At 42.7% G+C, this 72,089-nt stretch overlaps 1 protein-coding gene across 1 annotated transcript; it reads right to left on the reverse strand.

Moving 5' to 3' along the window:
- Window positions 1-3,138: 3,138 nt before the first annotated feature.
- On the reverse strand, window positions 3,139-46,629 carry LOC120049306 (serine/threonine-protein phosphatase 2A 56 kDa regulatory subunit beta isoform-like). The gene is made up of 13 exons (XM_038995556.1): window positions 46,437-46,629; window positions 24,366-24,562; window positions 23,791-23,892; window positions 23,287-23,379; window positions 22,921-23,051; window positions 22,655-22,714; window positions 15,372-15,480; window positions 7,985-8,038; window positions 7,661-7,711; window positions 7,222-7,341; window positions 6,157-6,284; window positions 5,804-5,905; window positions 3,139-4,256 (listed from the first exon to the last, which is right to left on the reverse strand). The coding sequence occupies exons 1-13, from the start codon at window positions 46,627-46,629 to the stop codon at window positions 4,052-4,054; spliced, it is 1,545 nt and encodes a 514-aa protein (XP_038851484.1). The 3' UTR covers window positions 3,139-4,051.
- Window positions 46,630-72,089: the final 25,460 nt, after the last annotated feature.

Here is a 72,089-nt window from a genome sequence, read left to right on the forward strand (position 1 = left end):
ATCATTGTCATGAGAAGTGTCCGTTAACTACAAGAAAATAAAAGGATTCAACTATTTTAAAGGAGCAACAAATAATTTAACATTTCACAAATATTGTCAAAATAAAGATAACCACCCAACAACGAAAGTAGACTATACAAATCTGTTTGGTAGGCTACGTAAAGACTAGTTTAATTATAAAAAACAACAGTTGGGCATCGTCTCCACTGTCTGAATATGCCCTATCTCAGAACAAATGTTTTGATTTTGCTTTTAGTCCAGTTAAATTGTACAGACACTCTGACGTCATAGCAAATATAACGAAATGCCCTTAAACTTGGCGACTCCTGGGGGGGGTCTTCTATGTGTGTGTGTCTGTGTGTGAGAAAGTGTTACGGGATTTTTGTGTTTAATGACTAAAATATGTATACATTTGACTTAGAATTATAACTCATAAATGTTGAATGTTATGTGTTCCTTGTTAGAAAGAATGGGTTTATCTTCAGACAGGCTAGAATGATGTCTCTACCCAGGGAGGGGAAAGACCTTGGGTTGGTTGTAGATAGTTTAACAGGTGGCAGACAGTAATGAGAACTCTAACTGTATTGCCATTGTATCCGAGAGGAGGTTGGACATTAAAACCTATGACATCATCTTTATTATATAACCTGATGTAAAATGTATTATGATCAGTACTCTCGAGAATAAACGCTATTGATTGATTGATTTTAAGACTGGTATCTGTCCATTTTATGCTGATAATTATCTTACAAATTCTTATTTATGGGCAGAGTGTTTTAATTGAATTGGTTAATAAACAGGAATCAAAATTCCTTTAACAGAAAGAGAGTGGAGAGAGATGGAGAAATTAGTGAAGGATGAGAGGGAGTGAGAGTGAGTGAGAGGCAGAGAGAGAAAGGTAGATAGTGTGTGTAGATTTAGATGTAGAATGTAGATTTCCGACTAAATAGAAGTCATGAGATGGCACTAAATAATTACTAGTAATGAGTTCACCTTTTTAGTAAAAAGAGTTATAACTTGCTGAGGTGTACTCACTTTTGAGAACACAAGCTCAAATACATAGTACAAATATTATTAAAATATAAAAAATCATACATGATTTTTTCCCTATTCAACAAAAGTGGAGGAATTAATTAAATGCTTTCTAAATATAGTAACAATCAAATTAGAAAAGATTTCATCTTTCTTATAAATGTAAAATAAATATGAGACAAATTTGGCCACATTTCATATAACTGACAAAAGAGCATTTCCTGCCAAGCGTCGCCTGAGCAACGCAGAGACACAATTTCGTCCCTCTTTGACCAAGAGAAAGTGGTCGGTTTCAATTCTACTAAATTATTTCAAGTTTTTTTTAAATGTTGACAGCTATAAATTCGTCTGAGAATATCACAGCGAGATGAAACGATGATTACCGGATTTGCTTTGTCTGGATAGAACAGAAAATGTGACACTCATTCCCTATGCAAATGTATGGTGTGAAACCTAACACTTCAAGTCAGCACTGCTGACAGAGTGGTAGCGGGGCTTTCTGGCACTATAAGGCACTGAACCCTGTGAAATTCACAGAGCGCTCTGTACAGCAATATATCAGTTGGAACCAGTCCAGAACCCTAAATAGGGGAATTAACATCTATGCCCCATTAGATGGATGGAGTGATAGGGACAAAAGAGAGAGAGAGAGATTACACAAGAGACCATTAAAAAACGACACAAACACACTCCATTGTTTTCTCAAAGTGAAGTTAATTTAGCACATCATCTTTTCCTTTCTACAATCCCGGTTTAACTTGACTGTACATTCATCTACCCAGCTGTTGGTCCCCGAAAAAAAATACATTGTCATCCTCAATCGTTTCTGTTTCTGAGCATGGATAGCCTACAAACCAGACCAGGAGGACACTGCAATTGCAGTTTAGCAATGCTACCTATGTGTACATATTCAATTCCATTATTATTGCTGTTCTATAATTCTACTGACGGGAACCTCTTCTTTCAGTTGATAAATTGCGTTCCAATTCCGGAATTCCCGATTTCCGGAAGGATTCTTTTCGTTCTAGAACAGAATAGTGGACGGGAAGATTATTCTCCCAGTGAACTGACTGACTGACAAATGGGGGAATTATGGGTAACTTGCAAAATTCAGGAAGTGTTTTAACGATAGTGAGGTTTGTTTCTTTATGTCCTTTTTTGTTTTGTTGAAATTAAAAACAGTTAAAAGAGTGTTGAAGGCTGCTGGTCTGGTTGTCTTGGTAACAAGATGCAAGAAAAACCTCCAGATTCACAATCAATCAAAAGTGTTACATTCTGATTCAAATCCTGTTCCTACGAAAGGAGAGAAAGGGAGAGAAGAGAGAAAGAGGGATCGATGCCACCTCTCTCCCTCTATCACTCTGTCTATACACATCTCCTGTCACTGTTACACTCAGACTGAATTCTCACACACACACACTTCCATCACCTCTGCATCTTACACACATGAACACACACACACGCATACACGCATACACACACACTTCCATGACCTCGCCATCTCTCTCACACACACACACACAAACACGTCTCATCTTTGCCAACTTCCTGCAATAAGGTCACAATTACAGAGATCAAATAAAAAAATATCATAAATATCAGATATCGCCAAAATGAACACACAAAAACATAAAAATATTCAAACAAATTCAAAATAATTTCATCAAACGAATGAATCATAATAAGATGCACAGAAGTACAGTAAGACTGTGTGATATCAAGGACTAGTAGACTGAGCCCACAGATGGTAGACTGAGGCCGCATCCCAAATGGCACCCTATTCCCTATATAGTGTACTACTGTTGACCAGAGCTCTATGGGCCCTGGTCAAAAGTAGTGCACTTCATAGGGAAAATGGTGCCATTTAGGACACAACCCCAATACACACATTATCCAAAACAAATTTGAATATTACTAGAAAAACATGGTTTTCTGACTCTCTTACTTCTCTCTATGCCCAATTATGAATGGACATGAATAATGACATATCAGAACATTGTTTTAGTTTAGGAGATTAGGGGTCGCCCAAAATCATACACTGGGTCCGTCCCAAATGGCACCCTATTCCCTAAATAGTGCAGTCCACTACTTTTGACCAGGGTCCATAGGGTTCTTGTCAAAAGTAGTGCACTATGTAGGGAATAGGGTGCCATTTGGGAAGTAGCCCCTTTCCCCATTATAGTGCACTGCTTTTGGTCAGTAGTATTGCACTACAATATGGGGATTAGGCCCCATATAGTGTACTACATTTGGCCAATAGTGCACTCGCTCTGTAGCGAATAGGGTGTGATTTGGACCATGCTCTAGTTATGCTAAAGCTTTAGGAGTTCTACACTAAAGATTCTCCCACCAACACTATAATAATCATAATATTCAGACATATATATATATAAAAACATCAGTAGTAGTAGTAGTAGTAGTACAGTAGAGAATAATAGAAGAAGAAGCAACAATATTATGTAGCATTCACGTCATCATTCCTCTGTATCTTTTGGGACGGTATAAAGTCCTTTGTCGGAGAACCGGGAAAACGGTTCCACGTCAAAACCTAGACAGCTAGAACCAGTACCTGTGTGTGTGAGTGTGAGTGTGAGTGTGAGTGTGAGTGTGAGTGTGAGTGTGTGTTTGTGTGAGAGAGAGAAAAATATGTCTTGTTTAAGATGGGCAGTTTGTGTGGGTAGTCTTCCAGTGAGTATGTAGAGGGCTGTGTTTGCACTTCAATGTAGGTGAGTGTCAGTCTGTTTGAGTTGATTCATATTTTGTTTACATTCTGCATGAGTGTGTGTGTGTATACAGTATATGCCTGTGTGCGACTATGTGTGTGTTCATGTGTACGTTCTCAGTGTGTGTGTGTGTGTGTGCGTGTGTGTGTGTGTGTGGGTGTGTGTGTGTGTGTGTGTTTGAGCGTGTGCGTCTGCTCCTTCGTGTGTACATGTGTGTGTTTGGCTATGTCCATACTGTCTCTGTATGTCCTCTAAGTACTCTATGTATCCTGGTACTGATCCTCCGCTGTCTGGTTCTAGGTGTTAGAAGAGGCTCCGCTGAGCTCGGGGTTTGGCTGCTCAGGGAATGCCGTCTGTGTGGAGGAGGGCTGAGGAGGCTCCCCTCTCTCCTGGAGGTTCTTCTGATTGCGACTGGCCTCCCCCAGGATCTGCAGTCTCCTCTCCTGCTGCTCCTCCAGCCCCCGCCACAGCTCTGCACGCTCACACTCCCTCTTCAACTCCCTTGAGGGGAAAGGCGAGGAAGGGAGGAGGGAGAGAGAGAGGAGGAAGAGATGGATGGAGGGAGGGAGGGAGAGCAGAAGGGGAAGAGGTAGGAAGAGAGAGACAGCTTAGGTTATATACACACTGAGTGTACAAAACATTAGGAACACCTTCCTACTATTGAGTTGCACCCCCCATTTTGCCCTCAGAACAGCTTCTATTCGTCGGGGCATGGTGTCGAAAGCGTTCCTCAGGGATACTCGCCTATGTTGACTTCAATGCTTCCCACAGTTGTGTCAAGTTGTGGGGGGGGGGGGGGGGGGGATTGAGACAGAGAAATGTAAGATAATCTATATAGGACTTCGTGATAACTGCTGATGGAAAAAGGGCTTTATAAAATACATTTGATTGACTGATTGAAGATAATGACTTGTGATGCTAATCAATGCAACTTCCAAATGAGAAAATGCATCCCATGCCATTTTAACATGGAAATATCTGTTCTAACAGTAGAAGCCAATGTGTGGTGTTCAATGTACATTACATTCCATGAGATTTACATTCCATGAGATTTAAAAAAAAACATGCAGGGCTTGACATTAACCTATTTATCCACTTATCCTTCAGACAAGGAGTTGAATGAAAATGTTGTCTTGTTGTTTGATGCAAGAAACCACTTTACAAAATAAAATGCATTATTATTTCCACATTATTATTACAGAGAATCAGACAAATTATTCTACCCTTTGCCTTATTGGCAATTTAGCTAATTCAAGACGGTCTCAATTTATCAAAATTAAGACAAAATATGCTCTTTACCCAACTCGTTTTTCAAAGATACACGTTTTGTGCTCTTGTAGGAAGTAATCACTCGCCCATTGCTGACTACAAATGATCAATAACTGGGCTAATAATTCACTAATTCTTAAAGGATATGAACAAATGTGCACATGTGGCTCTCGCTTTGATCTTAAAACAAGCGTATCTACACATGACCACTCATGCTGTAAACACAGTCCAGTACAAAGTGAATGGCACAGATCCATATACAGCAATGGCCTATTTGCATATAGGCCTACTGCAGCTCTGATTGGTTGTGACGCACCAGTCTGTGTAGAGTACGGGCTAAGTTGTGCGTGTCAATGCAATAGAATCTTACTCTGAAATGTTCTCCCTACAACACAATCTCTTGCATAGTTAGTTTTGCATACTAAGTCTTGCATAGTTCATTTTGTTTCGGTATGTTGCATTGAAAATGGCTAATGTTGCGTTGATTCGATCACAATTCCCACAGGAAAGCGAAATGTTAATAGTGTTAACTAAGGAGGAACACTGTAGGAAGTTGAGTGAAGTTCAATCTCATGCTTCTCTGCGCGGGCTGATATTTCTTCTGCGGGGCAGTCCCGGGGAGCTGCGCACCTGCGCATGCTTGTAGCTTAGAGGGAACATTCGTGTCAATAAAGATCCTTGAATTGAATGCAAGTGAACACAAAGAGAAAAGGAGAAAGAAAGACGGGAGGATGAGAAACAGGGGTGTTATACACACATATTAGTACACGCACGCTCACTTCTGTCTTTCCACTTTGTAAGAGGCAGTGAGGTCATCAAACAGCTTGCTGTTCATCTCCATAAAGGTCTTCAGAACGTTGTAGATCAGAGAGACTATAGTCCTGCAGAGAGAGAGAGAGAGAGAGAGAGAGGATGGATGGATGGAGGGAGAGGGGGATGGAGGGAGAGAGAAATGGAGGGAGAGAGAAAGAGAGAGAAAGAGAGAGATGGAGAGGTGAGGAAGAGAGAAGGACAGAAAACGAGTGAAGGTGGGGTTAAAGAGGTATATCTGCAGAGATTCACAGTTCATACAGACTTAAAGAGCAAAGGTTATAGGTTAGGGGTTAGAGGTTAAGGGGTAGAGGTCACTCACTGGTTCCAGTGCTCCTTGGACACTCTGTAGAGTGTGGCGAAGACCAGCGGTAGAATCACCTGACAGTTCTCCTCTATCAGAGACAGGATGTACTCGTTGTTCCAGAAGTACAAGGCCCTCTCTGCTACCTACAGCAGGGAGGGAGAGAGAGATGGAGAGAGGGAGGGAGAGAAAGGGATGAGGGAGAGAGAGAGAGAAAGGGATGGAGAAAGAGAGAGAAGTAGTGAGGGAGAAGGAAGGAAGAAGGAGGAAGGGATGGATGGAGGGAGAGCAGAAGGGGAATAGAGGGAGGAAGAACGAGAAAGCTTAGGTTATATACACTGACTGTACAAAACATTAGGAATACCTTCCTACTATTGAGTTGCACCCCCCTTTTGCCCTCAGAACAGCCTCAATTCGTCAGGGTATGGACTCTTCAAGGTGTTGGAAGTGTTCCACAGGGATGCTGGCCCATGTTGACTCTAATGCTTCCCATAGTTGTGTCATGTTGGCTGAATGTCCTTTGGGTGGTGGGCCATTCTTGATACACACGGGAAACTGTTGAGCGTGGAAAAACCCAGCAGCGTTGCAGTTCTTGATACAAAATGGCACCTACTACCATACCCCGTTCAAAGGCAGTTAAATCTTTTCTCTCCCCATTTACCCTCTAAATGGCACACATACACAATCCATGTCTTAATTGTCTCAAGGCTTAAAAATCCTTCTATAACCGGTCTCCTCCCCTTTAGCTACACTGATTGAAGTGGATTTAACAAGTGACATAAATAAGGGATCATAGCTTTCACCTAGATTCACCTGGTAAGTCAGTAATGGAAAGAGCAGGTGTTCTTAATGTTTTGTACACTCAGTGTATTACAGTACAACAAATCTTTATTGTCCAGAGAATTTGTCCTTTGCAGTTTGTTAGATCAATGTGAGAGGACAGGGGATTGGCTGCCCAGATGTGGTGGGCATGGCCTAACCTGGGAGTGTGGGCTGGAGATGCAGGCAGAGATCTGTGTGTGTGTATGTGCGTGCGTGCGTGCATGTGTGTGCTTTAATTTTAATTTGTGTGTGTGTGTGTACCTGGAAGTGTGGGCTGGAGATGCAGGCAGCGATCTGTTTGAAGAGAGACTCCTGAACACGGATAAACTGAGATGGCTCGATCACATCCAGTATCTCCTCTATCTCCCCTAGGAACATCACCTACAGATGCACACACACACACACACACACACACACACACACACACACACACACACACACACACACACACACACACACACACACACACACACACACACACACACACACACACACACACACACACACACACACACACACACACACACACAAAGAAAAACACGCACAAAGATGAAGAGACAGATGCACACAAATATACACACACACGCACGGACGGACACACACACACACACACACAGATGCACATACACAGGCTCACACACATATGAGAGAATCACACCATGAGTTTATAAAAAAACACACACACACAAAGATGTCTCACCTCTTTCTGGGTGCAGGTTTTGGGCCAGTATTTGAGGAGCCCTCGTATGATCTGAACAGAAAACAAACAGAGGCAAAGTCCAGCAAGGTGTTACAGTGTTTTATGTATACTGGAACTTCCAGTGTGAGCAGTGACTAACAACAGTAAGGTTGCAAAATTCCGGTAAACGATAATCCAAAATTCCCAGGTTTTCCCAAAATCCCGGTTGGAGTATTCCTGGAATCAGTAGGGAATATGCAGGAAATCCTGCAATCAGGATTTCTGGAAGGCCTGGGATTTTTAGGAAAGTTACTGTAATTTTCCAACCGAAAAGGTGTTCCTTACGTATTCTGTGACAGTAGAATCTTTCTCCATAAACTGGACCACACAGTACGCCAGCTGTAGAGTGGTAGATACATACAGTAGGTTAACACACACACACAGCCCAGCTAGCACATAATGTTCTGAGAACCATATGTTTCTTAGAGCTTGGTGAGAGCATGGTTGTCCTATGGTTATTTTGCATTCAACCTTCCCATAACTTTCTGGGAATGGCGCCGTATAGTTGCTCAGCACATTTAAGGAACTTCACAAAAAAAAAAGTATTACATTAAGAGAACGTTTCCTAAAAGTTCAAACATGGTTATATTTAATTTCAGTTTGATAATGTTCTAGGAATATTCTCCAACTGGTTTGACATTGGGAATGTTCTCAAATAGTTAAGAAATAATGTTAAGAAATAACGTTCTTCTGTGGGAATTTCAGTACTTCCGCATAATGTTTTCTGAGAACATTTTACTATAGTTCCCTGAAAGTTTCCCTGGGAGGTCTTATTAACATTCTGAGAATGGAAATTCTAGGGTATTTGAAGGTAATTAAATAATGTTCTGAGAAAATGTTTCAATAAGACTTTTAATAACACTGCTAGCTTAACTGTGTTGAACTCCAAGCACAGATACAACACATGGAATTTCATCTGTTTAGGCATTATTCATGCAAAAACATATCATTTTCTTGTGGCACGGCATCAGTGAGATTTTAACCAATGATCTTCTGTTCTCTATCCAAGGAATTTGTCCACTGCGCCACCAGGATGGAGCTAGGATGCCATGTTTTTTAACTCATACAAAGCTGTTCATTTTAGTATATTCAATCAGAGACCATTTCAAAGGAAACGAGCATTCATTAAGATCAGGTGTGGGCAATTAGTGGGCGCAGCTAACACACCTGAACACACTTAACAAGATAGAGGATAGAGAGAGTTTTGCTGACGCTGAAAAGAATGTATATATTTTTTAATAACATTCTTCATGTTTTATTGTGGTTTTTATGGAACGTTTTCTTAATGTTCTGAGAACATGACTTTAAATAGAACCACGAGGAAACCTGCAAAAAACTTTATGATGAAGTACTGAAATTCCCACAGAAGAACATGGTATCTTACCGTTCTCTGAACGTTCAGAGAACATTACTTTAAATAGGAATGTAAAACCTGTAAAAAACTTTATGATGAAGTACTGAAATTCCCACCTGAGAAACATGGTTCTCAGAACGTTATGTGCTAGCTGGGTATCCTGCACCATTCCCAGAATGTTGTGGGAAGGTTGTATGCAAAATAACCATTGGACAACCATGCTCTCACCAAGCTCTGACAAACATATGGTTCTCAGAACATTATGTGCTAGCTGGGCTAGCAGTGCTATTAAAAGTCTTATTGAAACATTCAGTGAAAGTTTAAAGGAAATTATTAAAAAACCTCCAAATAACCTTTAATTCCGGTTCTCAGAACGTTAATTAAACCTATCAGGAAAACTTTCAAGGAACCATAGTAAAATGTCCTCAGAACCTCCCAGCAACCTAAAAATGTAAGTTCCCAGAACATTTAAAAACATTCAGTTTTACCAGTCAGGAGACTGTTCCCAGAACCAATGGGAAACCAAAAGCGTACATTCCAACAACTTCCAAGGAATCAAATGGGCTAGCTGGGAGTACTGTATACTGTGTACACACTAAAATATTGTATTTTACGCATGCACGCACACACATTCAAATACTGTGTGTGTATACACACACACAAACACTGCACACACTCACACCCCATGTGTCGTGTTATGAGCAGTGGTATTGCAGTAATCTGTAGTTTTTTCTTGTTGTGGCATTCCCAAGAGTCAGAATACACACCCATACACACACACCCACATGTTCCCTAGAGTAGGGTTTCCCAAACTCGGTCCTGGGGCCCACCCCCCGTGCAAGTTTTGTTTTTTTGCCCGATCACTACACAGCTGATTCAAATAATCCAAGCTTGATGATGAGTTGGTTATTTGAATCAGTTGTGTAGTGCTAGGGGAAAAACAAAACGTGCACCTAGGGGGGGCCCCAGGACCGAGTTTGGGAAACCCTGCCCTAGAGTGTGAATACAATGGGATGTAAAACCCTGATCCCACCGGATTACTGCTCTAAGGATCGGAAAGATACGTTTTCCAAGTTGGTGCCCCTCCGCCTAGGCGCGTTGCCATGGCGAGTGGGCACCATGGCGACGGAGTGTGTGTGTTTACTTCGGAAGGAGTGATGTCACAGCCTGCCCTGAGGGTATATGACATAGAGCTTATACCTCTCCTTTCTCTCTCTCTCTCTGTATATTTCTTCCTTACTATCTGTCTCACTTTCTTTTTCTCTATAATTCATTCACTTTCTACCTCTCTGCCTCCCATTCACCTTTTCCCCTCTCTCTCCATCTTTTTCACTTTTCTTTCTCTCTTCATCCCTGACTTTCTCCATCCCCTACTCCCTATGCACATTATATGGAAAGATCAACAGAGGGTTGGAGCGGAGGTAGAGGGTTGAATGGAGGGAGGGATGAATGAGAAAAGCAGGAAAGAACCAGTGATTAAAATAAGACAGGAGTTGAAGCGTTTAAAGTATTAAAGTCAGATTAGTGACAAGCCTAGGGTAAATACAGAGTTGTTTTCTGTTGTTAGGTGAGGGATTATCGGTATTGTAGTCTGTTAGGATAGAGTTTATGGTGTTTGTAGTTCCAGGCTAATAAGAGGTGACAACTGGTGACTTTAAAAATGTAAATACAGCAGCCTAAACCAGTGTTTGCCAACTCCAGTCCTCGAGTACCCCGAACCACACAAACACACACACACACACACACACACACACACACGCATATTTGTTTTGGAGCCCCAGACAAACTCACCTGATTCAACTCATGGAGGGTTTGACAATTAGTTGACAAGTTGAATCAGGTGTGCTTGTCAGGGAGTAATACAAAAATGTATGCTGTTGGGGGAACTCGAGGACTGGAGTTGGGAAACACTGGTCTAAACCATGGGCTACTTTTAACCAGAATCCCCACCCTATTATCAGTAGTACGCTACTTTTGACCAGGTCCCAAAGGCTTTGGTCAAAAGTGGTGCACTATATAGGGAATAGGGTACCATTTGAGAAACAAGCCATTGTTCCCTCCCGCCTTGCTGAAAAAAAACAGCATAGACCAGCATGGGCTGGTGACCAGCCTTGATTGTGTTTTTGCTGGTGACCAGCCTTCGCTGTGTTTTTGCATAACCAGCTAGACCATGCTAGTCAGACCAGCTAAACCCCTTCAACTCAACTCTGAGTTCCACTGCTTTCTTTCATTGTTCACCTCTAATCAGGGACTGATTTAGACCTGGGACGCCAGGTGGATGCAATGCATTATCAGGTAGAACAGACAAGTAGCAGGCTCCGGCCCTCGTGGGGTAAGAGTTGAATACCCCTGAGCTAGACCACGCTGATCTGCCAACAGAACCAGCTAGACCATGGGCTCCAAACCTTTTTGGCCCGCGACCCCATTTTGATATCAAAATATTTTTGATATTGGGGCTATGACAGTCAATTACAAATCAGTCTAACAGTATATTTGATCGTTTTTCAATCTGAAGGAAGTATGATTTGAAGTGACTGAAATCAGAATGGTATTAAGAAGATCATCAGGCAATCATTTTGTATGATCTTCTGTGTAAAAAAAGTACATCATTGATGATGTTCTTTTTCCCTCAGTCTGATTTAGTGCCTGGTCTTGTACACTCTTTTCTCATTAGTCCTGTGCGGCTAGTGGGTATTGTAGAGGGAAACATCTTATCTTTCAGTGATGAGGTCATAATAATAATAATAATGTAGTATACTTAAGGATTTTAAAAAGGAAACCTTTTTATCTACTTTGCCAAAGGATGGATACCATTTATGTCTCTGCGTGCAGATTGAAGGTATTTGCTAACAACAGTTAGCTCAATTGCTAACTAGCGTTAGCGCAATGCCTGGAAGTCTATGGTAACTGCTAGCATACTAGTAGATACCATAGACTTCCAGTCATTGTGCTAAAGCTAGTTAGCATTGGCTCACAAAACTTACCTCAAACTTCCTTCATACTGGATGCAGAGACACACAAATGGTATCCATGAGTTCATCTGACTCTGGGGAAGTCGATAAAGGACTTCAATGCAAAAATCCCGAAGTATCCCTTTAAAAAGATAGAGGCACATTTGTAGTAAGAAAACAGATACTGTTCTCTCAGACCAAATAGACCCCTCAAACTCAACTCTGGAAGTCAAAGCCAGTTCCACTGCTTTTTTCATTGTTCCCCTCTGCTCAGGGACTGATTTAGACCTGGGACACCAGGTGGATGCAGTTAATTATCAGGTAGAACAGAAAACCAGCAGGCTCTGGACCCCTTAGGGTAAGAGTTGAATACCCTTGAGATAAACCAACCTACCAGCACTGCTAATGGTTTTTATTTGGGCAGTTTGAGCTGATCCTAGCTGGAGTGAATGGGGTTTGCTAACCATGCTCTTTCCCTGAGGGAACTGTGTGTTTGTGTGGTTGGCAGGCCATGCTGTGTGTGTTAATAAATAATACATGGAGTCTGAAGAGAGAAATGCAGGGCAAGCCAACGTTTAGACTCAGAATACATGCACACTAACACACACACATATATGCACACACACCAAGGCGGAGATGCACACATACAAGTACATACAGATTGAATAGAGCACATATACGCATATAGAAACCTACACGTAGACACACATTCACAGATACTGGTTGTGTGTGTGTATAAGAGGATGGTGTGAGCTGTGATCACAGCTGGATGTGCAGTCAGTCAGTCTGTAGTGTAACTCGACGCCGGTCTCTAGTGGGCATGGGTGCACATTACAGTCTCATTTAATATTTAAAGAGGCAATATTAAACTTTTTGGGCAACCTGACAAATTTCACATAGAAATGTGAGTTATAAATCTGTCATTCTGAAAGCAAGTCAATGAAGCGGTAGATCTGTTCTGTGCGCGCTATTTCTATGGTTCCCGTTCTGAAGCTTTGTACAGATTGTACAATGATTCTCTACACTATACTTGCTTGTTTTGTCACATAACCTGAAATTAGGTGAAGTAGTAGAGTTTTAGCAACCAGGAAATTATTTCTCCATAATGCACCTTTAACTCTTAGTACTGGGAAACAGATCGAGTGAGCGAGAGAGCATGTGTGTTTGGCAGGCCGTGCTGTGTGTGTTAATAAATAATACATGGAGTCTGAAGAGAGAAATGTAGGGCAAGCTGACGTTTATACTCAGAATACACACACAAACACTGACACATTCACAAACACATATATATGCACACACACACCAAGGCTGAGATGCAAACATACAGATTGAATAGAGCACACATACATATATAGAAACCTACACATTGACACAGACACACATTCACAGATACTGCTTGTGTGTGTCTATAAGAGGAAAGTGTGAGTTGTGATCACAGCTGGATGTGCAGTCAGTCTGTAGTGTGACTCCAGGCCGGTCTCTAGTGGTCATGGGTGCACAATGCAGTCTCTCTCATTTAATATTTAAAGCTGCAATGTGTAACTTTTTGGGCAACCCAACCAAATGCACATAGAAATGTGACTTATTTTGGTTATGGAAAATATATTTCACAGCGGTTTAGATTATAGAATGATTTTCCACACTATAATTCCTTGTTTTGTCACATAACTGGCCCCCAACGAGAAGGCCAGCTCTCGTTGGCTGGCCCTCGCTTCATACTCATCGCCAAACCCACTGGCTCCAGGTCATCTACAAGACCCTGCTAGGTAAAGTCCCACCTTATCTCTGATCGCGGGTCACCATAGCAGCACCCACCCGTAGCACGCGTTCCAGCAGGTATATCCCGCTTGTCACCCCCAAAGCCAATTCCTCCTTTGGCCGCCTCTCCTTCCAGTTCTCTGCTGCCATTGACTGGAACGAACTATAAAAATCTCTGAAACTGGAAACACTTATCGCTCAGCCTAGCTTTAAAGCACCAGCTGTCAGAGCAGCTCACAGATCACTGCACCTGTACATAGCCCATCTATAAATAGCCCAAACAACTACCTCTTCCCCTACTGTATTTATTTATGTTGCTCCTTTGCACCCCAGTATTTCTACTTTGCACACTCATCTACTGTCAAATCTACCATTCCAGTGTTTTAATTGCTATATTGTATTTACTTTGCCACCATGGCCTATTTATTGCCTTTACCTCCCTTATCTCACCTCATTTGCTCACATTGTATATAGACTTATTTTTCTACTGTATTATTGACTGTATGCTTGTTTTACTCCATGTGTAACTCTGTGTTGTTATATGTGTCGAACTGCTTTGCTTTATCTTGGCCAGGCGCAGTTGTAAATGAGAACTTTAGAATTTTAGAAAATTATTTCTCCATAGCGCACCTTTAACTCTTAGTACTGGGGAACACACATACACACACACAGACAGACAGACAGACAGACAGACAGACAGACAGACAGACAGACAGACAGACAGACGAGACAGACGAGACAGACGAGACAGACAGACAGACAGACAGACAGACAGACAGACAGACAGACAGACAGACAGACAGACAGACAGACAGACACAGACAGAGACACAGACAGGCACATACAGACAGAAAGACAGACATAGACAGAGACAGAGAGACAGACAGAGCGAGAGAAAGATAGACATACAGAGACAGAGAGACAGACAGAGACAGAGACAGAGACACAGAGACACAGACACAGACACAGACAGAGAGAGACACAGACATAGACACTGACAGAGAGAGAGAGACAGAGACAGACAGAGACAGAGAGAGACAGAGATAGACACATAGACAGACAGAGAGACAGACAGAGAGAAAGACAGAGAGAAAGACAGAGACAGACAGACAGACAGACAGACAGACAGACAGACAGACAGACAGACAGACAGACAGACAGACAGACAGACAGACAGACAGACAGACAGACAGACAGACAGACACAGACACAGACAGACAGACACAGACAGACACATACAGACAGAGAAAGAGACACAGACAGAGACAGACATACAGAGACACAGACAAACAGAGACAGGCAAACAGAGACAGAGACAGACAGAGACAGACAGAGAGAGAGACAGACAGACACATACAGGGAGAGAGAGAGACAGACAGAGAGAGACAGAGCGAGAGAGACACAGAGAGACAGACAGAGACAGACAGACAGACAGAGACACAGACAGAGATAGACAGACATACAGAGACAGAGAGACAGACAGAGAGACAGGCAAACACAGACAGAGACAGACAAAGACAGACAGAGACAGACAGACAGAGAGAAAGAGACAGACAGAGACAGAGTCAGAGAGAGACAGAGTCAGAGAGAGACAGAGAGAGTGACTGACCTGTGCATGGAAGATGGACAGAGACTTGGCTGTGTGTAGAGGGATCAGGACTCGAACCAGGAACTGTTTGTGTTCCGACTTCAAGGGCAGAGCAAACCCGTTTATAATGCTGTAGACAGAGAGAGAAGCTTCCCTATGAAATCAAAAATTTCAAGCAGACAGCCTAAGGAAATTTACAACAATGACAAATTGTTTGATAAAGAATGCAAAAACAGGTTTTTAGAAATGTTTGCAAATGTAGGAAAGGCTTCCGGTCAACGGGAAAGTTGTAAATCATGCAGAGCCTTGTTACGATCGCAGATTTTAGAGAAACAACAAATGTCGGTACATATAAGTGTCTTATATTGTCTGAAAGCTTAAATTCGTGTTAATATAACTGCACTGTCCAATTTACAGTACCTATTACTGCGAAAAAATGCCATGCTATTGCTTGAGGAGAGCTCCTAACAACAAAACACTTTTTCACCACGATAGGTTTGATAAATTCACCTCTGACGGTGAAATGCGTTCTTAAATTCATAAATTTTGCTCTGATTTATCATCCAAAGGGTCCCAGAGATAACATGAAGTGTCGTTTTGTTAGATAGAATCCTTTTTCATATCCTAAAAAGGTCCATATAGCATGCATGATCGATTTTGTATTTCCACTTGTTCAATTTGCAAAGAAAGGAATCTGAAAATCTAACCCTATACGTTGTTTCAACCAGTCAAATCATGTTTCTATGTATTCCTCAGAGATCCTAGAACGTAACCAGACTTCACTATATCATTAGGGGTGTAGTATATCCTATAGGACACCATATTTGGTGAGATAGCGATGCCTTCATGGCATGCCGATGACGCGGGCGGTCTTCACTTGAACAACTCTAACTTTGTCAAATAAGGACCAATCGGGGTCAAACAGCTAGGCTTTACGGGGGTACCCAGAAACCCTGTATCGGTCGTGAAATGTAGCTACTAATCTTGTACGACAGCATGCCTTTAACTTTTGGACAAAAATTATAAGAATATTCAGAGTTATGAAGTTATGAAAACTGATTGTTTTGCAAATGTTGAACTTATAATATGGCTACTAATACTGTAAAAGCTCGTTCAAAGTCCAAGTATACAGATTTGACGATATTCTTGCAGAAAAAATGTAATATGAATGCAAATGCCTCCTTCACGATTTGCCCAAATGTACCTGGGTGACTTCACACTAAATGTCATAAAGTTTTCTCATACTTCAAGTTATCCATCTGAAACTTTGCACATACACTTCTGCCATCTTGTAGACACCATCGGAATTACAACAAGAGTGATGGCTAGAACTGGGACCTTTCTATTGCATTTCAAAGATGGTGTTAGAAAAAAAACGGTTGTTTTTTTCTTTGTATTTTCTTCTACCAGATCTATTGTGTTATATTCTCCTACATTCAATTCACATTCCCACAAACTTCAAACTGTGTCCTTTCAAATGGTACCAAGACAATGCATATCCTTGCTTCAGGGCCTGAGCTACAGGTAGTTAGATTTGGGTATGTAATTTAGGCGAAAATTGAAAAAAAGGGGGCTATCCCTAAGAAGTTTAAAAAATAAAAAAACAGAAATATCACATTTACATAAGTATTCAGACCCTTTACTCAGTACTTTATTGAAGAACCTTTGGCGGCGATTATAGCCTTGAGTCTTCTTGGGTATGACGCTACAAGCTTGGCACACCTGTATTTGGGGAGTTTCTCCCATTCTTCTCTGCAGATCCTTTCAAGCTCTGTCAGGTGTGATGGGGAGCATTGTTGCAAAGCTATTTTCAGGTCTTTCCAGAGATGTTCGATCGGTTTCAAGTCCAGGCTCTGGCTGGGCCACTCAAGGATATTCAGAAACTTGTCCCGAAGCCAGTACTGCATTGTTTCGGCTGTGTGCTTAGGGTCATTGTTCTAGTGGAAAGTGAACCTTCGCCCCAGTCTGAGGTCCTGAGCGCTCTGGACCAGGTTTTAATCAAGGATCTCTCTGTACTTTAATCCGTTAATTTTCCCCTCGATCCTGACTAGTCTCCCAGTCCCACAGCATGATGCTGCTAAACCACCATGCTTCACCATAGGGATGGTGCCAGGTTTCCTCCTGACGTGACGCTTGGCATTCAGGCCAAAGAGTTCAATCTTGGTTTCATCAGACCAGAGAATCTTGTTTCTCATGGTCTGAGAGTCCTTTGGGTGCCTTTTGGACAAACTCCAAGCGAGCTCTCATGTGCCTTTTACTGAGGAGTGGCTTCCGTCTGGCCACTCTACCATAAAGGCCTGATTGGTGGAGTTCTGTAGAGATGGTTGTCCATCTGGAAGGTTTCTTGCTCTGACATGCACTGTCAACTGCTGGACCTTATATAGACAGGATTGTGCCTTTCCAAATCACGTCCAATCAATTCAATTTACCACAGGTGGACTCCAATCAAGTTGTAGAAACATCTCAAGGATGATCAAAGGAAACACCTGAGCTCAATTTCGAGACTCATAGCAAAGGTTCTGAGTACTTAAGTAAATAAGGTATTTCTTTTTTTAAATGTTCAAATGACTACAACACCTGTTTTCACTTTGTCATAATGGGGTATTGTGTGTAGATTGATGAGGACATTTTTTTATTTGATACATTTTAGAATAAGGCTGTAACGTAACAAAATGTGGAAAAAGTGAAGGGGTCAGAATACTTCCCGAATGCGCTCTACATGATCAAATACAAATCTTAGAATCAACTATTAAAGACTACCAGAAGCCACTGGATTCTCCAGTTACATTGAATGAACTACAGGACAAAATACAAACCCTCCAACCCAAAAAGGCCTGTGGTGTTGTAGGTATCCTAACTGAAATGATAAAATACACAGACCACCAATTCCAATTGGCTATACTTAAACTCTTTAACATCACCCTCAGCTCTGGCATCTTCCCCAAAATGTGGAACCAAAAAGTGGAGACAAATTGGACCCCAATAACTACCGCGGGATATGCATCAACAGCAACCTTGGGGAAATCCTCTGCATTATCATTAACAGCAGACTCCTACATTTCCTCAGTGAAAATGATGTAGTGATCAAATATCGAATTGGCTTTTCACCAAATTCCCGTACGTCAGACCACAAACTCACCCTGCACACCCAAACAAACCAAAACAAAGGCAAAGTCTTCTCATGCTTTGTTGATTTCAAAAAAGATGTTGACTCAATTTGGCATGAGGGTCTGCTATACAAATTTATGGAAGCAGTGTTGAGGGAAAAACATACAACATTATAAAATCCATGTACACAAATGTGCGGTTAAAATTGGCAAACAACACACACATCTCTTTCCACAGGGCTCTGCAGTGAGACAGGGATGCAGTTTGAGCCCCACCCTCTTCAACATCTATATCAACGAATTGGCGAGGGCACTAGAACAGTCTGCAGCACCCGACCTCACCCTACTAAAATCTGAAGTCAAATGTCTACTGTTTGCTGATGATCTGGTGCTTCTTTCACCAACCAAGGAGGGCCTACAGCAGCACCCAGATCTTCTGCACTGATTCTGTCAGACCTAGGCCCTGACAGTAAATCTCAGTAAGACAAAATAATGGTGTTCCAAAAAAGGTCCAGTTTGCTGGGACCAAAAATATAAATTCCATCTCGACACCGTTGCCCTAGAGCACACAAAAAGCTATACATATCTCAGCCTAAACATCAGTGCCACAGGTAACTTCCACAAAGCTGTGAATGATCTGAGAGACAAGGCAAGAAGGGCGTTCTACGCCATCAAAAGGAACATAAAATTCGACATAGAATTTGAATCTGGCTAAAAATACCCATTGTCCTTTATGGTTGTGAGGTCTGGGGTCCGAGGGAGTTCTGAGGGAAATATGTGTCTCTAATATGGTCATACATTTGGCAGGAGGTTAGGAAGTGCAGCTTAGTTTCCACCTCATTTTGTGGGCAGTGTGTACATAGCCTGTCTTCTCTTGAGAGCCAGGTCTGCCTACGGTGGCCTTTCTCAATAGCAAGGCTATGCTCACCGAGTCTGTACATAGCCAAAACTTTCCTTAATTTTGGGTCAGTCACAGTGGTCAGGTATTCTGCCACGGTGTACTTTCTGTTTAGGGCCAAATAGCATTCTAGTTTGCTGTGTTTTTTTGTTAATTCTTTCCAATGTGTCAAGTACTTATCTTTTTGTTTTCTCATGATTTGTTTGGGTCTAATTGTGTTGCTCTCCTGGGGCTCTGTGGGGTCTGTTTGTGTTTGTGAACAGAGCCCCAGGACCAGCTTGCTTAGGGGACTCTCCTCCAAGTTCATCTCTCTGTAGGTGATGGCTTTATGGAAGGTTTGGGAATCGCCTCCTTTTAGGTGGTTGTAGAATTTATCGGGTCTTTTCTGGATTTTGATAATTAGCCTAATTTTGCTCTGCAGAGTCTCAATTTGGTGTTTGTCCCATTTTGTGAATTCTTGGTTGGTGACCAAAACCTCACAATGGGTTCTCTACTGATTCAAGTATTTTTTGCCAGATCCTTGCGGACACCTCAGAGTGGCTAGGTAGGCTGTTTGGAGTGTTTATCTGATAATTTTTTTTTATTATTATGTCCCCTCCCCCCACTTCTAAAACCAAAGTTGCACCCCTGCATGTGGCACTGATGTTTAGGCAGAGGTATGTATAGTTCTCTCTCTCACACTCTCACATAGTTGTTATTTGTGTCTGTCTTCCGTTTATCATTTTTTTAAATCCTTTAATCGACCTTTTTCTTCCCTTGTTTTCTCTCTTCCTATTTGAGGAATGAAAGAGAGAGAAGAAGCTATGGAAGATAAAATAGAACAAATGTTTTTCTCTTCCATTCATTTTCTATATCTGCCTCTCTCTCTATCGCATCCCTCTCTAATCCTCCCGTTCTCATCCTCTCTCTTCTGTCTACGGCACCCCTATATACCCCTCTATTTCATTCTCCCCCCCCCTCCCGTCTCTTTCTGTCCACCCTCTCTCTTCCTCGCTCTCTTTTTCTTCTATCTATCAGTGAGTTTGTGGGTGGGTCTATAAATACTCAGTCAGCATCAACCTGAAGCCCACATCCCCTCCTTCCCCCAAAACATTGACTCACTCCCTCACTCCTTCACCCTCCCTCCATTTCTCTATCTCTCAATCTCTCAGTCACAGCATGAAGAAACCTAAAATCAAAGGTATGTTTTGTTGACTTGGGAGAAAGATAAACAGTGTGTGTCACTTGTTGTAAGGGAGAAATAGAAACTGTGTAGAGCAGGGAGGGGCAACTGGCAGCCCGCGGAACAATTTCCAAAAACAATCCGACCTACATTTTTTTTCTACTCGGGGTCTCAACTTACTGTTGAGACTTGCAATAGTGCAATTTCGAAATTTGGCTGTGCATCGAAATGTTGTTATGTCAGTCACTGACAGTCACTCAATTAGCCATGTCAGCTAACAATTTTTTGATTGGTAAGTTAGTGTAGCCAGCTATCTAAACTTGTAGTAATCATGGCCAAATACCGACCAGGGCCCTGACCTCCAGTAGGCTCCCAATGATTTTATTAGTCACTCTCACCCAGATATCATATTAACATGGCTAAGTCATGGCAAAATGTGTAGAATTGTAGGAAATGTATTTTAAAACTGCAAGAATGTATCTCCACCCCACGTCAAAACGGATAGAATTGCAGAAAATTTGCTATTTTCTTCTCTCTGCCCTATGGCAAAATTAGGAGAATTGCATGAAGTTTGTTATAAAATTGCTAAATTTTCTCTCCACGCCATGGCAAAATGTGTAGAATTGCAGAAAATGTACTTTAAAAGTCCAATGCAGCTGCTTTTATCTCAATATCAAATAATTTCTGGGTTACATGTAAGTACTTTATAGTGATTTTTTTCAAATAAAATCGTAAAAAATAAACAAAAATAGCTTCGTAGCAAAGTGTAATTTCTCAAGTAATCATTTTGCTAGGACTGTCTGGGAGTGGTCTGAGCGTGACGGGAAAACTGAAAACTAGCTGTTATTGGCAGAGAGGTTTGGAACTCTCTTTCTTATTGGTCTATTAACTAATTACACCATGCAGTCCAAAACTCCAAACTACCCAAGCAGGCTGAAATTTCGGGCGGTCTTTCAAACAGCTAAACACTAAAAGGGCATCATCATCTAAAAAATGTCACACTATTGTTCCAACCTCATAGTGTGTAAATATATATAAAACACAGGGAAATCACCTTTTTGACTGCAATTTGGCTTGAAAGGGATAGTTCACACAAAATTACAAATCATCCGAAAGTATTTATAAATGATTGGGAAGCTCAAAAAGGTCACTTATAGAGGTTTTGAACATGATGTTTGAAAAATACTAATATCTGTCCCATGACAAATGGCATTTGTGCATCAAATGCTAAAACTCTACCAACTGAGCCCCGTGTGGCTCAGTTGGTAGAGCATGGCGCTTGCAACGCCAGGGTTGTGGGTTCGTTTCCCACGGGGGACCAGTACAAAAAAAAACAAAAAAACAAAAAAAAAGGTATGAATGTATGTACTTGTAAGTCGCTCTGGATAAGAGCGTCTGCTAAATGACTTAAATGTAAATGTAAACTCTGACAGGGTAAGGAAACCAATGTGTCATTTTGTAATTTGGGTAAACTATCCCTTTAAAACTAAAAAAAAATTATCCATCATTCAAGACATGGGCCAGTAAAAATAATTGCCCGCGAGGTAGGGGGCCCAAATCTTGCTTAGGGCCCCCAAAAGGCTAGGAGGGTATAATGCATTTAGTTAACAGAGTTAAGAATAGTTTAATTGCACAAATGGATTGATTGCACAAATCATTTGACTGCATGTGTGAGTATGGATGTGGGTGCGCAGACACACAAGTTCAGATTTTTTGTGGCCCCCACCCCCATCAAAGTTGCACATTCCTGGTGTAGAGTGTAGAGGAGATGCACAGCTTCAGTCCTCAAGGACGGCAATGTTGGCTGGTTTTCATAATTTTTCATTCGAAATTGGTTTTCCCTTGGGGAAAGGTCTACAGTCTGCACTCTCTAGACTAGTGTTTCTTATTCCACATTTTAGTTTTTGCCCTAGCACTACACACCTGATTCCACAAATCAAAGGTTTAATAATGATTTGATTAGAGGAATCTAGTGTGTAGTGCTAAATGCGCACCACTTTCGGTCCCTAGGACCAGGAATAAGAACACATGCTCTAGAGTGTGCATAGACCTTTCAGTGACATGTATTGATCTAACAGAACTTGAGTGCCTGCACCACATAAAGGGTAAAGAGTGTGTGATACAAGAAGATACACACCTGCCCAGGATCTCCAGTAGCTCTGCCACACCGTTGAAGTGCTCGGTCTCATAGATAAACCTGGAAGAACAGAGACAGGTCTCACACACACTGTCACACAAACGCATCATTTGCAATGTTAACGTGTGAGTGTACATGAGTGTCTGTGTGAGTTTGCGTGTTAGTGAGTGAGTGTGTGAGTGAGTGAGTGAGTGTGTACATGTACATGCATGCGTGTATACCTGAGCGCGCGTGGGTGTGTGTGTGTGTGTGTGTGTGTGTGATACCTGAGGAAGATATTGTTGATCTGTTTGCGTATGTATGCCCGCAGGCCGAGCAGTTTGCCGTAGACACGATGCAGGATGGTCTTTAGGTACTCTCTCTCCCTCGGATCCTCACTGTCAAACAATTCCAACAGCTACACGCACGCACGCACGCACGCACGCACGCACGCACGCACGCACGCACGCACGCACGCACGCACGCACGCACGCACGCACGCACGCACGCACGCACGCACACACACACACACAGAGAAAGATAAATAAATGATCAAAATGCAGAACCCAGAGAGTTTGAGTAATACACAAACAGAGACAGACATATTGAAATACATATTGTAAGAGGCAGACATGTACGAAATTGATTTTTACCTGAAGAACAAACTTCTGGTCAACGTAGCGTTTGGCCATGGAGGGCTGGAAGTCTGGGCTCTCCAGGAAACGCAGAAAGAATTCATACACCAGCTGAGAAAACATACACACAGAGAACACACACACAGTTAAGACAGAGTTAAATAAAAAATAAAAAAGACAGAAGGTGATAGATGGAATCATCTTCACAAACATAGATTTCAAATCTGTTTCTAACCGTATGACTGCCCATATGTGTGTCTGTCTGTGTGTGTGTGTGTGTGTGTGTGTGTGTGTGTGTGTGTGTGTGTGTGTGTGTGTGTGTGTGTGTGTGTGTGTGTGTGTGTGTGTGTGTGTGTGTGTATGTGTGTGTGTGTGTATGTGTGTGTGTGTGTCTGTGTGTGTGTGTGTGTGTGTGTGTGTGTGTGTGTGTGTGTGTGTGTGTGTGTGTGTGTGTGTGTGTGTGTGTGTGTGTGTGTGTGTGTGTGTGTGTGTGTGTGTGTGTGTGTGTGTGTGTGTGTGTACCTGCAGGTGTGGCCAGGAGGCCTCTAGAGTGGGTTCATCCTCCTCCGGGTCAAACTCTGGGTTCTCACTGGGAGGTAATGTCCTGAAGATATTCACTGAGATCTAAAAGAGGATAGAGTGATGGAGGGTTGGAGGGAGGAGAGGAGAGGAGAGGGGAGGAGAGGAGGAGAAAGGGAGAAGAGACGAGAGGAGAGGTGGAGGGAGGAAAGGAAAAGGATGAAAATAAGAGAATAGAAAATAAATGAACCTAGACTTCTCTGAACTTCATAACCCTTTCTCTTTTCTCCAATGCTATCTATCTCTTTCCTTCGTCCTGTCCCTCTTCCTCTCCTCCCTCTTTCTCTCTCTCCTTCAACCAATCCTTTATTTTCTTCTACACTCCGGTTGAAGAGTTCTTTTACATCTCTCCACCTCCTCTCGTCCCTCCCTCTCTCCCTTTCTCCACTCTTCTACTCCTCTCTATCCACTCTCCACCCCCTTTCCGCTACTATTATCCCCCCTCTCCCTCCCTCTCTCCTCTCACGTTCTCTTCTCCCTCCTGCCTCCTCCTCCCTCCCTCACTCCTCCTCTCTCACCATCTTAATAGCCTCTGGGTAGAGTGGCTCTATCAGAACTCCTCTGCTTGTAGCAACAGACTCCACCAGTTCGTTGAGCGCAGCTCGTTTGATCTCTTTCCCCTTCAGGTCAGCCACACAGTCCAGGAAGTCAAAGAGGACACAGCACTGCTGCAGCTTCTTACAGAACAGGTCATGGAGCTCTGCCACAGGGGCATCTGGGGGGGGTATGGAGAGAGGGAGAGGGAGAGAGATGGAGAGACGGAGAAGTTAAACACACAACACTCCTGCAAACAGTCAAAACCATTAAACCAACAGGCTGCACTTTTTGATCACATCAAGGTAACACCAAACAGTAATTTGTGAGAACTAAATGTTCAAAGTCTCTGTTAAAAGTGTACATCCACCCCTCCCCTCTTCGCACCTCTCCAACCCTTTCCCCCATCCCTCCTTCCCTCTCACAGGGCTACGCTGACCTTTTTTATAAGGAGCACATGTGCGCTTAAGTTGAAAAATATATGCGCACAAACAAAAAGATTGTAACACAATGAAAAATATTTTAGATATTAATGCTAGAATCCCCCAAAATGTTTGGCTCACTGGTGCTCCTAAATAAAACTTCCAGGTCGCACAGCAAAACATTTAGGTGCATATGCGAGTAAAATGGTCGACCTGTAGAGCTCTGTCTCACCCCTCCTTTCTTTTCTCCTCCCTCCATCCATTCCTCTCTCTCTCCCTCCATAGTCAGACTATGAAGGAGAAATCGAATCAGTTTTTAATAGAGAGTAATTGTATGAAGAAGAGCCGAACTAGGAACCAGAAAGAACAGATTGAGAAAGGGAGGGAAAATAGAGAGAAAGAGAGAGAGAGAGAGAGCAAAGAAGTATTGCTATAGCAGGGATGGGCAACTGACGGCCCACGGAGGCCCGCGGATCGATTTCCAAAAACGGGGGGGCAAAACGTTTACATTTTTTTTCAACTCAGTCTGGGTCTCAACTTACTGTTGAGAATTAGAGTAGTAGAATACACAAGATTCAATTTTAAAATGTGGTTTTGCATCAGCAGTTTTTACTTGTTACAGTATGTCAGTCACTGACAGTTACTCAAATAGCCATGTCAGTAAACATTTTTTTTATTTAACAAGGCAAGTCAATTAAGAACAAATTCTTATTTTCAATGACAGACTACACTGGCCAAACCCAGACAACGGTGGGCCAATTGTGCACTGCCCTATGGGACTCCCAATCACAGCTGGTTATGAACCAGGGTGTCTGTAGTGATGCCTTGATTACTGAGATGCAGTGCCCTAGACCACTGCGCCAATCATGAGCTTGGTAAGTTAGTCTAGCCAGTTATCTAAACTAGTTATCATGGCCAATGAGTAATCATGTCCAAATATCGACAGGGCACACAAGGCACATGCCCAGGGGCCCTGACCTCCCCATTGATTTTGTAAGTCACTCGCAATCAGATACCATATTAACATGGCATAAGTCATGGTAAAATGAGTAGAATTGTATGAAATTTGTTGTAAAATTGCTAAATTTTCTCTCTGCCCAATGGTAAAATATGTAGAATTCCAGAAAACTTGCTTTAAAACTCCAACATTTTCTCTGCAACCCATGGCAAAATGTGTAGAATTGTATGAAATATTTCTCTGTGCCATCAAGACGCGGGCCAGTAAAATGTTAAAAAGGTTAAGGGTAGAATGAAATCAAATCAAATGTTATTTGTCACACATGCTGATTACAGTGAAATGTTTACTTACAAGCCCTTAACCAACAATGCAGTTATAAATAAAAAATAGATAAGTAAAAAATATATATTACATGCAAATATTTAAAGAGTAGCAATAAAATAACAAAAGTGAGGCTATATACAGGGGGTTTAGTTAAGAGATTTAAGTAGTTTAACTGCACAAATATATTGATTGCATAAATCACTTGACTGCATGTGTGGGTATGGATGTGGGTACGCAGACCCGCAAGCCACTGTGTCGCCTCATGATCAGTTCCAATTTTTTGTAGCCCCAATCCCCATCAAAGTTGCCCATCCCTGGGCTACAGTATCAACGAAAGGAATTGTGCTGGGAATAGAGTGTGTGTCCCCAATGGACCCATGGGGCTCTGTTCAAAAGTAGTGGACTATACAGGGAATAGGGTATCATTTAAAGATACCTTTTTGCTTGGTAGGGAAGATTAGGGATACAGGAGGGGGTGGTAGGGAAAGGGATGGAGAGAGGGGGAGCGAACTAGAATAAGAGAGAGAGAGAGAGAGAGAGAGAGAGAGAGAGAGAGAGAGAGAGAGAGAGAGAGAGAGAGAGAGAGAGAGAGAGAGAGAGAGAGAGAGAGAGAGAGAGAGAGAGAGAGAGAGAGCGACAGCTACAATCTTAGAAAAAATGGTGCTATCTAGAATATAAAAGGGTTCGTCGGCTGTCCCCATAGGAGAACCCATTGAAGAACCCTTTTTGGTTCCAGGTAAAATCCTTTTGGTTCCAGGTAGAACCCTATTAAGTTCATTGCAAAACCCTTTACACAGGTACAACCGAAAAGAGTTCTACCTGGAACTAAAAATATTTTTACATGGAACCAAAAAGGGTTATCCTATTGGGACAGTTGAAGAACCCTTTCAGTACCCCTTTTTCTAAGTGTACATATTGTAACTTCCGGAGCACAGTGTCAGAAAAATACAAATTAAATTGGAGACAGTAAGTTTGTGGAAACAGGGATGGAGAGAGAGGAAAAGAGAGAAAGAGAGAGCTAGAGAGCGAAAGGGCAGGAGAGAGAAAGAACGTGAAAAAAACAGGGAGTTTAAAGGTGTGCAGACACCTTTAAGGGGCAGACATGAAGAAGCATCACTGATTCAGACACCCGGCAACACACACACACACACACACACACACACACACACACACACACACACACACACACACACACACACACACACACACACACACACACACACACACACACACACACACACACACACACACAGCCAGAGCTAAATATAGTACTACCACAGAGAGAGGTAGAAGAGAGAGAGAGACAGGACAGAGATGGGGGAAAGGGAGAGACAGAGGGAGAGGAGAGAGATACAGGGAAACGGAAAGAGAAAGAGAGTGAGAGAGAGGGAAAGAGAGAGAGAAGGGAGAGGTATACTGGTTTAAAGGATGACATCATCTCTGTTGCTCTTCTGTCTTACTCTCTTCCCCTTCCTCCCTCCATATCCTTGGGTACCTCTCCTCCCTCCCTCCCTCCTTGTCTCTGTGGCTTCCTAAATGAGATGAGCAACTACTACTCTCATCTTTAAAAAACACTTTTTCTGTTTTGGCTGTGTGTGTGTGTGTGTGTGTGTGTGTGTGTGTGTGTGTGTGTGTGTGTGTGTGTGTGTGTGTGTGTGTGTGTGTGTGTGTGTGTGTGTGTGTGTGTGTGTGTGTGTGTGTGTGTGTGTGTGTGTGTGTGACGAAGAGCCACTCTATTTTAGCTGCAGCCCTCCTCCGTCTCTCTCTCATTGTCTAACCTCACCCACATTGTGACGCAGTGAGAGAGAGAGAGAAAGAGAAAGGGAGAGAGACAGAGGGAGAGAGAGAGAGAAAGAGGCAGAGAGAGACAGAGAGAGAGAAAGAGAGGTAGAGAAGATATAGAACAATCATTTCTTTATTATGTCCCTTTCAGGAAATGTGTCTTACATCTCAAAAAAACACAACACAGCATCACCACATAAGGGACAGTCCAAAATGTACTGGGCTGGGGTGGGTACAGAATAAGGCAGGGTTGTCTAACTTTTTTTTTGCTATGGGGAGGGTTGTGTGTTTTTTTTATTGGGCACAAAAGAGGCTAGTGCGTTTTTTCCCTGGTTAACATTCACCCTTTGCAGGTTTTGCTACATAATTTCTTCCATCCTAGTCAAATTTCCTCATCTGCTTGCATACACCTCACCTACAGTACCAGTAAAAAGTTTTGGACACACCTACTCATTCAAGGGGTTTTCTTTATTTCTCCAATTTTCTACATAGTAGAATATTAGTGAAGACATGACAACTATGAAATAACATATATGGAATCATGTAGTAACCAAATATTTTAGATTTTCAAAGTAGCCAGCCTTTGCCTTGATGACAGATTTGCACACTCTTGGCATTCTCTTCACAAGCTTCACCTAGAATGATTGTCCATCAGTCTTGAAGGAGTTCCCAGATATGCTGAACACTTGTTGGCTGCTTTTCCTTCACTCTGCGGTCCAACTCATCCCAAACCATCTCAATTGGGTTGAGGTCGGGTGATTGTGGAGGCCAGGTCACCTGATGCAGCACTCCATCACTCTCCTTCTTGGTCAAATAGCCCTTACACAGCCTGGAGGTGTGTTGGGTCATTGTCCTGTTGAAAACAAATGATAGTCCCACTAAGCGCAAACCAGATGGGATAGCGTATCGCTGCAGAGCAGAATGCTGTGGTAGCCATGCTGGTTAAATGTGCCTTAAATTCGGAATAAATCACCAACAGCGTCACCAGCAAAGCTCCCCCAAACCATCACACCTCCTCCTCCATGCTTCACAGTGGGAATCACACATGCAGAGATCATTAATTTACCTACTCTGCGTCTCACAAAGAAACGGTGGTTGGAACCAAAAATCTCAATTTTGGACTCATCAGACCAAAGGACAGATTTACATCGTTCTAATGTCCATTGCTCGTGTTTCTTGGCCCAAGCAAGTCTCTTCTTAGGGGGCATCATGGTTTGGGGCTGCTTTGCTGCCTCAAGGCTGGACAGCTTGCTATCACCGATGGAAAAATGTATTCTCAAGTTTATCAAGATATTTTGCAGGAGAATGTATCTGTCCGCCAATTAAAGCTCAACAGAAGTTAAGTGATGCAACAGGACAACAACCAAAAAGACAGAGGTAAATATACAACAGAATGGCTTGAACAGAAGAAATACACCTTCTGGAGTGGCCCAGTCAGTCCTGACCTCAACCCGATTGAGATGCTATGGCATGACCTTCACAGAGCGGTTCACACCAGACAAACCAAGAATATTGTGGAACTGAAACAGTTTGATTAAGAGGAATGGCCCAAAATTCCACCTGACCATCGTGCAGGTCTGATCCGTAACTACAGAAAACGTTTGGTTGACGTTATTGCTGCCAAAGGAGGGCCAGACTGTTTTTAAATCCACATACTTTTCCCAACCTGCATTGTGAATGTTTACACGATGTGTTCAATAAAGACATGAAAAATTATAATTGTTTGTGTGTTATTAGTTTAAGCAGACTGTGTTTGTCTATTGTTGTGACTTAGATGAAGATCAGATACAATTTTATGACCAATTTATGCAGAAATCCAGGTAATTCTGAAGGGTTCACATACTTTTTCTTCCCACTGTATATCAAGGTGTTCTTCCCTTATGCACTATGCTTTTCCGTGCGCTAACTATTACTATACCACCAGGTCAATATGGTCTACCAGTCTAACTATATATCCTGCCCTCTACCTACCATTCATAGTGACAATGGTAGTAGGTGGATCGTACATGTCCAGATCTGCAATAGGCTAACTAGTATTCATGCCACACAAAAAAATAATTCAAAGCTGCACCAATTTTCAACATTCTACTCCAGGCTGCAGTGAAAATGTAATTTGAATAATGGCGCAAAAGCCCTGTGATTTGAATGTTTCATTCAATTTGAATCAGTTCTACACTCGATAATTTACAAGGTCTGGAAAGGGACAGTAACAGGCCAGTCTGGCTGTATTTTCAATTCTCATGCTGAGATATGCTGTCTGTTGCGGATCATCATTCTCCTAAGTCGTCCTATGTGACCACATAAGCTACGTTTACACAGGCGGCCCAATTCTGATCTTTTTTCCACTAATTGGTTTTTTGAACGATCACATCATAAATGTTCACATCAGCTCTTTTTCAGAGCTGATCTGAATGGTCAAAAGACCAATTAGGGAGAAGAATACCATAATTGGGCTGCCTGTGTAAACAAAGACATATCCTCCCAGCAGGCCCAGTCATTAAGAAAAGCTTAACGGTGCTCTGCCTCCTCTCCAATCCATACGACTACTCCTCGCGCACCTAGAACCTAACTCTTTAATATAGCTTAAAGATTTGTAATTTATATTTTACAATGTATTACCTTTTATATGTGGCATAAACACAACCAGTCGCAATGTTTTAATCTAATTAGGCTACTTCAAAAGTCTCCTGTAGGCTACCTACGCACGTTCTTCCAAAGTATAATTCTAGTATTAAAAACTGTGCAGCAGCCATCTGATAAATGGAAAGAAACATCTGTTACAAAACACCGAAAGATTTAATGACATTCGGATATTGTCAAACAAAGCTTTCGATACTGGATAGGCCTACAAACAGAAGTATTTTCTGTTTATCGAGATTGATATAAGTTAGGCTTCCATTCAATTGGCAAAAGATTTTCATGTGAATATTTAAAAATCCACATAAAGAAAATATGCATATTTTCCCACCAATGGTGTTTCCACCAAACAGACTAAAAATCACTATGTGATAACATAGCGCACACAAAATGTAATTTTTCTCTTAAGTTTTCATGTACCGAATAAAAATCTGAAGTTCGGTGTGTTTTCATCACATTTTCAGCTCTACCAATAGTTTTGTCACAAAGACTTTTGCGTTAAATAGCAAATGTGCCAACTCTGGTCATGGCACATGCGCTCCAGCCAACAGCTCGCTGTGCTGTTAGGCTAGTCTACATGATGACATTATTATGGCATCCAAGCAGTCAAGCATCTACCATCACGTCACCAGAATCAGACACTCAATATTTATTGGAAAGGAGCATTAAAAGATCACCGTGCACTTTCACCACCCTGTGAAGTTCATCATACGTTATTTAACACTGACATTAACTGCATGGTTTCCCGAGTCGTAGTGGGAGGATCACACACCACATCATTGCGTGACTCCAAGTTTACTTCGATATGATGGTTATTATATCAATATTCAGGCAGGTCACCCGTGATACAAGTCCGTATTCAACGTCCATCCATGTCTGAAGACGAAGGGAGATGGCGTGGAAACCGGCCACTAGGGGCAACAGTGAGCACTGTTACCTTCAAGTAGGTTTTGGTTTTGCTACTGTGTTGTGGACGGGAATGGCAGATGGGTGCAAGCATCTGCCTCTGGTTTGAAAGGTTGCATGATAACGATAGAATGTTGTTTTTGAAATTTTTCAAAACTTTAACCCTTACTTTAACCATTCTGAGTTAATGCCTCAACTTAACAATTTTGAGTTAATGCCTAAACTTAACCTTAAACACTTTGAAATGTGACGTTTGGAAGAAGTTTGAAATTTGACGTTTGAGAAACAAATCAAATCAAATTTTATTTGTCAATTGCACCGAATAAAACAGTAGACCTTACAGTGAAATGCTTACTTAACCAACAATGCCGTTTTTAGAATTTTTTAAAAATAAACTGAAGAAGAAAAAAAAAGACAAAAATAGAAAAATAACACAGGTTAGTTGAGGTAATATGTAGATGTAGGTAGAGGGAAAGTGACTATGCATAGATAATAAACAAAGAGTAGCAGCAGCGTAAAAATGGGGGGGGGGGTGGTCAATGCAAATAGTCCAGGTAGCCATTCGGTTAGCTGTTCAGGAGTCTTATGGTTTGGGTGTCGAAGATGTTAAGAAGCCTTTTGGACCTAGACTTGGTGCTCCGGTACCGCTTGCCATGCAGTAGCAGAGAGAACAGTCTATGACTAGGGTGGCTGGAGTCTTTGGCAATTCTTGGGGCCTTCCTGTGACACAGCCTGGTATAGAGGTCCCGGATGGCAGGAAGCTTGACCCCAGTGATGTACTGGGCCGTACACACTACCCTCTGTAGTGCCTTGCAGTCAGAGGCCAAGCAGTTGCCATACCAGGCGGTGATGCAACCAGTCAGGATGCTCTTGATGGTGCTGCTGTACAACTTTTTGAGTATCTGAGGACCCATGCCAAATGTTTTCAGTGTCCTGAGGGGGAATAGGTGTTGTCGTTCCCTCATGACAGTTTGTTGGTGATGTGGACACCAAGGAATATGAAGCTCTCAACCTGCTCCATGACAGCACAGTCGATGAGAATGGGGGATTGTTCGGCCCTCCTTTTCCTGTGGTCCACGATCATCTTGTTTGTCTTCATCACGTTGAGGGACAGGTTGTTATCCTGGCACCACACTGCCAGGTCTCTGACCTCCTCCCTATAGGCTGTCAGGTAGGCCTGATAGTTGTCGGTGATCAGGCCTACCACTATTGTGTCGTGTGCAAACAGATTGATGGTGTTGGAGTCGTGCTTGGCCATGCAGTCATGGGTGAACAGGGAGTACAGGAGAGGACTTAGCACGCACCCCTGAGGGGCCCCCGTGTTGAGGATCAGCATGACAGATGTGTGTTTACCTACCCTTACCACCTGGGTGCGACCCGTCAGGAAGTCCAGGATCCAGTTGCAGAGGGAGGTGTTGATGAGCTTTGAGGGCACTATGGTTTTGAATGCTGAGCTGTAGTCAATGAATAGCATTCTCACGTAGGTGTTCGTTTTGTCTAGTTGGCAAAGGGCAGTGTGGAGTGAAATAGAGATTGCATCATCTGTGGATCTGTTGGGACGGTATGCAAATTGGAGTAGGTCTAGGGTTACTGGGATAATGGTGTTGATGTGAGCCATGACCAGCCTTTCAAAGCACTTCATGGCTACGGACGTGAGTGCTACGGGCTGGTAGTCATTTAGGCAGGTTACCTTGGTGTTATTGGGCACAGGGACTATGGTGGTCTGCTTGAAACATGTTTGTATTACAGACTCGGTCACAGACAAGTTGAAAATGTCAGTGAAGACACTTGCCAGTTGGTCCACACATGCTCGGAGTACACATCCTGGTAATCCGTCTGGCCCTGCGGCCTTGTGAATGTTGACCTGTTTGAAGGTCTTACATCGGCTATGGAAAGCATAATCACACAGTCGTCCAGAACAGCTGGTGCTCTCATGCATGCTTCAGTGTTGCTTGCCTTGAAGCGTGCATAGAAGTGGGCAGCTCTCGGCTGTGATTCCCTTTGTAGTCCGTAATAGTTTGCAAGCCCTGCCACATCCGACGAGCATCAAAGCCGGTGTGGTAGGATTCAATCTTAGTCCTGTACTGCCGCTTTGCCTGTTTGATGGTTCGTCAGCGGACACAGCAGGATTTCTTAAAGCGTCCGGGTTAGAGTCCCGCTCCTTGAAAGTGGCAGCTCTACCCTTTAGCTCAGTGCGGATGTTGCCTGTAATCCATGGCTTCTGGTTGGGGTAGGTATGTACAGTCACTGTGGGGACAACGTCATCGATGCACTTATTGAGGAAGCCAGTGACTGATGTGGTGTACTCCTCAATGCCATCAGAAGAATCCCGGAACATATTCCAGTCTGTGCTAGCAAAACAGTCCTGTAGCTTAGCATCTGCATCATCTGACCTATTCCGTATTGAGCGAGTCACTGGTACTTCCTGCTTTAGTTTTTGCTTGTAAGAAGTAATCAGGAGGATAGAGTTATGGTCAGATTTGCCAAATGGAGGGCGAGGGAGAGCTTTGTAAGCATCTCTCTGTCTGGAGTAAAGATGGTCTAGAGTTTTCAACAGGTGTAGACCTTACAGTGACATGCTTACTTACAAGGCTTTAAACAACAATGCAGTTTTAAGAAAAATAAGTGTTAAGTTAAAAATAGATAAGTAAAAAAATAAAAAAAATAAAAAATAAAAGTAACAAATAATTAAAGAGCTTGATGCGATATTTTAGCATAAAATGTGTTTCCATAAAGGTGTTTCCACCACCGTTTCTTGCATAGTTAATTTTACAGACACAAAAAAATCTCACAATTCCGAACAAATTAATTATCTGTCGGCATTTATTAAATTGTACCGAAACCTCCTATTTCCATCACAGCTGTCTTGATTTTTTGTTTATACGGTATGACTTTACTCGCATAAAAACTGTGGATGGAAATGTGGTTAGAGTCTCTTTTTGATTGTGGTGTTGAAATCGCAAGCCATGATATTGAAGCGCCTGAAGCCGGTTTGCTTTGCTTATTGGTTGTGTGGTGCATTGGCACAGAAAACTGTTGGTTGGAAATGTGTTGCATATATTTTATATAATAAAAAATATAGCATCAAAATGGTGAAAATCTGATTTCCCCCTAGCTGATTATTGTCTGCTCTGAACATAGTGTATTGAAACAGGCAGGGAGGGTGAGCTGGCCCGTGGTGGTTCGGCAAACCCTCAACCTTCTGGCCCATAGCCCTACGTGGCATCAAGTGTGCCATGAAAAGCATGCTGAAGTGGCAAATTTGATATCCATGTTTATAAACACAGGGTCGCTACAGTTATTGTTATTTGTGGCCGTGAACATTATTTAGAGTTAATTCTGAGGGTAGAGGGTGTGCAATTATTTTTCAGTACAAGGTGAGGGTCATGTAAAAATATTTTTATCGGTGGGGAGGGGTGTTATTTTTGGACAACCCCCCTTGCATAACGACATAAATACAATGTAAATCAAGCAATAATTACAGCAGACAACACATATGGATACAGTTCAGTTCATAATTTGGATCATACGTTCAGATTCAGAATGAATCAATAACATGGATTTATACAGCTCTTCTACACACACACAAACACACACACACACAAACACACAAACACACACACACACACACACACACACACACACACACACACACACACACACACACACACACACACACACACACACACACACACACACACACACAAACAAAAGTTTTTAGCTCCATTTACATGTATGTATGAATCACTAGACTTCACACTGAATACATTTGCCTTTCACAATACTAACATAATACACCACTGTCTATATAGCTAATACAAGAGGCGAAATACAAGAAGCTGAATGCAATACAATTCGTAAGACAACCACCTGAAAATCGTCAAATATACACTACCGTTCAAAAGTTTGGGGTCACTTAGATATGTCCTTGTTATTGAAAGAAAATCTAAATTTTTGTCCATTAAAATAACATCAAATTGATCAGAAATACAGTGTAGACATTGTTAATGTTGTAAATTACTATTGTAACTGGAAACAGAGGCCCATTATCAGCAACCTTCACTCCTGTTCCACTTTTTTTTCCTGCAAATATATTAAAAACAAAAAACAGAAATATATATTTACATAAGTATTCAGACCCATTGTTATGAGCCTCAAAATTGAGCTCAGGTGCATCCTGTTTCCATTGAATATCCTTGAGATGTTTCTAGAACTTGATTGGAGATCACCTGTGGTAAATTCAATTGATTGGACATGATTTGGAAAGGCACACACCTGTCTAAATAAGATCCCACAGTTGACAGAGCAGAAATCAAGCCATTAGTTTGAAGGAATTGTCCGTAGAGCTCCGAGACAGGATTGTGTCGAGGCACAGATCTGGGGAAGGGTACCAAAACAATTCTGCAGCATTGAAGGTCATCAAGAACACAGCGGCCTGCATCATTCTTAAATGGAAAGACTCTTCCTAGAGCTGGCCGCCTGGCCAAACTGAGCAGTCTGGAGAGAAGGGCCTTGGTCAGGGAGGTGACCAAGAACCTGAGGGTCATTCGGACAGCAGTGGCGGTCAGTCTTGTTTAAGATGAGGGAGGACGATTTAATTTTAATGAGCATAGCCTTTTTTCTAGTACAGCATATTGGATTACTCTCATTCATATTCCATTCACCCAGTTCAATGTAACAGCAATAGGTTTAGGCTACTACATGATACTCAAATTTTACCTATACCCATCAAGAGGTTGCTACCACCTAGCCTATGAATGAAAGTTTACAACGTAGGTGCACAGATGGACAGACAGTGACATTCAATACCGCCTTGCACACTCTTGCCTGCATCTAGCTGATAGTGTGTAATCATTAGTCCAACAGTTGCAAACGAGAGTTTCTATTAGACAAATTCAGGTATGTTTATCCCCGTTTTGTTCCGTTTGCTTCCGTTTAAGAAACTTTTTTTTAACAGAATCGGCGGAATGAATGCACCCCTGATCAAGTGTAGACATAGTTCACTTTCATAGCAGCCAAGTTGTATTCCTTCTTGCATCTCTCCTCCTTTCACCTCTTCCCTTCGCTTGTGGACTTCAATGCACAACACATCAGCTGTATGGGACCAGGCGAAGAAACCTTTCCAAGCTAATACGCTACACACAGCCTACATCGTTGTCACCATATTAGCTAAAGTAAGATCATAGTCAGTATAGCTAATAGAAGTAACGTATTAATAAACAATCATGCAGTAAGGTTACAGTGTACAGTCAGTAAGCAGTTACACCGGCGGGCCTCAGTGGCAATAAATTAGTAATACCAAAAGCTTACCTTGACTTGGAAGAGTTCCAGTGTTGTGTTAGAAAGTCATAGCCAGCAAGCTAACATAGCATCCCTATTTGAGCAGGGTGTTTCAGTAGGCTAAACTAACCAGCTGCATTTACTAGTTAAGTAAGTAAAACTGAAAGTGGAAGAAAATGACACTCTTGCTTCCTCATTTAAGAAGAAATTAATTTATTCAAAACTGTTCAACTATTGTCTTTCTCTCTCTTTGAGTCAACTACTCACCACATTTTAGAGACTGCAGTGCTAGCTAGCTGTAGCTTATGCTTTCAGTACTAGATTAATTCTCTGATCCTTTGATTGGGTGGGCAACATGTCAGTTGCTGCAAGAACTCTGATAGGCTGGAGGACGTCCTGTCACATAATTACTGTGTAAGTCTATGGAAGGGGGTGAGAAGGCTACTGTAGACCTTCTTTGCAAAATAGTATTTTTTAATCAACTTTTTGGTGACGTGATTATATTTAGCATATTTTAATTTAAAAATGATTAACTTTTTAAATGTTTTACAATTGACATTTTTATGAAATTCACTGCGGAGGATGGTCCTCCCCTTCCTCCTCTGAGGATCATCCACTGTCTGACAGAGCTGCAGTTCCTCTGTGAAGATGGGAGAACCTTTCAGAATGACAACCATCTCTGCAGCACTCCACCAATCAGGTCTTTATTGTAGAGTGGCCAGACGGAAGCCACTCCTCAGTAAAAGTCACATGACAGCCCGCTTGGAGTTTGCCAAAAGGCACCTAAAGGACAAGATTCTCTGGTCTGATGAAAATCAAGATTGAACTCTTTGGGCTGAATGCCAAGCGTCACATCTGGAGGAAACGTGGCACCATCCCTACTGTGAAGCATGGTGGTGACAGCATCATGCTGTGGGGATGTTTTTCAGCAGCAGGGACTGGAAGACTAGTTAGGATCAAAGGAAAGATGAACGGAGCAAAGTACTGAGAGATCCTTGATGAAAACCTGCTCCAGAGCGCTCAGGACCTCCGACTGGGGCAAAATGTCATCTTCCAACAGGACAACGACCATAAGCACACAGCCAAGAAAACACAGGAGTGGCTTCGGTAAAAGTCTCTGAATGTCCTTGAGTGGCCCAACCAGAGCCCGGACTTGAACCCAATCGAACATCTCTGGAGAGACCTGAAAATAGCTGTGTAGCGACGCTCCCCGTCCAACCTGACAGAGCTTGAGAGGATCTGCAGAGAAGAATGGGAGAAACTCCCCAAATACATGTGTGCCAAGCATGTTGCATCATACCCAAGAAGACTCAAGGTCGTAATCGCTGCCGAAGGTGCTTCAACAAAGTACTGAGTTAATTTAAGGATCTTTTTTTCTATTTTTGCCTAAAATGACATCCCCAAATCTAACTGCCTGTAGTTCAGGACCTGAAGCAAGGATATGCATATTCTTCATACAATTTGAAAGGAAAGACTTAGAAGTTTGTGGAAATGTGAAATTAATGTAGGAGAATATAACACATTAGATCTGGTAAAAGATAATACAAACCAAAAAAATATGCATTATTTTTTTTGGTGGTGACACAAAATGTAAGTTTACACACTGCGCTGTCTCACAATAATAACGCAAGCTGTATGTTATGGTAAAGTTATTTTAAAAAATCTAACACTGCGGTTGCATTAAGAACCAGTGTATCTTTCATTTGCCATACAACAAGTATTTTTATGTAAAGTTTATGATGAGTTCTTTGGTCAGATTAGGTGAGTGTCCAAAATATCTCCGGAGATTCTGGTGAATCGATGCTACGTATTCACAATGTATAACCAGGATTTGTAGCTATAAATATGCACATTTTCGAACAAAACATAATTGTATTGTATAACATGATGTTATAAGACTGTCATCTGATGAATTTGTTCAAGGTTAGTGATTCATTTTATCTCTATTTTGTCGGTTTTGTGCAAGCTATTTTTTTGCGGGGAGTAAATTGCGTTGTGTGTTTGGCTACTGTAGTGAGCTAATAGAAATATATATTGTGTTTTCGCTGTAAAACACTTAAAAAATCGGAAATATTGTCTGGATTCACAAGATGTTTATCTTTCATTTGCTGTACACCATGTATTTTTCATAAATGTTTTATGATGAGTATTTCTGTATTTCACGTTGCTCTCTGTAATTATTCTGGCTGCTTTGGTGCTATTTTTTTATGGTAGCTGCAATGTAAAACTATGATTTATACCTCAAATATGCACATTTTCGAACAAAACATAAATGTATTGTATAACATGTTATAAGACTGTCATCTGATGAAGTTGTTTCTTGGTTAGTGACTAATTTTATCTCTATTTTGTCGGTTTTGTGAAAGCTACCTATGCGGTGGAAACATGGTGAAAATATGTGGTTGTGTGTTTGGCTATTGTGGTTAGCTAATAGAAATACATATTGTGTTTTCGCTGTAAAACATTAAAAAAATCGGTAATGATGGCTGGATTCACAAGATGTTTATCTTTCATTTGCTGTATTGGACTTGTGATTTCATGAAAATTATATTATATGATATCCCTGTCCCGTTAGGCAAGGCTATGCTAGTCAGCTTTTTTGATGAGGAGGATCCCGGATCCGGGAGAGAGAAGTGGTAGAGGTTTTAAGGGTCTGAATAGTTATGTAAATGTGATATCAAATTTTTATTTCTAATATGTTTGCAAACATTTCTAAAACCCTGTATTTGTTTTGTCATTATGGGGTATTGTGTGAAGATTGATGAGGGGGAAAAAACTATTTTATTTACAGGGGCACACTCCAACACTCAGACATAATTTGCAAACAAAGCATTTGTGTTTAGTAAGTCCGCCAGATCAGAGGCAGTAGGGATGACCAGAGATGTTCTCTTGATAAGTGAGGGAATTGAAGAATTTCCTGTCCTGCTAAGTATTCCAAATGTAACGAGTATGTTTGGGTGTCAGGGAAAATGTATGGAGTAAAAAGTACATCATTTTCTTAAGGAATGTAGTGAAGTAAAGGTTGTCAAAAATATACCCCAAAAAACTACTTAAGTAGTACTTTACAGTAGGTTTACTTAAGTACTTCACACAACTGGTTAGAGTAAAATCATCTCAAGCAAATTTGCTGACACACAAAGCTCAAAATACATAGAAATTTCATCAATGACTGTGCCTTTAAACAGCTTGGAAAACTCCAGAAAATGATGTCATGGCTTTAGAAGCTTCTGATATGTTAATTGACATAATTTGAGTCAATTGGAGGTGTACCTGTGGATGTATTTCAAGGCCTACCTTCAAACTCAGTGCCTCTTTGCTTGACATCATGGGATAATCAAAAGAAATAAGCCAAAATGGTAGACCTCCACAAGTCTGGTTCATCCTTGGGAGCAATTTCCAAATGCCTGAAGGTACCACGCTCATCTGTACAAACAATAGTATGCTAATATAAACACCATGGGACCACGCAGCCGTCATACCGCTCAGGAAGGAGACGTGTTCTGTCTCCTAGCGATGAACGTACTTTGGTGGGAAAAGTGCAAATCAATCCCAGAACAACAGCAAATGACCTTGTGAAGATACTGGAGGAAACAGGTACAAAAGTATCTATATCCACAGTAAAACGAGTTCTATATCGACATAACCTGAAAGGCCGCTCAGCAAGGAAGAGGCCACTGCTCCAAAACCATCATAAAAAAGACTACGGTTTGCTACTGCACATGGGGACAAAGATCGTACTTTTTGGAGAAATGTCCTCTGGTCTGATGAAAGAAAAATAGAACTGTTTGGCCATAATGACCATCGTTATGTTTGGAGGAAAAAGGGGAGGCTTTTTTACGGCGGGGGTTGAAGAACACCCTCCCAACCGTGAAGTACAGGGGTGGCAGCATCATCTTGTGGGGGTTCTTTGCTGCAGGAGGGACTGTTGCACTTCACAAAATAGATGGCAGGGAAATGATGTGGATATATTGAAGCAACATCTCAAGACATCAGTCAGGAAGTTAAAGCTTGGTCGCAAATGGGTTTTCCAAATGGACAATGACCCCAAGCATACTTCCAAAGTTGTGGCAAAATGGCTTAAGGACAACAAAGTCAAGGTATTGGAGTGGCCATCACAAAGCCCTGATCTCATTCCAATAGAAAAAGTGTGCGAGAGCAAGGAAGCCTACAAACCTGACTCAGTTACACCAGCTCTGTCAGGAGGAATGGGCCAAAATTCACCCAACTTATTGTGGGAAGCTTGTGAAAGGCTACCTGAAACGTTTGACCCAAGTTAAACAATTTAAAGGCAATGCTACCAAATACTAATTGAGTGTATGTAAACTTCTGACCCACTGGGAATGTGATGAAAGAAATAGAAGCTGAAATAAATCATTCTCTCTACTATTATTCTGACATTTCACATTCTTAAAATAAAGTGGTGATCCTAACTGACCTAAGACAGGGAATTTTTACTAGGATTAAATGTCAGGAATTGTGAAAAATTTTGTTTAAATGTATTTGGCTAAGGTATATGTAAACTTCCGACTTCAACTGTATTTTACACATCTCCGATTTGGCATGTCTCTTGTGTTGCGGTTCACAGCAGCACAGACGGATGTGACAACTGCATCATAGTTTTGAACAACCCTTCCACTCCTTTTGTTCCATGCTGGCTGAAGTAACCAGCTAACACCAGACACAGATGAAAGGGAATCATATAAATATCTTTGCCATAGATGAATAGTGTACACTTTTAATTATATTTGCTGACACCCTACAGTCAAATATTGGCACCAGTAGAGTAGCTATCTGGCTGTAAACCCCGCAACTCTGCAAACATGCCTTCTCCGATGTTGGTTACAAGGCACAGTTTTTTTTTATTAGGTAAGAGAATATAATGTTACCATTGGTGTATTAAAAAGTGAATTAGGGTGATATCAGCCATTCCCTTTAATAATACCGCCTCCTGAATCCAAGAGTTTGACATGAGGGAGGGGACCAGTAAATTTATGATCAAACTTTATTTATGCAGGAGCAACAGTACTTGTTCATACTTTGGTCATCATACCTTGTTCTGGTTTCATCCAAATATCATCCAATTTCATGAGAAACATGATTTTGACTGTTCATGACCTTTAGTGAAAGAAACATGGTTGTTGAATTAATTCATTTTTAGTCCTGTGGCCTTCATCAAATGAGTTCTTAAGTCTTTATCACAATACATTACATATCTCATAAGGCCTTATTTTGAGACCTAGCTTTATCCTAATACAGTGGCCTGAAACTCATGGTTTACAGGCCACATCGGGCCTGCAAGTAAATTTGCAAAATTCTGGTAAGTCTCCCAAAATTCCCAAGTTTAAAACATGTTTGAAGGATTTCCAGGAATCTTCAAACCGGGATTTCTTGAAAACAAGGGAAATTTACCAGCATTTTGAAACCCTACCTGCAAGTCACATTATGCTGGCTTGCAAAGTGTTGAGTAGTTCCTATTGGAATCCAGCCAGTGTTAGTTTATCCAACAGTTGAAATCTGTATTCACCCGCAACTTGCATTTATAATGGCTGCCAGCATTAGAAACAGTGTGAGGAGACTACCTGAGTAATTTAAACTGGAACAACCATTTCAGTAACAGGTGCAAAAAATGTTTAATTAGTTATCATTTTTTGTATTTATCTTTGTGTAGCATAAGATCAATCAAACAATAAATCACTCAATGTACAGTACATGCAAAAACACAGATATTAAAAACAATTCTTGGTGGCACTAATCTGTACCTTTGCTTAGCAGAAAAGCTACAAATTGACAATGTATTGAAGAAAGGTACATATTTGTACCCAACATAAGGTACAATAATGAATACACCTGTGCCAGGCTTATATTGGAGGCGTGGCTTAGTGGGTGTGTGGCTTTCAGTTAGTATTTTTTGCCACTGATGAGTGGAAGTGTTGTGCCAGTTTAAAAAGTCTATAGTTAAGTTAGTTAAAGTTAGAGCATGTCTGCTGCCACTTCTGAAGTCTTTATAGAGGCTTACATAAGAGCATGTCACACTAAAGAGCTGTAATGGATAACATAGTGACCTTAACACAACACTGCCATGCGGTATGGACTTTGTGGCATAATGGTTAAGGTGTTGGCTTGACAGTTGCTGGACCCAGGTTCAAGTCCCAGTCAGGGCTACCCTTGAATTTGCTACATTGGTGTCAGAAGTTGAATGACAGAGAGGTGTGTACATTTGAGGAATTGGTATAGAGAACAGGTATGTCTTTGTCACTTAAAATGAAAAAACTTTTTTGTCACTGTGGTGATACCCTGAAAAGGCACATTTGTACCTTTTCTAAAGTTACGCTTTTGTACCTGTAGACTATATGTAAGAAAGATACTACTTTGTCCCCTAAAAGTACACTATTGGCTCTTTTAAAGTACGATTTGCAAGGGTATAATTGTGTGTGTGTGTGTGTTTGTGTGTGTTTGTGCGTGCGTGCGTGCGTGTGAAGCAGGGCGATCACGAGATAAACTATCTGGTCTATCTTAGGGAGCAAGGCTCTGCCAACGGCTTCAGCGCTCAGAGCTCACACACAAACACACACACACACACACACACACACACACACACACTCACACACACAGACAGAGCCCCCTTATGCCTCTGGATTCTAACTGTGTGCCCTTCATACATAAGTTGTGCATCGTCTGCATATTCTATCAATTATCCAACTGTATTTTAATTGATTGTTGTATTCCAGTTTTTCCTAATCCTGGTTTTGGGGACCCGAAGGGGTGTACATTTTAGTTTTTGCCCAAGCACTAACACACCTGATTCCACTTATCAAAGGTTTGATGATGAGTTGATTAGTTGAAATAGGTGTGTAGCGCTACAGTAGGGCAAAAACTTTTAAAAAACGCTGTATTTAATTTGCTTGTAATTGATTCAGAATTGAATTGGATTCAGTAAATAATCTGTATGAATAATGTTATAATGTTCTAGAAATACGACCAGGCCTCTGTTATAGGTTCACTGGCTGTGTTTCAAATGGCAGCGTATTTCCTATGTAGTGCACTACTATTGACCATAGGGCTCTGGTCAAAAGTAATGCACTACAAAGGGAATAGATTGCCATTTGGGTCGCAATAACTCTTGGGTCGAATTAACTCTTGATAAACAGATTCTCTGCCTCAACTTCCTAGTCAAATAAAGGTAAAATAATACATAATAAAACTAAAAAGGGGAGAGAAGAGGAGGGAAGAGGAGAGGGGAGAGGAGAGGAGGAAAGTCTCCCTGTGGGTGAAAATGTGACCTTAGCATCGTTAGCGTGTTAGCTAAAGCGTGGAGACCCATGACCAGGGAGGCAGGCTGATGCTGTAGCCTGAGGGGAGGACATCAAAGCTGGGTATGAGTGCCAAGCTAACAGCCTGTTTGGGGGAGATGTGGAGGTCTGGAGGACAAATACTTATTTATTTTACTGTATTGTTGCATGTGTACTCACAAAGCTTCTCAGAGTAGAAGTGGTTATGTAGGATCAGGTCCCCTGTAATCTTATTCATTATTCATTAAAAGACAAAACTGCTCCTATATCAGCACTCCTACTCTGAGATACTTTATGAATACAATGATGATGTTCTTTTCTACACAGAAGACAATACAAAATTATTGCCTGATGATCTTCTTCACTTCATAATACCTTTCTGATTCTGATTTCAATCACTACAAATCATCCTTCCTTCAGATTAAAATACTGTCAAAAGTACTGTCAGACTGATCTGTAATAGACTGTCATATCCCCAATTAAAAAAGTAAACATTGGCCATTGATTAAATTACTTCCTTTTACATGGTGGGGTTACAAATAAATGTTGATAACAAAATTGAGTCATGGGCCAAAAAGGTTTGGGAACCCCTGCATTATGGGATGCTCTGTTCTAGATTCATCCACTTTGATAATGATTAGAAATTACTTGATTAGCCTACATCAAACATACACTACATGGCCCAACGTATGTGGACACCTGCTCGTCGAACATCTCATTCCAAAAACATAGGCATTACTATGGAGTTGGTCTGCTACAACTGCTACAACAGCCTGCGCTTTTCTGGGAAGGCTTTCCACTAGATGTTGGAACATTTCTGCAGGGACTTGCTTCCATACAGTCACGAGCATTAGTGAGCTCTGGCACTGATGTTGGGCGATTAGGCCTGGCTCGCAGTCAGCATTCCAATTCATCCCAAATGTGTTTGATGGGGTTGAGGACAGGGCTCTATGCAGGCCAGTCAAGTTCTTCCACACTGATCTCAACAAACCATTTCTGTATAGACCTCGCTTTGTGCACGGGGGCATTGTCATGCTGAAACAGGAAAAGGCCTTCCCCAAACTGTTGCCACAAAGTTGGAAGCATAGTGTCGTCTAGAATGGCATTGTATGCTGTAGCATTAAGATTTTTCTTCATTGGAACTAAGGGGCCTAACCTGAACCATGAAAAACAGCCACAGACCATTATTCCTCCTCCACCAAACTTTACAGTTGGCACTATGCATTCGGGCAAGTAACGTTCTCCTGGCATACGCCAAACACAGATTTGTCCATCGGACTGCCTGATGTTGAAGTGTGATTCATCATTCCAAAGAACGCGTTTCTACTGTTCCAGAGTCCAATGGCGGCGAGCTTACACTACTCCAGCCGACGCTTGGCATTGTGCATGGTGACCTTAGGCTTGTGTGCAAGAAGCTCCCGACTAACATTTCTTTTGCTGATGTTGCTTCCAGAGGCAATTTGGAACTCAGTAGTGAGTGTTGCAACCGAGGACAGACGATTTTTAAGCACTATGCGCTTCAGCACTCAGCGGTCCCGTTTTGTGAGCTTGTATGGCCTACCACTTCATGGCAGAGCCGTTGTTGCGCCTAGACGTTTCCACTTCACAATAACAGCACTTACAGTTGACCAGGGCAGCTCTAGCAGGGCAGAAATTTGACAAACTGACTTGTTGGAAAGGTGGCATCCTATGGACAGTGCCATGTTGAAAGTCACTGAGCTCTTCAGTACAGGCCATTCTACTGTCAATGTTTGGCTGTGGAGATTGCATGGCTGTCTGCTCGATTTTATACACCTGTCAGCAACGAGTGTGGCTGAAATAGCCGAATCCACTAATTTGAACTGGTGTCCACATACTTTTGGCCATGTAGTGTAATTGTATATACTGTCTATTAGCCTACATGCAGCACGGCCTCATGGACTATACCATGCACGTTGATAGGCTTATGATTTTAAATGACTAAATCAAATCAGTAGAATAAATGTCGTTGATGTACTGTAGTGCACTACTTATTCCATATGTAATGCACTACGTTGACATCCTATTCCCTATTTAGTGCACTACATTTGATCAATAGGCCTATTACATAGAATAAGCATTGATGAGGGAGGGGTAGGCTATCCACCTTTCAGGAATAGGCCTAGGCTGTATAAAAAAAGATAGAATCGAAGTTGATGGAGATGTAGGACACGCCTTTGGGCCCTGGTCAAAAGTACACTATTGAGGAAATAGGCTATCAAGGAAATAGGCTGCAACCTAAATCATATTACAGGCCACACTACATAGAATAGACCTTGATAAGCAGGTATTGGACCCATCTTTGAGCAAAGGCAGGCCTACTATAAACATAGGATAAGATAAGACAGATAAAACACACATGAAAAGACAAAAAATAGTAGCGTACTACAAAAGGTCTACTACATAGAATAGACATTGAGGAGAAAGCAGAGGACCCACCTTTGAGCAGCGGCAGTGGCGTTAGCTCGACCTGGGAGCTCTGGTAGCGGAACTGGGACGAGGAGTGGGAGCGCCTCTGCCGGGCTCTACGCATCGAGCGCCGGGGAAACCCATCCACCTTCTCTGCTGAAGGTACCGAGAACCCGGTGGTCGGGGAGGACGGGCTGGTCGGGGGCAGTTTGGTGGTCTCCATCGCTGCTGTGTTGTATTGGCGAGCGGTCCGGTGTGTATGTCAAGTTTGTGTGTCTGTGTGTCTGGATGCGCCGATGAGATGCTAGTGAAGGAGAGGCGTATAGGATTGAGATAGGGTGAACAATTTTTAATCCTTTATAGAGCTAATACGTAAACAAATTAATAAAAATGGATAATCTGGGAATGGAACAGGGGGATGGGGAGGATTAGAGGAGGGGGGATAGAGGAGGGAGGAAGGAGGGAGGGATAGAGATGGAGAGGTGCAGTCCAGAGAGGGACGGATGGTGTGTGTGTTGCTTGTGACTGCCTGCCTGCTGCCTAACGTCTCAATACAGCAGAGGGAGGAAAAAACGGTTGCTTCACTCGTTTTTAAATTAACCGAAACATATTTTTATGCAAAGACAAACGCAATAGATCTAACGGGTAGGCCTAATTGTCCATGTATCTATCGATAGAGATAGGAAGAAACGCATGGGTTGTTAAGACTACTACTAAGTCATCAGCCTAAATGTTGTATTTATGTATATATTTATGTCATGAATAGAGCCCATAGCCTATGGATCCTTAGATAAAGCACATCACACCGATAAAGCAGGCTTATTCCGAGCGCTGGTTATGGGGATCATTCCGAAAATGTCAACAACATGAATCCATAAAATCAGTTGTTTGATTGGTCCTTTCTCATCGATGATAAGTCATTCATTAATTGATTAGTTTCCAAAGGCTCATATCATAAAACCATTGATCTGAGTCCTTCTCATCACTGATCCCCGGTTCCGTTAACGGCTCCGTTATTCGGTAACCTGCCTGGCGCTGCCGTTGCAGACGGATCTGCGATCCGCGCAGGGCGGGGATGGAGATGTGGAGCTTGAACGTGTTGACATGTGCTGTTCTTCAGCACGGCCGCTGCAACACCGAATCCCCGGGCTCCTTTATAGCTAACCGCTAAAAACACCACAAAAACCTCCGCTGTGCTGGTTGCTCACAGATGGGTTAGGTATATATAGACCTATATTCCCATTGTTGTCTGCCTGTCGCGTTTCCTCTCTCCTTGGTTCTTTTAGGAAAGGGATGGCTTGTTCTCTCTCTCTCCGTCCTCCCTGTCCTCGTCTCTGTTTCGGCTGCAGTTACGTGGTGCAAGGAGAGACACACTGCGGCTGACGCTCTTCTCGCCACAGCGAATTATTTAATTATTTCAGATATATTTATGTACCCCAGTCTTTACGCCATGGACGGGCGGTGGAGCGTTTGGCTTGGGCTAATCCGTGGATGCGTTATGACGCCGAGGGCGAACACTCCCTCTTTCACTCCCCATCTTTAAATAAAAAAGAACATAGTTTATCCCTTTTATCCGACCTCCTGTCCCCTCCTTCTGTTTCTTTAGCTAGGCTTCGTCCACCGATTGTTCACCACTGTCTATGTGTCTGTGCCATTCTCTCCTCCCTCTCTCTTCCTCCTTCACCCCTTTCTTTCCTCCCCTCTGTGCGTGTCTACATTAGTTTGAGGCTGATAGTGTCTACAGACGAGGTAAACCATTGTACATCCCTTTCTTCTTCCTCTCCTCCATTTGTTCTAACCCAGTTTCTCACTCTCAATTGCGCAACCGGTCACTGCATGCGCTCTAGTGCCTTGTGTCTGCATGCGCAATGTTTATGATGTAATCATCTGTATTAACCCAGTTAGTAAGCCTAGCCGTTATCGTTTATTATCACTGTTCCACGTCTCTCCAGTGGTGTCGTAATGCTGTCTCTCTCTCCAACCTGGTCTCAGAGCATTTCATATTATTCTGTATGCAAACCCGAGACACTCCATTTATGTTAAGTTTCGTATTGTAGGCCTATGTATTATTTTGTGGATTGCCATCACCCATTTCGTATTAAATGTTACGAATTACAGTTCGTATTATATGTTATGAATTTTCAAAACATACAATATATTACAAATTGCAAAATGTACAATATGTTAAGAATTTGCAAAAAGTAGGTGGCTAACGTTAGCTTGGCTAGGGGTTGAGGGTAAGGGTTAGGGTTACGTTTAGGAGTTAGGTTAAAGGGTTAAGGTTAGGTTAAAGGGTTAGGGTTAGGGGAAGGGTTAGCTAACATGCTAATTAGTTGCAAATTAGCTAAAAAGAAGTAAGTAGTTGAAAAGTTGCTAATTAGCTAAAATGCTAAAGTTGTCGATGATGAGATTCGTACTCGCAACATTTGAGTTTTTGCTTCAGTAACCATTTCTCTCATGTAACAATACCAAACATAACATATCATGCAAAATGGAGTGTCTCGGATTGAGGTACAGAATAATACGAAATGCTCTGAGACCAGGTTGCTCTCTCTCTCTCTTTCACTGGCCCCTCCTTCTCCTTTCCTTTCCTCTCCTCCTCTCTCTTGTTGTCACCTCTCCTTGCACACGTGAGCGGGTATCAGTTTGGTAAACAGGAGATGGTGCTGAGCTCGAGCACAGTGGTCAGGAGATGGGTATGTTCACGGGATTGTAATCAATGGTTACAGTGCCTTTGGAAAGTATTCACAACTTGACTTTTTCCACATTTTGTTACGTTACAGCCTTATTCTAAAATGTATTAAATAAATAAAAATCCTCAGCAATCTACACACAATACCCCATAATGGCAAACTGAAAACCGTGTTTTTAGAAATGTTTGCAAATGTATTAAAAATAAACAGAAATACTTTATTTACATAAGTAATCAGACCCATTGCTATGAGATTCGAAATTGAGCTCAGGTGCATCCTGTTTCCATTGATCATCCTTGAGATGTTTCTACAACTTGGAGTCCACCTGTGGTAAATTCAATTGATTGGACATGATTTGAAAAGGCACACGCCTGTCTATATAAGGTCCCACAGTTGACAGTGCAGGTCAGAGCAAAAACCAAGCCATGAGGTCGAAGGAATTGTCCTTAGAACTCCGAGACAGGATTGTGTCGAGGCACAGATCTGGGGAAGGGTACCAAAAAATGTCTGCAGCATTGAAAGTCACAAAGAACACAATGGCCATCATTCTTAAATGGAAGAAGTGTGGAACAACCAAGACTTCCTAGAGCTGGCCGTCCAGCTGAGCAATCGGGGGAGAAGGGCCTTCGTCAAGGAGATGACCAAGAACCCGATGGTCACTCTGACAGAGCTCCAGAGTTCCTCTGTGGAGATGGGAGAACCTTCCAGAAGGTCAACCATCTCTGCAGCACTTCACCAAACAGGCCTTCATGGGAGTGGCTAGACAAAAGCCACTCCTCAGTAAAAGGCAGATGACAGCCAGCTTGGATTTTGCCAAGAGGCACCCAAAGGACTCCCAGAGCATGAGAAACAAGATTCCCTGGTCTGATGAAACCAAGCTTGAACTCTTTGGCCTGAATGCCAAGCGTCAGGTCTGGAGGAAATCTGCTACCATCCCTACGGTGAAGCATGTTTGTGGCAGTATCATGATGTGGGGATGTTTTTACTGGGGCGAAGGTTCACATTCCAACAGGACAACGGCCCTAAGCACACAGCCAAGACAACGCAGGAGTGGCTTCGGGACAAGTCTCTGAATGTCCTTGAGTGGCCGAGCCAGAGCCCGGACTTGAACCCAATCAAACATCTCTGGAGAGACCAGAAAATAGCTGTGCAGCAACGCTTCCCATCCAACCTGAGAGAGCTTGAGAGGATCTTCAGAGAAGAATGGGAGAAACTCCCAAATACAGGCGTGCCAAGCTTGCAGCGCCATACTCAAGAAGACTCGAGGCTGTAATCCCTGCTAAAGGTGCTCCAAGAAAGGGTCTGAATACTTATGTAAATGTGATAAAGTTTTTTATTTTTAGTAAATTAGCAATAATTTCTAAAAACCTGTTTTTGCGTTGTCATTATGGGGTATTTTTTTCAATACATTTTAGGATAAGGCTGTAACAAAACAAAATGTGGAAAAAGTCAAGGGGTCTGAATACTTTCCAAATGCACTGTACCCATTGTTCCTCCTTTACTCTCCTCCCCCTGCCCTATGATCCAATTCCTGAGTAAACAAAACCACTCCTACATCTCCCAAACTTATTTCTATATGAAAAGGTTTTTATAGTTTTATTTTAAGTTTTAAACCAGATTAGTTAATACCCTTTTTATTTTTAAATTATCATTGATCCTAAAAGGCTCCCCCCAAAAGGGATTTTAAATGGACATCTGGGAAAGGAAATAATAAATAGATAAAATGAAAACGAAATAACTATAATCGCTGTCAATGATATAGGAACAAAAAGACCCCAGACAATGGAAAAATTGACATGTATATGTCTACACTGTAAAACCTTTCCCTGAATATTTACAGCATTATACTGTAACAGCAGGGATGCTGTAATATGTTTTACAGTAAGAAAAATCATACTGTGAACTATATTACAGCATGACTGCTGTAAAGCAAAATTACAGTATTAAACTGGCAACTGTGGTGCCAGTATAATGCTGTAAATCTACAGGGAAATACCTACAGTAATATACAATTATTTTACAGTACTAAGCAGCCTTGCAGGTTGTCTTTAGAAGGCAGCTCCCTGAAATGTAATATTGCAAGAAAAACAATACGTGTACAAATATATATATATATATATTTATTCAAATTCATAACATGAATTTCACATGAATTGCACTTTAACCACAAAGAACAACATTTGAAAAGAGCAACATTACAACTCCAGATAGTTGGGGTGAGAAAGAGAGAGAGAGAAACAAAGACAGAGATACAGTGATAAGAACACTGACAAACACTGGCCAATAATGTACTTCACCATACACCAAGACATCAGAATAGGTCATTCTTGAAAATACAGGATTATGTAAGAAAAATAAATAAATCTAAACAGATCAATGAAAATTAGGAAAACAACAGTTGAACAGGGAAAAATGTTTACAAAAAAAACTAACAACAACTGCTTGCCTGCCTGTCTTTGAGAGAGAAACGAGAAAGAGATCGAGAGAGAAAGTGGCTGAGAGAAGTATGGATAGAGAGGAGTGAGCAGGGCTTGACTGGAGCCAGAGAAGCACGCTTCCACAAGCCAACGCAGGCTCCGGAATGGCGCAAAGCAGTCCATTTGCTGATCCAACCCGCATGGCAGGATTTCTGAGAGAAAGAGAGACGCAAACAAGTCTCGGTGGCGTACAGATTATCACCCCAATCTTTGAAACTCTGATCCTCCTTAGCTCTGATACGTCAACTAGGACAGACATGGAAATAGAAAGAATAGAAAGAGCGATTGCAATTACTCGCTGGGTTAAAAAGGCAGATGACAACTGACAAATAAAGTTTGTGTTCATCAGGTGTGTGTTTGTGTACTTACATGTTGGAGTTTTTCCACTCAAACTCCTTCAGGTCTGCGAGAAAGCGAGTAACATGTGGGTTAATTGGCAATGGCTCCCTCTGAACAACCTTTCCGGTGTTCCGGCTCACTTCTGCTTTCCCTGTGCATTTGGTTCCTTCAGGGTTTATTCGAACCCAACATAGAATATATTAAATCAGTTGAGGCATTGAAAAAATAACAATAAGAAATATCATTGCAATGTAACTAACAAATGCTAAATGTAAGTGTTGGATCAATGAATGTTCAATGCTTACCTCTGTATCAGCTCCAAGGTTGCAGAGGCCGACTCTTGGTATTCTATGTTAAAAACATAGAAAGTGCTGAAGAGCTCAGAGAGGGCAGCAGCAAAAAATGGACTCACTGTCCAAAACACAGACCACTCTCCCCTCGATCGACACCATCCATTTTGAGGAACCCAATTAAGTATTTCCTGAAATACACAAAAGTAAGGGTGTTAGTGTATACTTACTAGACATCTCTAGATAGGTACCACAATACTATATATTTCTGTTCCCCCTTAAATCAAATTAGTGTATTACCAAGGATGATCAGCTGTCACAACTTCCGCCGAAGTCGGCTCTAGCCATCGCCGCACCATTTTTCATGTATCCATTTGTTTTGTCTTGTTCCCTGCACACCTGGTTTTCATTCCCAAATCAATCTACATGTATTTATTCATCTGTTCCCCATCATGTCTTTGTGTAAGATTGTTTGTGTTATGTATATTTTGTCTATTGGTGTTTTTGTTACGCACCAGACATTTGTCTATGTTCCGTGTTTTGGGCACGTTGTTTGTGCTTTTGATATTTTACCGGAATAAAGTGTGCGCCTGTTCACTTCACTCTGCTCTCCTGCACCTGACTTCGCCTCCAGTACACATCAAGTGACATCAGCCTTGGTGTGTCTGGCAAAGGAATTTGCGCCTCGACATCAACCCGAGTTGCAGTGACCTAAAATCACAAAACATTGTCACGGCCGTTGCTGGAAGAAGACCAAGGTGCAGCATGGTGAGCGTACATTTCCCTTTTTGTTTCAAAATGTCGCCAACAAAACAACGAACGAAAAACAACCGTGAAGCTTACAGGGCATTAGTGCCACAAACAAAGTTAACTACCCACAACGAAAGGAGGGAAAAAGGTCTACCTAAGTATGGTCCCAATCAGAGACAACGATAGACAGCTGTCCCTGATTGAGAACCATACCCGGCCAAAACATAGAAACACAAAATCATAGAAAACAAAACATAGAATGCCCACCCCAAATCACACCCTGACCAAACCAAATAGATACATAAAAAGGCTCTCTAAGGTCAGGGCGTGACAAACATACATATTAAAAATATTCAAATCATGTGTAATAGACACCATTAATCATATAAACTTTATAAGTATAAAAGCACTATTCCTTACATCTGCCAAGAGGAACAGAGATTCGTCCTTCTCTTTGAAGTGGGTCATCAACAAAAGAATGGCCGCAGTGCCTGTTAGATCGTCATTTCCTCTGATGTAACCGTTGATTTCATTCAACAGGCACTGGATCTCTCTCCTCAACTTGGTCTTTTGGCTTTTAAAAAAGTTGACAATTCTCTTACCTTGTTCAGGAAGGCTTGAGTCAGGTGACTGTCAATCACGATGCCAGTGAGGGTATTGAAGTGGTCGCAGACCCATAACTTGGTGAAAAGGAAAGGCCACTGTTCCTGGGGGTCACTGATGCTTGGAGGAGGACAAGTGTCCTATCCATTGTTACAGATCCTATAATTGTTTTATTTTTTAACTGTTAGGCTATGCGCTGCACTCCATACCAGCATAAGAGGACAAACAAACAATTTACAGAAACATTTGTATATTTTTGTACTTTTATGTACTTTTGTTATTTCTGTCCCTTTTATTGCATATGCCTCGCTCCCTCATAGCATAAGCCACTTATTTGGATGGTAAACAAATTAACTATTTACAGAAACTTTTTAACCTTGTGTGTACACTATTAGAAAAAGGGGTTCCGAAAGGGTTCTTTGGCTGTCCCCATAGTAGAACCCTTTTTGGTTCCAGGTAGAACCCTTTCCACAGAGGGTTCTACATGGAACCCAGAAGAGTTCTAACTGGAACCAAAAGGCTTATACATGTACCTGGAATCAAAAAAGGATCTTCAAAGGGTTCTCCTATGGGGACAGCCAAGTAACCATTTTAGGTTCTAGATTGCACCTTTTTTCATAACAATTACATAAATATGTTACATTTATCAATCAAGATCTCACCTCTTTGGTTGAAGGACTGAAGCAATTCCCAGCGCTATATTGGTATTTTATGTCCTCCGGCTGAACATATTCAAGGTCTTTAATATTCTCCACTCCAACGTTTGCCCTCAGATGCGTTGACAAAGATCTTACCATCTCAGTATCCAACTCGGCCAATTGGTGATTAATTGCATCTTGAAGACCCTCCATGCCTACACTGGTTTAAGGAGAGCACACTGAGTGATGCAGGGAAACAGAGAAACCTGACACTTTATAAACTGGTAGTGGGTAATAAATCACTCAGACTAGCTGCATTAACACACATAATTAATCAGAGAATCTGGTATAAAATTAACCCTGAGATCGACCAGTGACATAGACTGATACACCCCAACAATTAAATGAACCTGTGATTCTGTGACCAAAATCAGTGAGATCTTTCTAAATGTGTATCCGTCACCATTTTCTCCCATTACAACAAGGCCTTAGTGTACACTACCGTTCAAAAGTTTGGGGTCACTTAGAAATGTCCTTGTTTTTGAAAGAAAAGCAAATTTTTTGTCCATTAAAACAACATAAAATTGATCAGAATGACTATTGTAGCTGGAAACGGCAGATTTTTTGCGAAATATCTTCATATGCGTACAGATGCCCATTGTCAGCAACAACCATTCCTGTGTTCCAATGACATGTTGTGTTAGCTTATCCGAGTTTATACATTTTAAAAGGCTAATTGATCATTAGAAAACCCTTTTGCAATTATGTTAGCACAGCTGAAAACAGTTGTTCTGATTAATTAAAGAAGCAATAAAACTGGCCTTCTTTAGACTAGTTGAGTATCTGGAGCATCAGCATTTGTGGGTTCGATTATAGGCTCAAAATGGACAGAAACAAAGAACTTTCTTCTGAAATTCATCAGTCTATTCTTGTTCTGAGAAATTAAGGCTATTCCATGCGAGAAATTGCCAAGAAACTGAAGATCTCGTACAACGCTGTGTACTACTCCCTTCACTGAACAGTGAAAACTGGCTCTAATCAGAATAGAAAGAGGAGTGGGAAGCCCCAGTGCACAACTAAACAACTTTGCCACTAATACCATAGTTAGCACCATGCCACCCATGTAATGCACCCACCAGTTAAGTAGCCTATCCAAAGAAACACACATAGATTTCTGCACGTTGTTAATACTAAAATTATTTGCTCTATAGCTACAATATCACTGATAATTTTACAAGCAAGAAAGATCAGACCGATATGTCAACTTTGCTACTGTTAGCTAACACAATCCAAAAAAGTTAGTAGCTTAGTAGCCTAGTTAGTAGCTTAGTTAACCTGTTTGGGGTGCAGCCCGACACCGGTACACTTATGACAACATCCAGCTCAAGTGCAGGGCGCGAAATTCAAAATATATATTTTTTAAATATTTAACTTTCACACATTAACAAGTCCAATACAGCATATGAAAGGTACACATCTTGTGAATCAAGCCAACATGTCCGATTTTTTAAATGTTTTACAGGGAAGACAAAATATGTAAATCTATTAGCTAACCACGTTAGCAAAAGACACCACTTTTCTTACTCCATCAGTTTTTTACTCCATCAATAGCTATCACAAATTCGACCAAATAAAGATATAAATAGCCACTAACCAAGAAACAACTTCATCAGATGACAGTCTGATAACATATTTATTGTATAGCATATGTTTTGTTCGAAACATTTGCATATTTCAGGTATAAATCATAGTTTACATTTCAGCTACAATCAGAAATTGCACCGAAAGCAGCCATAATATTTACAGACACCAACGTCAAATACCTAATTACTCATCATAAAACATTTCTGAAAAATACATAGTGTACAGCAATTGAAAGACAGGCATCTTGTGATTCCAGACAATATTTCCGATTTATTAAATGTTTTACAGCGAAAACAAAATGTAGCGTTATATTAGCATAGCCACAATAGCCAGAAACACTTGGGCGCCGACGACCAGTTCACATGCACGACAGATATTAGAAATAGCATCATAAAATGTTTCTTACTTTTGGTGATCTTCCGTCAGAATGTTGGACAAGGTGTCCTTTGTCCAGAACAGTCGTTGTTTGGATCTGGAACGGCAAATTTCCCTCTTCATTTAGCATGGGCACTTGCCAAGTGCTACGGATCTCTCCAACGTCAACAAAGTCAGAGAACGGAACACGGCAAAACTCCCGAAAAAATTTAAATAATCTGATTAAACTATATTGAAAAAACATACTTTACGATGATATGGTCACATGTATCAAATAAAATCTAAGACGGAGATGTTAGTCGTCCATAACGAGAGCAAAACAGAAGGCAAATCCATGTCCTCTTTCGCGCGCTCCAGAAACAGGAAGTGGACGGTCACGTCAAACAAAGAGCTTTAATTCCACCTCAGACCAAGATAAACACAAAAAAATTTCTCTCACCGCCTCTTGACAACCAGGGGAAGGTGTATGAAGTGTATGTAGACTCTTACGTATCATGCCCATGTATAGGCAGGAAGTTGAACAGAGCATCGATTTCTGACATTCCACTTCCTGGTCAGGAAGTGTGCTGCAGAATGACTTCTGTTTCACTCAGAGAAATAATTCAAACGGTTTTAGAAACTAGAGAGTGTTTTCTATCCAATAGTAATAATAATATGCATATTGTACGAGCAAGAATTGAGGACGAGGCCGTTTGAAATGGGCACGATTTAACTGGCTACTCAATACTGCCCCTTGCAGCCATAAAAGGTTTTAAGAAAACCTGCAGTCGGTATAGAAGTATATAGTATATGGAATTAGTACATACTGTAACGACCCTGGGTTTATAAGCGCGGAAATCGACTCTGCCGCAGGAGCATGCTTTTGCGGCACAGTCAATAGCGCGCCGGACCTCGGGTTAGGAGGTCGAGGGTTCGAGACCTGCTCTCTGCTGTTTCATTACAATACCTAGCAGCTGCTCAAAAATATTTAGGCGACTTTTCCACTAAAATAAAAAATAACATAGCTCGAGTAGAACAGAAAGCTTATTTACTTATGAGTCTTCCCTCGCAGACCGTTTGGCGCGGAACATTGCATTAGTGGAAATCAAGTGTGTTCTCAGGGCAGGCTTGGTTGTAGATAGGGTCGAGTTGCGTCGGGGACATTGTTAGCATTTTAGATTTCCCTAACCTTTACCTAATTATCCTAACCTGCTGCGTTAATTCTCGTAACCTGCTACGAAAAGTAACTTCTGCTAGTAAAAACCGGTAGACCTGCTCTGAGAACAGTCTTGGTTTCAACTATGAGATACAGCTCTCTTTCGCTCTCTCTCACACACACACGCACGCACGCACGCACACACACACGCACACACACACACACACACATCAGACTGTTTGTCGCCACCAACTACAGCAGTGTTTGGGTACTACTGTAAAGAAATACAGTAAGTTAGAGTCATTTTTACAGGAGGCTTACAATTACACTTAATAACAGTATCTTTTTGCATTTTACCCATAATGCAGTGCAATCTATAGCACTAATGCTGGAAAACACATTTCAGGTATTTTACTGTGCATTCTACAGTGTTTTACTGTTGAAATTACAGAAAAGTCTTACAATGTATGATTCTTCTCTTGAATGATCCTGTTTTTCAATGTCATAGTTCCTTTAATTGTGTGGACAATGTTCATGTGTCCAGTGGAGTCAAAGTTCATTGCTATTGTTAATACATTTTCCTCTTGAAAGTTAATTTGCTCAAAGTAAAGTTATTTTGTGTTATTTATGAGGAATAATGTGTAATTCCCCTTCCTTCTTTTGGTCGAATTTCAAACGGTGTTTGAAATTAAATAAAAAAATAGACACAAAGTTAGCTTAGCCATTATTACAGAGTGAAAACAGGCCCAATGAACATGATTTATAACCATTGGTAAAAAATAGTAATAAAAGGAGCCTTCATTCACCTTCATGAGTTTCTCTGAATTATTCCCATATTGTCTCTAGTAAAGTAAAAAGTCATACTTGGCTACATTCATATGACTATTGCAATATCAGTTATATACTCCTCGACTGTCTTGTGCTTACAGTGAGGGAAGTATTTTTTCTTTGTACTTTCCACATCTTTGCTGCATTGAACTAGAACTCCACTCTGTTATGGAAGACTTTCAGAGTTTCTGGAAAACGCAGTGCCAATCTCACCCCCTTGTTATACAGCTCAGTCTTGATGTTATGGAATGCAGCCCGATCCTTGGTCACCTCGCTGGAGTAGCTTTGGGTCAGCCGGATTTGATGTCCTTGGAACTCAAGTGTTTTTCTGCTTGCTGAGCGAAGGACCCTCTCCTTCACCGAGTATTGATGGAACCTTTCGTGCCGGGTGCTCGCATAGGTTGGAAAGTCCGATGGACCCGATCAAGCTCAGGTGACTCTGGCAGCACTTCTTCCCTCAGGAGCTCAATACTCTATGGGCCTGTAAATATTGTATGTAAGCCAATACTTATGGTTATTTTTTTATTTAATTTCTCCATATAACCACTTTAATTTACACTCTCACTTTCTATGTGAGTAGTCAGTACTTAAGGATTTTGGTGTGGTGAACCCCATTATCAGATTTAAAAAAATTAAACATGAACACAAGTTATACTATTTAGATAAAACTATATTAAATATAATCAACTCACCAAATAATTGATTCAAATTGCAATGGTCTACAGTAGCCTCAACAGCACTCTGTAGGGTAGCACCATGGTGTAGCCGGAGGACAGCAAGCTTCCGTCCTCCTCTGGGTACATTGACTTCAACACAAAACCTAGTAGGGTCATGGTTCTCACCCCCTTCCATAGACTTACACAGTAATTATGACAATTTCCAGAGGACGTCCTCCAACCTATCAGAGCTCTTGCAGCAATCCACCCAATCAAAGGATCAGAGAATTAATAAGATACAGCTAGCTAGCACTGCAGTGCAGTGCATAACATGTGGTGAGTAGTTGACTCAGAGAGAGAAAGACAATAGTTGAACAGTTTTGAACAAATTAATTTCTTCCAAAATGAAGGAGAAGCAAGAGAGAGAGAGATTTCATCATTTTTTAACAGTTTCACTTACTTAGCTAGCAAATGCAGCTAGATAGTTTAGCCTACTCAAAAACCCTGCTCAAACAGTGGAATGCTATGTTAGCTAGTTCGCTATGACTATCCAACACAACACTGGAACAACACAACCCAAGTCAAGGTAAGCTTTTGGTTTTACAATTTTTTTGCCACCGGGGCCCACCAGAGTAAGTGCAATCAAACAAGCTAAGTGCCAGTATAGAGACAAAGTAGAGTCGCAATTCAACAGCTCAGGCACAAGAGGTATGTGGCAGGGTCTACAGTCAATCACGGATTACAAAAAGAAAACCAGCCCCGTCGCGGACCAGGATGTCTTGCTCCCAGACAGACTAAATAACTTTTTTGCTCGCTTTGAGGACAATACAGTGCCACTGACACGGCCCACTACCAAAACCTGCGGGCTCTCCTTCACTGCAGCCGAGGTGAGTAAAACATTTAAATGTGTTAACCCTCGCAAGGCTGCAGGCCCAGACGGCATTCCCAGCCGCGTCCTCAGAGCATGCGCAGACCAGCTGGCTGGTGTGTTTACGGACATATTCAATCAATCCTTATCCCAGTCTGCTGTTCCCACATGCTTCAAGAGGGCCACCATTGTTCCTGTTCCCAAGAAAGCTAAGGTAACTGAGCTAAACGACTACTGCCCCGTAGCACTCACTTCCGTCATCATGAAGTGCTTTGAGAGACTAGTCAAGGACCATATCACCTCCACCCTACCTGACACCCTAGACCCACTCCAATTTGCTTACCGACCCAATAGGTCCACAGACGACGCAATCGCAACCACACTGCACACTGCACACTGCCCTAACCCATCTGGACAAGAGGAATACCTATGTGAGAATGCTGTTCATCGACTACAGCTCAGCATTTAACACCATAGTACCCTCCAAACTTGTCATCAAGCTCGAGACCCTGGGTCTCGACCCCGCCCTGTGCAACTGGGTCCTGGACTTCCTGACGGGCCGCCCCCAGGTGGTGAGGGTAGGTAACAACATCTCCACCCCGCTGATCCTCAACACTGGGGCCCCACAAGGGTGCGTTCTGAGCCCTCTCCTGTGCTCCCTGTTCACCCACGACTGCGTGGCCATGCACGCCTCCAACTCAATCATCAAGTTTGCGGACGACACTACAGTGGTAGGCTTGATTACCAACAACGATGAGACGGCCTACAGGGAGGAGGTGAGGGCCCTCGGAGTGTGGTGTCAGGAAAATAACCTCACACTCAACGTCAACAAAACAAAGGAGATGATTGTGGACTTCAGGAAACAGCAGAGGGAGCACCACCCTATCCACATCGACGGGACAGTAGTGGAGAAGGTGGAAGGTTTTAAGTTCCTCGGTGTACACATCATGGACAAACTGAATTGGTCCACCCACACAGACAGCGTTGTGAAGAAGGCGCAGCAGCGCCTCTTCAACCTCAGGAGGCTGAAGAAATTCGGCTTGTCACCAAAAGCACTCACAAACTTCTACAGATGCACAATCGAGAGCATCCTGTCAGGCTGTATCACCGCCTGGTACGGCAACTGCTCCGCCCACAACCGTAAGGCTCTCCAGAGGGTAGTGAGGTCTGCACAACGCATCGCCAGGGGCAAACTACCTGCCCTCCAGGACACCTACACCACCCGATGTCACAGGAAGGCCATAAAGATCATCAAGGACAACAACCACCCAAGCCACTGCCTGTTCACCCCGCTATCATCCAGAAGGCGAGGTCAGTACAGGTGCCTCAAAGCAGGGACCGAGAGACTGAAAAACAGCTTCTATCTCAAGGCCATCAGACTGTTAAACAGCCACCACTAACATTTAGTGGCCGCTGCCAACATACTGACTCAACTCCAGCCACTTTAATAATGGGAATTGATGGAAATTATGTAAAAATGTATCACTAGCCACTTTAAACAATGCCACTTAATATAATGTTTACATACCCTACATTACTCATCTCATATGTATATGTATATACTGCACTCTATATCATCTACTGCATCTTGCCATCTTTATGTAATACATGTATCACTAGCCACTTTAATTATGCCACTTTATGTTTATATACCCTACATTACTCATCTCATATGTATATACTGTACTCTATACCATCTACTGCATCTTGCCTATGCCGTTCTGTACCATCACTCATTCATATATCTTTATGTACATATTCTTTATCCCTTTACACTTGTGTGTATAAGGTAGTAGTTGTGGAATTGTTAGGTTAGATTACTTGTTGGTTATTACTGCATTGTCGGAACTAGAAGCACAAGCATTTCGCTACACTCGCATTAACATCTGCTAACCATGTGTATGTGACAAATAAAATTTGATTTGATTTGATTTAAACTGCTTACTGACTGTTCGCTGTAACGTTACTGCATGATTGTAGCAGGTTTACTAATGTGTTCGTTAGTGCTAATATGGTGACAACGATGTGTGTTGTGTGTAGCAGTTATGATATGGTTTGGCTTGGAAATATTTTTTCGCCTTGTCACATACAACTGATGTGTTGTACATTGACGTCTACAAACGACTAAGAGAAAAGTTGAGGTGGCTGGTATGAAAGTGAACTGTGTTTACGCATGATTGAAAAACATTTAAACGGAACGAAACAGGGATAAACATACCTGGACTGATGATTACACCCTATATCAGCTAGATGCAAGTAAGAGTGTGCAAGGCAGTATTGAATGTGTCACCGTCTGTCCATGTGTCACTATCTGTCACCTCAATTTTCCCTCGACCTGCGCGCACCTACGTTGTAAACTTTCATTCATAGGCTAGGTTGTAACAACCTCATGATAGGTACAGGGAAAATTAGAGTATCATGTAATAGTCAAAATCCATTGCTGTTACATTGAACTGGCTGAATGGAATATGAATGACAGTCATCTAATATGCTATAATAGAAATAAGGCCATGCTCATGAGAAGAAAAATGGTCCTCCCTCATCTTAAACGTCACTGACCGCCACTGCTATATATACAAAAGTATGTGGACGCCTCTTCAAATTAGCCACACCCGTTGCTGACAAGTTTATGAAATCGAGCACACAGCCTCCGTAGACAAACATTGGCAGTAGAATGATCTTACTGAAGAGCTCAGTGACTTTCAACTTGGCACCGTCATAGGATGCCACTTTTCCAGTTCGTCAAATTGCTGCCCTGCTAAAGCTGCTCTGGTCAACTGTAAGTGCTGTTATTGTGAAGTGGAAAAGTCTAAGAACAACAATGGCTAAGCCGCGAAGTGGTAGGCCACACAAGCTCACAGAACGGGACTGCCGAGTGCTGAAGCGAGTAGCGCGTAAAAATCGTCTGAGTTCCAAACTGCCTCTGGAAGCAACATCAACTCAAGAACTGTTCGTTCGCCATGGAAACCCATGGAAATGGGTTTCCATGGCCGAGCAGCTGCATACAAGCCTAATATCACCATGTGCAATGCCAAGCATCGGCTGGAGTAGTGTAAAGCTCGCCGCCATTGGACTCTGGAGCAGTGGAAACATGTTCTCTGGAGTGATGAATCACATGATGAATCATGTTTCACCATCTGGCACTTCGATGGACGAATCTGGGTTTGGCAGATGCCAGGAGAACGCTACCTAACCGAATGCATAGTGCCTTCTGTAAAGTTTGGTGGAGGAGGAATGATGGTCTGGGGCTGTTTTTCATGGTTCGGGCTGGGCCCTTAGATCCAGTGAAAGGAAAAATCTTAACACTACAGCATACAATGACATTCTATGCTTCCAACTTTGTGGCAACAGTTTGGGGAAGGCCCTTTCCTGTTTAAGCATGACACTGCCCCTGTGCACAAAGCAAGGTCCATACAAAATTCTTTTTTCGAGATCGGTGTGGAAGAACTTGACTGGCCTGCACAGAGCCCTGACCTCAACCCCATCGAACACCTTTGAGATGAATTGGAATGCTGACTGCGAGCCAGGTCTAATCGCCCAACATCAATGCCTGACCTCACTAATGCTCTTGTCGCTGAATGGAAGCATAGTGTAGGGGTTGGTGACATGGGTAGCTGAAGCAACAGTGGTGAGAGTGGAGAGGGGGAGAGCCTGGACACAGAGGGTCCAGGGGTAGTCATGGGGGAAATATATGACGTGGAGAGGGGCAGGAGCGGGCAGCCGGGGGTGGTAAGGGGTACAGAGCACGGCCGTAGGGGGCAGAGAGGTTGGTGTTGCTCGAAGGTAGCTGTGTAGTGCTGAATGCTCCAGGGTCTGTAGAGCCTAGAGAGAGCAAGAGAGAGAGAAAGAAAAATATAGAGTGTGGGTGGGAGAGAGAGAAATTAGAGAAATCATTGCTATTATTATCAATACTAATACTCTCTCTCGAACACACACCAATTCCACTGGTCAGAGAAACCCGTTTTCAGAGTAATTGTAAAAAGAAGGAAGACAAAGAGAAAGTGGTTTGAAGAGAGAGAAAGTGAAAGTTGGTGAGTGCATGAACTAACGGGTCCTATAAATGTGTGTGTCATAACTAAAGTTGGCTCCCTATATAGTGTAATACTTTTGACCAGAGCCCTTTGGTGAATAAAGTGCCATTTGGGAAGCAGCCCGAGAGAAACGGTTGTTTCAAACTGTTCAGTTATTTTTTGTCTGAGTCAGAGATTCCTGTCCAAGCTCCTTGGAATTTGACCGCTGGGGAGGGAGAGAGGGGAAGGGAGAGAGGAAAGGGGGAGGAGAGGAAGAGGGAGGAGATTGGAAGGGAGGGAGAGAGGAGAGGGGCAGGAGGAGGAGAGCGTTTCTCTTCAGAGTAGGTCTTTCCCAGAAAGCAGGTTGACATTTATTGTCATGAGTCTTGTCCTGGAGGCATAACTGAGCAATTTGCCATTAGATAGGCCAGCTGCAAAGTCAAAATTAAAATCTGATTTTTTGACTTTGTGGCTGTGCCAGCTAGTGAATACTCTGCAGAGCTGCCTCCAAAATAAGATTAATGACGAAAAACGCTAACTAGCTCACAGAAATGCCTTGCTAGATTGCACAGGCAAGTTCATTCTATTGTGTTTTTATTATTATTATCACATACACCGGATAGGTGCAGTGAAGTGTGTTGTTTTAAGTTGCATCACACAAAAAAAAAGTGTGTGGGACCAAGTATTGTTAGCATTGTTAAGTATCTTGCTAGCTGGTTCGAATTATCTGTTAGCTAGCCAGAGAAATGATGAGCATTAGCCAACTTAATTGATTAAATAATTGAGTTTATGGGGTGAAAATTGTCTGGCTAATAAATTCAGACAGCTAACGTTACAACGTCAGATGAGCTAACGTTAGTAATCTAACCAATTCGCTACAACTCCAAGTTATAACGCATTAGATGCTTACTGGACCCTGGCAATCTGTGTGAAATGTTAACTAATTATAGTTAGCTAACGAACAAACTACTATCTGTGAACTAATGTTTTCCCTCTACAGAATGTGGTTAATTTTCAGAATGAGAAAATGAGGCATTGCTTTTTATTTAACAAGTGTAGCTGGAGCTGGGCCTGGCTTAAGCTGGATGCTACTATAGAGGTGAAAGGAACACCACACACTTTCCCTCTTTCACACTTTTTCCAATACAGTGGATAAAAACGGGTATGCCAGGTGTACTCTGCCTGAAAGAGATCAATTATGCCAACAAAGGGTATCATGCTCTGCTGGCTCATTGCAGAACAGGTCAAAAATAATAATAATCAAAATCAAATTTATTTACATAGCCCTTCTTACATCAGCTGATATCTCAAAGTGCTGTACAGAAACCCAGCCTAAAACCCCAAACAGCAAGCAATGCAGGTGTAGAGGCACAGTGGCTAGGAAAAACTCCCTAGAAAGGCCAAAACCTAGGAAGAAACCTAGAGAGGAACCAGGCTATGAGGGGTGGCCAGTCCTCTTCTGGCTGTGCCGGGTGGAGATTATAACAGAACATGGCCAAGATGTTCAAATGTTCATAAATGACCAGCATGGTCAAATAATAATAATCACAGTAGTTGTCGAGGGTGCAGCAAGTCAGCACCTCAGGAGTAAATGGCTTTTCATAACCGATCATTAAGAGTTACTCTACCGCTCCTGCGGTCTCTAGAGAGTTGAAAACAGCAGGTCTGGGACAGGTAGCACATTCGGTGAACAGGTCAGGGTTCCCTAGCCGCAGGCAGAACAGTTGAAACTGGAGCAGCAGCATGACCAGGTGGCCTGGGGACAGGCAGGAGTCATCAGGCCAGGTAGTCCTGAGGCAAGATCCTAGGGCTCAGGTCCTCAGATCCTTGACTCATCAGGGGCCATGTTAAACTCACCCCCAACAATTATATTCTCTGTAGGATATAACTTTTTTAATTCTGAGATAAGATCTCATCTTGTTAAGTAGGATGATGTTTTGGGTTGTTATTATAGCCATACACATGCAGGACCACAATTTTCATAAATCCTGGAGGATATGATTTTAGGTGGAACCGTGACTAAACAATATTTTGTCACCACATTGACTAGACCAAAAAGTACAAGCAGCACGACTTGAGTGCGTTTCCTGCAAAAAAGTGCAATGAGAACCTTCAGTCTTACAAAATAAAAAAGTAGCTTTACTTTTAATACTATTTTGAAGACCTTGTAAATTCAAAGAAGTGCATAATAATTTTGTTTTTAAAGTAAACATAAAGTCAAAACACTGGCTTAATAACTTGAATTAACTGCCAGTAAAATAGTGCTGTTAAATGCTTTGTCTCGACTGAAGATAAAGAAGGGACCAAGCTAGGTTAACAAGTATGTCACGCCCTGGCCTTAGTTATCTTTGTTTTCTTTATTATTTTGGTTAGGTCAGGGTGTGACATGGGGGATTTATGTGTTTTGACTTGTCTAGGGGTTTTGTATGTTTATGGGGTGTTCCCTAGTCTAGGTGTTTGTATGTCTATGGTTGCCTAGATTGGTTCTCAATTAGAGGCAGCTGTTTATCATTGTCTCTGATTGGGAACCATATTTAGGCAGCCATATTCTTAAGGGATTTCGTGGGTTATTGTCTATGTATTGGTTGCTTGTGTATGCACTTTATATATATAGCTTCACGTTCATTTTGTTGTTTTGATTAGTTTGTTTAAGTGTTCTTTGTTTCGTTATTAATAAATAGAAGAATGTATTCATATCAAGCTGCGCCTTGGTTCTTCTCTCTTCCTCCATACGACGAACGTGACAGAATAACCCACCACAACCGGACCAAGCAGCGTGAAAGGAAGGAATAGCGCTTTGTGGAGCAATGGACTTGGGAGGAAATATTAGACGGCAAGGGACCATGGGAACAGCCGGGTGAATATCGCCGCCCCAAGGCAGAGCTGGAGGCAGCGAAAGCCGAGAGGCGGCATTATGAGGAGCTAGCTCGGCAGCGCGGCTGGAAACCTGAGAGGCAGCCCCAAAAATGTATTGGGGGGGGAACACGGGGAGTGTGACGAGTTCAGGTAGGAGACCTGCGCCAACTTCCCGTGCTTACCGTGAGGAGCCGAAGATGGAACCAGAGCCAGTCGGGGTGGAATTGGAGGTGAGCAAGGGGAGTGAAGCAGAGACTGTGAAGGAATTAATGGGGAAATTGGAGGAGAGTGAAATGAAGGAGTTGCTGTGTTGGTGCATGAGGCACGACATCCGCCCGACGGAGCGTGTCCGGGATTTGATGTTACCTGAGTCAGCTCTCCATACTCGTCCTGAGGTGCGTGCTAACCGTCTGGTAATGACAGTGCCAGTCCCACGCACCAGGCCTCCTGTGCGCCTCCCTAGTCCTGCACCTCCTGTGGCAGCCCCACGTACTAGCTCTCCTGTGGCAGCCCCACGCACCAGCTCTCCTGTGGCAGCCCCTCGCACCAGTCCTCCGGTGCCGGCGCCACGAACCAGGCCTCCAGTTCCAGCACCCCGCACTCGCCTTGAGGTGCGTGTCCCCAGCCAAGTACCACCAGTGCCAACACCACGCACCAGGCTTCCTGTGCGTCTCCAGAGCCCTGTACGCCCTGTTTCTCCTCCCCGCACTCGCCCTGAGGTGCGTGTCCTCAGCCCGGTACCACCAGTGCCGGTACCACGCACCAGGCATCCAGTGCGTCTCCAGGGTCCAGTACTCCCTGTCACTGCTCCTCGCACTCGCCTTGAGGTGCGTGTCCCCAGCCCGGTATCACCAGTTCCGGCACCACGCACCAGGCTTATAGTGCGCCTCGGCAGTCCAGTATGCCCTGTTCCTTCTCCCCGCACTCGCCTTGAGGTGCGTGTCCCCAGCCCGGTACCACCAGTTCCGGCACCACGCACCAGGCCTACTGTGCGCCTCCAGGGTCCAGTATGCCCTGTTCCTGCTCCCCGCACTAGTCTTGAGGTGCGTGTTCCCAGCCCGGTACCACCAGTTCCGGCACCACGCACCAGGCCTACTGTGCGCCTCCAGGGTCCAGTATTCCCTGTTCCTGCTCCCATCTGTACAGCGCAGCCTGAGCTGCCCGTCTGTCCAGCGCCGCCTGAGCTGTTCGTCTGTCCAGCGCCATCTGAGCTGCCCGTCTGTCCAGCGCCGCCTGAGCTGTTCGTCTGTCCAGCGCCATCTGAGCTGCCCGTCTGTCCAGCGCCACCTGAGCGGCCCGTCTGTCCTGAGCCGTCGGAGCCGCCCGTCTGTCCTGAGCCGTCAGAGCCGCCCGTCTGTCCTGAGCCGCCAGAGCCGCCCGTCTCTCCTGAGCCGCCAGAGCCGCCCGCCAGTCAGGAGCCGCCAGAGCCGCCCGCCAGTCAGGAGCCGCCAGAGCCGCCCGCCAGTCAGGAGCAGCCAGAGCCGCCCGCCAGTCAGGAGCCGCCAGAGCCGCCCGCCAGTCAGGAGCCGCCAGAGCCGCCCGCCAGTCAGGAGCTGCCAGAGCCGCCCGTCAGTCCGGAGCTGCCCGTCAGTCCGGAGCTGCCCCTCAGTCCTGAGTTACCCCTCAGTCCTGAGCTGTCCTTCAGTCCGGAGCTGCCCTTCAGTCCGGAGCTGCCTTTCAGTCCTGAGCTGCCCCTCAGTCCTGAGTTACCCCTCAGTCCGGAGTTACCCCTCAGTCCGGAGCTACCCCTCAGTCCTGAGCTGCCCCTCAGTCCGGAGCTGCCCGTCAGACCGGAGCTGCCCGTCAGAGCGGAGCTGCCCGTCAGTCCGGAGCTGCCCGTCAGTCCGCAGCTGCCCGTCAGTCCGGAGCTACCCCTCAGTCCGGAGCTACCCCTCAGTCCGGAGCTACCCCTCTTTCCGGAGCTGCCCCTCAGTCCTGAGCTGCCCTTCAGTCCGGAGCTGCCTTTCAGTCCGGAGTTACCCCTCAGTCCTGAGTTACCCCTCAGTCCGGAGTTACCCCTCAGTCCGGAGTTACCCCTCAGTCCGGAGCTACCCCTCAGTCCTGAGCTGCTCCTCAGTCCGGAGCTGCCCGTCAGTCCGGAGCTACCCCTCAGTCCGGAGCTACCCCTCAGTCCGGAGCTACCCCTCTTTCCAGAGCTGCCCCTCAGTCCTGAGCTGCCCTTCAGTCCGGAGCTGCCCCTCAGTCCGGAGCTGCCCCTCAGTCCAGAGGCGCCCCTCAGTCCAGTGGTGATCTCTACAATGGACTTCAGTCTGGGACCCGCTGCGAGGGTCCAGAGGCGCCACCAAAGCGCCACCAAAGCAGGTAATGACTATAGTGGAGTGGGGCCACGTCCCGCACCCGAGCCGCCGCCGTAAGAAGGCCCACCCGGACCCTCCCCTTCTGTGTCAGGTTTTGCGGTCAGAGTCCGCACCTTTGGGGGGCCCTGGCCTTAGTTATCTTTGTTTTCTTTATTATTTTGGTTGGTCAGGGTGTGACATGGGGGATTTATGTGTTTGACTTGTCTAGGGGTTTTGTATGTTTATGGGGTGTTTTCTAGTCTAGGTGTTTGTATGTCTATGGTTGCCTAGATTGGTTCTCAATTAGAGGCAGCTGTTTATCATTGTCTCTGATTGGGAACCATATTTAGGCAGCCATATTCTTAAGGGATTTCGTGGGTTATTGTCTATGTATTGGTTGCTTGTGTCTGCACTTTATATACTGTATATAGCTTCACGTTCGTTTTGTTGTTTTGATTAGTTTGTTTAAGTGTTCTTCGTTTCGTTATTAATAAATAGAATGTATTCGTATCACGCTGCGCCTTGGTCCTTCTCTCTTCCTCCATACGACGAACGTGACAAAGTATCACATTTCTTTCTCTCTTTTTCAGTGCTTACATTTTCCATCAATAAATGAGTCACTGTAATCAGTATTGAGTCACTGTAATCAATTCTCCATCTCGGTGATCCGACGCCCGTTGATCCGGTGCCACTCCTCACCTTCTCGATGAGAGGCCACAGATCTTTTGGTCTTCCTTTGTGATGTCCTCTGCAAACTTTATAACATGTCATCTGCTTTGGGATTCTCCAGAACTCGTCCCGGTACCGACACATGAAGAACTGAAAATCCGGTGCACGGAATCTACAACATTCTCCAGTTTCCTTGACAGGTTGGGTGTGATCTCAGCAAGGAGACAGATTACCACCTCTCTAGCATTCTCCTAATTTTCTTTCATCCCGTTGTTTCGGAGGTTCCATCTACGTTTATAACGCTCTAATTCTATAGTCTTGGTTTTTACCTCCTCGTTGTCTTTCAAGAGTAATGAGACCTTCTTTTCCAGGTAAGAAATTGTTATTTTGCTTTCTTTTATCTCAGCAGCATGGAATTCAGCAGCCTTGGATGCATTTGTGATTATGATAGTGTTCTGTTGGATTTGAGAGTTAACGTTTTGGGTCATTTTGTATCCTTCCACAGGTTTTATTTTCTTTGGGACTATAATGGGGGAAACGTGAGAGGAAAAAATTTCCATCTACCGAATAAATACAATTTAATTGGGTTTCAATCGCACTGATGGCTTTGTCACAACTAATGTTGCTCTATATAGCGAATGTGCCCAGTCTGGTCTTGGCAAGTGTGCTCTACCCAACAGCTCGCAGATACAGTGTGAGAATGCTACCTACATGATGAGATTGTTATGGGTAAGAGCAAGATTATTTATATTAGTCAAATGTCAGCCAAACATCGATCATCATGTCACCGGAATAAGACCCTCAATATTTATGTCACGCCCTGACCTTAGAGATCCTTTTTATTCTCTATTTTGGTTAGGTCAGGGTGTGACTAGGGTGGGTATACTAGTTTTTGCATTTCTATGTTGGCCTGGTATGGTTCCCAATCAGAGGCAGCTGTCTATTGTTGTCTCTGATTGGGGATCATATTTTGGCAGCCTTTTCCACCTGTTGTTTGTGGGATCTTGTTTTTGGGTAGTGCTTGTGAGCACTCCATTACGTCACGTTTAGTTTGTTTCTGTATTTGTTTTGGTGAGTTTCATTTATTTAAACATGTGGAACCTCTACGCACGCTGGCCCTTGGTCCATTTATTCCAACAATCGTGACAATTTATTGGAAAGGAGAATCAAGCTCATCACTGTGCGCTTTTACCACCCTGTGAGGTTAATCATAACTTATTTCATCTGTAGCCTAATCAACTGCATGCTTTCCCAGGTCGTAGTGGTAAGAACGCACAACATACAGTGCATTCGGAAAGTATTCAGACCCCTTGACTTTTTCCACATTTTGGTAAGTTAGAGCCTTATTTTTTTTTTTTTTTGTATCAATCCACACACAATACCCCATAATGACAAAGTGAAAACAGTTTTTTAACATTTTTGCAAATGTATTAAAAATAAAAAATATATACCTTATTTACATAGTTTTAAGACTCAAAATTGAGCTCAGGTGCAGTCTGTTTCCATTGATCATCCTTGAGGTCGAAGGAATTGTCCTAAGAGCTCCGAGACAGGATTGTGTCGAGGCACAGATTTGGGGAAGGTTACCAAAACATTTTCTGCAGCATTGAAGGTCCCCAAGAAAACAGTGGCCTCCATCATTCTTAAATGGAAGAAGTTTGGAACCACCAAGACTCTTCCTAGAGCTGGCCATCCGGACAAACTAAGCAATCATTGGAGAAGGGCCTTGGTCAGGGAGCCGACCAAGAACCCAATGGTCACTCTGACAGAGCTCCAGAGTTCCTCTGTCGAGATGGGAGAACCTTCCAGAAGGACAACCATCTCTGCAGCACTCCACCAATCAGGCCTTTATTGTAGAGTGGCCAGACAGGAGCCACTCCTCAGTAAAAGGCTTATGACAGCCCGCTTGGAGTTTGCTAAAAGGCCCATAAATACTCTCAGACCATGAGAAACAAGATTCTCTGACCTGATGAAACCAAGATTGAAGGCTTTGGCCTGAATGCCAAGCGTCACGTCTGGAGGAAACCTGGCACCATCCCTACGAAGAAGCATGGTGGTGGCAGCCTCATGCTGTGGACTCCCACAGTTTTTCAGCGGCAGGGACTGGGAGACTGGTCAGAATCAAGGGAAAGATGAACAGAGTAAAGTACAGAGAGATCCTTAATGAAAACCTGCTCCAGAGCGCTCAGGACCTTTTCAAATCAAATCAAATGTTATTGGTCACATACACATATTTAGAAATGCTTGTGTTCCTAGCTCCAACAGTGCAGTAGTATCTAACAATACAAATCTAAAAGTAAAAGAATGGAATTAAGAAATATATAAATATTAGGACGAGCAATGTCGGAGTGGCATTGACTAAAATACAGTAGAATAAAATACGGTATATACTGTGGTATCCCAGGAGGTCTACCCCAGGGGATGGTAATAGAGGGGAGGTACGTGAGGCGATGTTGGCTCCCTCTGTTGGGAATACGGGAGCTGGGCACCCCGACACGGACAGCTCTAAGTGGAGGTAATTAGAGGAAAGTGCCAACCAGCCGTGGAGGCCAAAT

This window comes from Salvelinus namaycush, chromosome 6 (assembly GCF_016432855.1).
Source record: "Salvelinus namaycush isolate Seneca chromosome 6, SaNama_1.0, whole genome shotgun sequence".
In the NCBI taxonomy this organism is placed as follows: Eukaryota; Metazoa; Chordata; class Actinopteri; order Salmoniformes; family Salmonidae; genus Salvelinus; species Salvelinus namaycush.

What these genes read in the sequence shown, in the direction of transcription:
- LOC120049306 (XM_038995556.1), bottom strand. Translation starts at nt 46,629, where the DNA reads ATGGAGACCACCAAACTGCCCCCGACCAGCCCGTCCTCCCCGACCACC. An exon ending in GCCACTGCCGCTGCTCAAAG is followed by an intron (nt 24,563 to 46,436) that starts GTGGGTCCTCTG and finishes TACCCCCCCCAG; the next exon opens with ATGCCCCTGTGGCAGAGCTC. An exon ending in CTACTGGAGATCCTGGGCAG is followed by an intron (nt 15,481 to 22,654) that starts GTGTGTATCTTC and finishes CTCTGTCTACAG; the next exon opens with CATTATAAACGGGTTTGCTC.